Source organism: Chenopodium quinoa, unplaced genomic scaffold, assembly GCF_001683475.1.
Source record: "Chenopodium quinoa cultivar QQ74 unplaced genomic scaffold, ASM168347v1, whole genome shotgun sequence".
In the NCBI taxonomy this organism is placed as follows: domain Eukaryota; kingdom Viridiplantae; phylum Streptophyta; class Magnoliopsida; order Caryophyllales; family Amaranthaceae; genus Chenopodium; species Chenopodium quinoa.
The window spans coordinates 1,914,486-1,986,574 of NW_018743448.1; the positions used below are offsets into that span (position 1 = coordinate 1,914,486).

At 35.6% G+C, this 72,089-nt stretch overlaps 6 protein-coding genes and 2 pseudogenes across 6 annotated transcripts; 3 read left to right on the plus strand and 5 right to left on the minus strand.

The window, feature by feature from the left end:
• Window positions 1-122: 122 nt before the first annotated feature.
• LOC110739271 (putative indole-3-acetic acid-amido synthetase GH3.9) lies at window positions 123-3,256 on the minus strand. Its single transcript, XM_021919735.1, has 4 exons — window positions 2,883-3,256; window positions 2,689-2,790; window positions 1,323-2,140; window positions 123-901 (listed from the first exon to the last, which is right to left on the minus strand). Exons 1-4 carry the CDS (start codon window positions 3,170-3,172, stop codon window positions 333-335), a joined length of 1,779 nt encoding a protein of 592 aa, XP_021775427.1. The 5' UTR covers window positions 3,173-3,256; the 3' UTR covers window positions 123-332.
• A 6,436-nt stretch (window positions 3,257-9,692) lies between these two features.
• LOC110739272 (protein LOW PSII ACCUMULATION 1, chloroplastic-like) lies at window positions 9,693-21,046 on the plus strand. Its single transcript, XM_021919736.1, has 10 exons — window positions 9,693-10,055; window positions 12,272-12,375; window positions 12,910-13,045; window positions 13,207-13,438; window positions 13,616-13,773; window positions 14,299-14,487; window positions 14,719-14,819; window positions 16,504-16,600; window positions 17,865-17,940; window positions 18,080-21,046. The coding sequence occupies exons 1-9, from the start codon at window positions 9,807-9,809 to the stop codon at window positions 17,937-17,939; spliced, it is 1,341 nt and encodes a 446-aa protein (XP_021775428.1). The 5' UTR covers window positions 9,693-9,806; the 3' UTR covers window position 17,940; window positions 18,080-21,046.
• Window positions 21,047-23,563: 2,517 nt separating this feature from the next.
• LOC110739273 (heat shock factor-binding protein 1-like) lies at window positions 23,564-26,385 on the minus strand. Its single transcript, XM_021919738.1, has 5 exons — window positions 26,233-26,385; window positions 25,030-25,083; window positions 24,610-24,633; window positions 24,498-24,540; window positions 23,564-24,035 (listed from the first exon to the last, which is right to left on the minus strand). The coding sequence occupies exons 1-5, from the start codon at window positions 26,233-26,235 to the stop codon at window positions 23,881-23,883; spliced, it is 279 nt and encodes a 92-aa protein (XP_021775430.1). The 5' UTR covers window positions 26,236-26,385; the 3' UTR covers window positions 23,564-23,880.
• An 8,553-nt stretch (window positions 26,386-34,938) lies between these two features.
• Window positions 34,939-36,967, minus strand: LOC110739339. The gene is made up of 3 exons (XM_021919806.1): window positions 35,559-36,967; window positions 35,148-35,471; window positions 34,939-35,056 (listed from the first exon to the last, which is right to left on the minus strand). The coding sequence occupies exons 1-3, from the start codon at window positions 36,965-36,967 to the stop codon at window positions 34,939-34,941; spliced, it is 1,851 nt and encodes a 616-aa protein (XP_021775498.1).
• Window positions 36,968-60,451: 23,484 nt separating this feature from the next.
• Window positions 60,452-61,890, plus strand: LOC110739196 (translocator protein homolog). The gene has a single exon (XM_021919652.1). The coding sequence runs from the start codon at window positions 61,105-61,107 to the stop codon at window positions 61,666-61,668; it is 564 nt and encodes a 187-aa protein (XP_021775344.1). The 5' UTR covers window positions 60,452-61,104; the 3' UTR covers window positions 61,669-61,890.
• A 958-nt stretch (window positions 61,891-62,848) lies between these two features.
• LOC110739274 lies at window positions 62,849-64,744 on the minus strand (annotated as a pseudogene).
• Window positions 64,745-66,122: 1,378 nt separating this feature from the next.
• Window positions 66,123-67,178, plus strand: LOC110739340. The gene is made up of 2 exons (XM_021919807.1): window positions 66,123-66,414; window positions 66,613-67,178. Exons 1-2 carry the CDS (start codon window positions 66,123-66,125, stop codon window positions 67,176-67,178), a joined length of 858 nt encoding a protein of 285 aa, XP_021775499.1.
• A 4,333-nt stretch (window positions 67,179-71,511) lies between these two features.
• The window catches only part of LOC110739275, a 5,385-nt pseudogene continuing 4,807 nt past the window's right edge, over window positions 71,512-72,089 (minus strand).

Below are 72,089 nucleotides of genomic sequence, written 5' to 3' on the forward strand. Positions count from 1 at the left end.
CCCCTACCGCTATGACTGCGGGGGTGTGATAGAGAATATGATAATATTCTCTAGTATATTTTGTGAATATCCTTTTGTATATTTAGGTTAACTCATATGCTAGGTTGTAAGCCCTATAAAAATTGATTAAAGAGAATAACCTAATCAAGGAGATTTATACACACTTACAATAGTAATACTAATCAGTAGTCATTTTACCAAGTACACATAGATTGTCCCACAAAAACTAGAAAAGTGCAGCAACTATTTGCCACAAAGAGGTTACAATCAACCTTGACTTAACCAGAAAAACCTTATTTCACTATAATAGCTATGATTTAGTCCACTAATATTTAAGGAATCCATATTGGATCCCTAGGGCTTAAGAAGCATCCTTTGACATTCGATTCGAGCAGCTTCAAGGCGGCTTTAGAGTTAATACACCTTGGTGTTTTGTACTGGTTAATAGACCCACCTTGACTTATATAGAAATCCATCAGCGCCTCGAAAGTGCCTGGCTTGACAAGCCTTATTTCCAATGGTCCTATGGCCTTGTCATGAGACCTGCACCTTCTGTATGTGTAATCAAGCTCCTCCTCTACCGAGATGCAGCATTCTTTAAGGACCTCATCAAGTGAAGAATTGGCGATTTTAGACTTGTTATGTCCAATTTCCCAGTATAGGACATAGTGGCCTGGCACAGAAGAGGTATCTGCAAAGCTCGTGTACTCTAGCAGGATCACGTTGTGAGGCTCTAAGAGCTTTTTTGCTACTGTAATACTCTTGTGCAAGTCCTCTTCACTTGTTTTATCATTGTCTAGACTCAAAGCAACATTTCTACGACATATAAATTTGAACTGCGGAGCCTTGTTGTAGAAGCCGGTCACTTGGAGCACATCGCCAATGCGATATCTACAGAGTCCTGCATTATATATGCACCAAAACACACAACTTCATCCATATATGGGATATCAAAGGTTCTTTGATTATTACAAATCATCCTTGTTCACAAAATCAGTAATTGTGGATGAAATAAACTCTAGATTGTGCTCATATGTTTCTTTGAATATCAAAGTAAGTTTTTCTGACTTTGATATCCAAAGAAACTTGTGATCACTCTGTAAAGTTTATTTCATCCGACGTATACATTTACTAATTTTCTCAGGCTGAAACTGATTTTTACTCATTAAAACTGAGTTTTATGTATTGAATTCATTTTTGCTCATGTAAACTGATTTAAAACTAAATTATACCAAATTTTAGTTCTCAAGTAGAAAAAGACAGGGCAAAGATTAGAGTGTACAATAATAGAAAGCAAACTATGCTTAAATGAATGACCTTACCAGCAAAGGTGGTGACAACAAGTTCATAATAACATCCAAGCTTGACCTGCAACAGACTCACAAGCTCGTTCGATGGTACCTCTGTTTCTTCATCAAGTGACCATGAATTTTCTCCAAGTGGAATAAACTCGTAGTAGCACATGTTAGGCAGAAGGGTAAAGGAGACTTCAGATGGATCATCCAAAGGTCTCAAGTTAACACCAAAAAAAGACTCTGTTGAAGCATACATTGGGCTAAATAAAGGCAGTTTCTTATCACTGTAGTACTCGAGTGATGGAATATATTGTGCCATCGAACCTGTGACCACCGCCTCAATGTACTTAGCCTTAGGCCAGAGCCTACAGAGAATACCTTTCCATGATGAACCACCACATATCTCTTCAATCTCATCGGCTAAACCTGGATTAGGCGGTGTAATTATGCTTGACATAGCCAACTGACATTCAGGGTCTGTGATTGAGGCATCTAACTTTCCTTTTCTTATATCATTGCACATTTTAACCCAGTTTTTCTCCAAAAAGCTTATTGCACGCAAAAACGCTGAGGCAAAAACAGCTCCAACACGAAGAACTTGGTGACGGAATACTAGACCAGCAAGTAACTGACAGTACATGCTTTGGTTACTGTCTTCACAGAGGACAGTCTGATCAGGGCTAGTGTAGTCAAGAAAAGGAACGTTTCTTGGTCGTCCTCTGTAGTGCTTGCTCTTATAATAGCTAGTGAGGACTGCTCTTGCTGGCAGGCCACAAGGAGTAGACATTTCAGCCTTCACAAAGTTGAGGAACATCGCCTTTCCTTCATCCAAACCGGGAATGTACCTACAGCATTTACATACATCAGTACAAAACCTGTCCAATTTTTTTTTATACTATACTTGAATTGATGAGTACAACTTTACTATAACTCTTTTTTCTTCCTAATCCTTATCCTTGACAAAACATTAACCACTTGGGGTCAATTCAATTTGATATGACGGCTCAAATATGTGAACAATAGACTTTAGTTATGACAAATAATCATCAACTTTGCCGCAAATTGTATAGGTGAAAGAACAAATATTCTTCAGTACATTGATAGATATGACTATTTGGTGGTGCATAATGCTTCAGTGTCTCTATCACATGCTTTTTTACCTTAATGTACTTATGGTTGAAATTTACACTTTTTGAAGCCTTACTGGCCTCCACCCAATTTAAGGAGAATCTAAGATCGATCATCATTAGTACGAGCTAGTGAAAAATACGAGTCAATTAAATATTTGTGATCACTACAAACAGTATTAACAGTTATAATCAAATCAGTGAAGAGTTTTACTGTCTGAATATAATCAGCAGATCAACACTGGTGTATAAAATTTATATCTTACTGATTGACAACCGGCATAACAAGGTTGTACAAGAAAGTTCTCCTATCAAGATCCTCAGCAATTGACGGCATCAACTTGGGCTCTCCATTTGATGTCCCTGAGCTGAATACAAAAAACATTAGTTTTAATTCGCGCATATACAGATCAGTAAAAGAAATTTAATGTACTACTGCTTAAGAGATGGTATTAAAGACCTGCATAGCATCTCCACAATAGTATGGCCGGAGACAAGAGAGGAGTCCTCTCCATTGGCAACCCTCTTTATATAAGGCTGAATGCCACTATAACTAATGACAGGAACGCGATTCTTGAAGGTAGAGACATCTTTCGAGCCTCTGAGATACTTACTCAGATACTCAGTATCTCCATTCCTAGTAACTATTTCTTTCAAAAGTTCCTCTTGAACCTCATCAGCATTCATTGTAAGCCTTTCCAACTCCATCAACGCCTCCTCCCCTTTGTATTCCAACTTCTTCCCGTCCATGATAAACACACACACACACGGAGCTGTTTATAACACGAAAGCCACTCACAAGTATGCTTCATGCAAGATTGCAAGAGCCTTACAATGTAATGAATCTATATATAAAGAGGGAAGATAAAGCAATGGCTACTCCCACGTCATTGCATCCTAAAATGAGGCAATTTCTCTTGGTTTAATCCACAATGTGGTCCCTCGAGAAAGCTCCTTTTTTTGATTTGAGATCAATAACTTTCCTGTCTTAAATCCATGATATAATAGATGAAGCTTTTATGAGAAACGAATAAATGACACGAAATTTATGTAATTTGTTAATGTTCGCTCATATGGATAAAAACTTTTCTTACATTACTTTTGTTCTTAATGGAAAATTAGACCTTTGTGATTATATTTGTTGCAATGCTATAAACACATAACTTCTGATTTCTCAAGCTTGTACACATTAGCTTAACTAGGAAAACTTATCTAAACTCGCTAACTCATCCACCGGATTGAAGCTAAATTACAAGTAAAATGCCTTGTTGCTTATGCAAATGTGAATGTTGACAAGTTGTAAACCCTGTGTTTTGTTTCATGGTCTGACATATATACACATATACTGTTACATTGGTGCATTGTTGCATACATACTTGGCTACTAGTACGTGCGATCATGGGTAGGTGTCCAAATGTAAAACTGGGCCATTTGATAGAAATCTTACAAGCTTTTCTAGTCTTAAGTCTCAAGTGTACATATGCTTGTTGGAGCACCTTGTATCTTGACATTGCCACATTGGCACTTAAGGTAAAACGAATCCTATTAAGACCATGTTCTCTAACTTTGCCTTAACACAATACAACTATATAAGTAATATTAAGTTTTTAAAAAAAAAGTTAAGCTCAATAAAAATAATTTCAGTTCATCAAAATTAAGTTAACTTTAGTAAAAAAAACTTTAGTCAATTAAAATCTATAACTTCAAAAACAAATACAACAGTAGACTAGTAAATTTTAGTCAACAAAGATAATTTTATTTCAGTAAAAAGTATTATGCTTAGCAAAAATAATTTAAGTTCAGACAACAAGGCTTAACTCGACTTGCAGAGTCCAACAACCTACACATATTTATTATGATATTGAGCAAAGGAGGGAAGATTTGAACAAGGAATCAGAGTTTATCTAATCACTCCCCTCAAAGTCATTGCTTCAAATTCAATGCACTAATCAAAAATAGATTTGTACTTAATACTAATATCACTAAACAAAAATGGAGTACGATTTTGATTTATTATGTCATTCAATGAATGCAACTTAAGATGTAGATAACTCTCACATTCTTTTTAACTACTTATAGCCTAGAAAGATAAGATTGTACTTGCTTTTATTTAATGTGTTCACAATACTTGTAATATAATTCTAACGTACAGATGTTAAGAAAAGGTAATAAGAAAATATTACACTCAAAACATTATAAGAAATGCATTTACTAAGGTTAGTATCTTATATCTTACCCGTTGATTAAGGCAATGACAATATATTTGCTTTACTTAATTTTAACATATTGAAATTGAAAAATCAACAATAATTTGAAATGACCTTTTAGGCTTTTACTAGCTATTAGAAGAATTAAGAGTGTAAGACCCTTCATGCAAATAAGTTCAATAAGGGTTGTTATTAATTGGGGTAAAGAGATGGCAACGGCCAGCAGATCGAATAAGTTTGGTAAAATTCGACCCTTTACCTCGCCTGGAAGTTAGTGACATATCGATTGGTTACTACCGTAAATCTATGTTACTTTGTATCAGATCGATTATACGAAGTACTTTCTCGGTACTATAAAAAAGATGGGAATGTGGACATCTGATTCATTGAATATCACGGATTTTTTACATATTTCCCTAGTGAGGAGATTTAACAAATTGTAGAACACAATATAAAACCACAACTTTAGATCAAGGAACATAACATCAAATCTGTTCTCTAGAAGAGCATCTTTCCCCTCAATGGCTATTGTGTACATGAGCTAAATGGAATACCATGTCTTTTTAGACTTGCCTTAACCAATAATAGCCAAACTGAAAGCATAACAAAGGCATTGTGGTGCTAAAAAGCAAAGTTGGGCGGCTTAGAGCCTTAGACCCTATTCTATTCACCTATTTGCAATCTGGATTGAAGTATTTTACAAAATGTAAGTTTAGATAGATAAGATAATGAAATCCAGGAAATAGCAAGAATATTTCATATAATTAAGTTTAATTAACTTAAATATGAATTTAATTACTTTATACTACTCCGTACTTCATATGAGTTATAAAAAGGTTAATAAGGCTACCAAGTTTAACAGACAATGAATGAACTAAAAGTTCAGAAAGGTTCTAATCAGATAAATCAAATGCTCTAAATAACCAAAGAACTTCAACACTTGAATTTTAATTATATCTTAAGTAATTGCAAGAACAAGAAATTAACATCGACAAAATATTAATATACCAAGCATTGATAAAATGGTGTACGCAATACGCATTCAAAAAATAACCATTATGAAATTAGATCACTAGTACTATGCATATTAAACCACACACATAATATTATATTGTTTTGTTACTTCGTACTAAGTTAAGCATAACCCACATAATTAACCACTATGCAATAATCACATAAAAATAAACGTGATTAACATACACTCGTAATTATATTATATTGGGCTATTATAACTATTGTCAGCTGATTTTAATTTCAGTTGAACTTGTATGTAGTTAGACTCTCCTCCAACATAAATGCATGTTAATTTGTAAACAAACAATAAATGGAAAATCTACCAACCTCATTACTGCAATTCTCTTAAAAAACTTAATAGATTTCATTAGTCAATTATTAGTAACAATAATATAATCACACAAATTTATTATTTAACCGTTACACATCGTGGTTAGCGTATCGCCCCTCAACAACCATATATAAACCCTACAAAACTAGAAAAAACATCCTTATCCAAGTCCCCACATAAAAAATCTTTAGGCCGCAGTGTCAAAATCTTACGTACTTATATATTCTTTAGCATTTGTACCATTCAATAAGCTAAGGTTGGTGCTCATCGGCTATCTTTTGTAAAGTTCGGCCTCTTTAGTATGATATATAATTGTGTATACATTACAACATTAAGCTTGTGTCTTATTATCTACTTTGAGCCTATATGCCTATAATGGTTGAACATGAGTTAGAAAGCATCAAAAACTGCTTTCCTCTTAACTGCAAAGCTTACACAAAGTATTTCTAAAAGAAGGTGTACCATCTACTTTCATGGCCTAGACGGATATGTGGAATACATAATTGTGCCACCAGTCACGTCACCGGTGTTGTCCAACTATATTTTGCACGTATTCTCCGTACCATATTATCATACGTTGTTAGTTTAACATCACCTAAGAGTACTTGATCTTAATTTTAACCTAATCTGTAATATTATCTTAAATAATACCAACCTGTGTTAAACACTTGATACTTTAACTTGGAATCCCTTTACTCATGCGTCGATTTTCATTCATAAACAAACTTCTTCAGTTACTTACATGATCTACATACTTCTAAGTTACAAAAAAAAAAAAAAAAAAAAAAAAAAGACTATTACCGTGTTTTTGTTTGTTGTAATCTTTTCTCGTGTCACAATAATGATAACAATATTTATACTTCGTAAGTGTAATTTCGTAGGGAACACACTTATTTAGTGTAAATAGAGTGTTTAATTTGTCCTTATTATTGTATTTAGAGAAGGTCGATGGGCATTATTTAACGCACATGGTTATGTACATAAGCAAAAATAATATTATTTTCTTTATAAAATCTAATTAATATATAAAATTAATTAATTACTATTAGTTGCAGAGCAGTCACGCAAGTATCAAAAGAAAGCAAATGACAGAAATTTGGTTAATAGTGGGAGCATAGTCAGCTGCATAATAGAGGCATGCATGCTTTTGATCTGACAAGAAAATAAAAAAGATGGAATTTAAGCCATACATTGTTAAATGCATGTAACTTTATTTAATTTTGAAGCTTAAATATAATATACTTCGTAAGTTGAATGTGTTATATTAACTTCGCTTCATATTACGTGTAATAAATGTCTTAATATAGATTATTTGACAAAATTTGTTTGTGAGTGTTAAATAGAGAGAGAAAGATAAAAATACATGTGATGAGGAGAGAGATAAAGAGTAATGACATCTTAAAAAAGAAATAATACATTGAATACACATAATATGTAACATCCAATTTAATAAATATTACACATAATATAAAACGAATTAATTTAAGGAATTAATTTAAAGTATTACGTGTATAGTGTTGGTATGTCATTTCATAATATGTGTGCAAATTTATGAAAACAAGAAACACGCACGTAAAGCTAAGGATTTGTGCTTCTTTAATTTCCTTTATTGATCTGATATTGAATTTGATTTGTGACATACACTTTGTGACATACATTTAACCTGTAGGAACCTTTGTGCCTTACTTTTGTATTTCAAGAAAGTAACCGCAATTTTCACAATTATTCTAGCATGTTCAAATTCAACCAATGTTACTTAGCGCACTACAATAAAATGATATATTTCAAGAAAGTAACTGCATCGCAATTTTCACAATTATTCTAGCATGTTCAAATTCAACCAATGTTACTTAGCGCACTACAATAATATGATAAATGATGATTATATTACTTTGACTTTGTACTAGAAGTATTTGTCTATTCACATGTATAAGATATACAAGTATATACATATATATATATAAGATATTTTAAGATTTAAATATACTTTTGTATATGTATATCAAGATAATTAGAGATATCGGTTGTCAAAGTTGTGTGTATTGGCATTTGGCAAGTGTATGTGTCCGTCAAATTATTGTACTTAACATGAAACAGAGGTGATATGTAATTTAACAACAACCTAACATGCAATTTAGCATGTGATAGCAATCATGCGCCCATCCCGCTTTTATTTTTTTTATTTTTTTTTGGGATCACTACGATTACTAAAGTCACACAATAAACAAAAAATAGTGGACAATGTCCCACACAGTTGTTTGTAGATTTTTTGGTAATTGATGGACAAGCGTTGTGATCATTTTATCTATAATTACATACACCAAATTTGTGTCTCCTCAATTTAGCGTCTGATGATTGAGTTGTACTATTACTTAATTAGTCCATTTATGTGAACGAGCTAAAGAAATGCTATATTCTACATACTTCGATCCCCTAACTTAGTTGACCTAATTTCCTAGCCATTATCCATAAAGATTAGCCAATTGTTGTTCATTTCACAAAAACTAATCTTGTGCCAACACTTTCACATATGTACCATTGTATTTTAGGCAAAATCCACAAATACAATTTGACAACTCTACTAGGGAAGATTCCTATGAAATGTCAACTTGAGTAGCAATCGTTTAGTTAAGATGAATTGAAACTTGAAAAAAAATATTCAACTAACAAAATTTGTGATTCTTAACACATTAAGCAATATAAGCATTTGCCATCTTGCATGCACAACCTCTGGGGTAGGAACACTAAAGACTTACCAAAATTTTACCTCAATGGATATGTTTTATGTTCGAGTTTTATGCCTTGAAAATTTAGGCTTTGACAATCCAAACTATAACTGTGGGCCTCATGGTGTGTTAGAGTGACAACAGACAAGTAAATGATTCTTGGTAGTGCAGTTAATTTTGTAGATAATTGAAGTTATCGTATACCGTGGCAGATCCAGAAAAAATATTGACAAGATCAAAATGCATTTGATAAATTTTAATGGGCTCGTTTGATACAAATATAAGCAAATTATTGAAAAAAATAAATTAATATATAAGATTTTTTTTTTATTTAATTTTTTTTTTTCATGTTCAAGTAGGATTCTGATCGTACGGTGATCTTGAAAGATGGGCGACCATTATTGATGCTTGGACATGTGATAGTAAAGATAAATTGAAATAACTTAAACGATCCAAAATATAAAATAAAAATGAGTCAAAATTGTAAAAACAAAAGCAATACATCAATAAAACTCTACATGTATTTCTTCTTAAACCTAGTAATTGGGTTGTTCGAGCCACTTTTGAGTTTGGTGATTTAGGGGGGTCATTTCAGGTTTTGGGTATGTTTTGATCAATAGATAATCGGGTTGAGTCGGGTCATTTTAGATCTGGTGATTTCAAGTCGGGTCATTTCGGATCGGACTTATTAGGCAAGTTCTGTCGGGTCGATACTTTGGGTCAAGATTGGATCCATTACACTTGTACATTACAAAACAGAAGTATAAAAAATCACGTTGCTTTAGTTTAGGCTATTTTCGATTCAATTCTATCTGGTCAATTAATTCAGGTTGAAATCGATTCGGACATTTTGGGTATCATTTAATTTTGGTTCAACTCTAGTTCAAGTTAATTTGGGCATCGATTCAACTTGGTTAAATTAATTCGGGTTAAAATAGGATTGAGTAACTTCGACTTGGATAACTTCAGGTATTAGGTCAAAATTTGGTCGTAAGTCGATCATCAACCGCAAACAAAGACATCCCAAACCCAAACGACTTGTTTTATGTAAAGGTGAAAGCCAGGGGCCGTGGTTAAGCCCCCAAAGCACTCTTCTGTCCTATCACATGGCAGCTTCACTTATCCACCATCACCAAATCTTCTGCTACTCAAACCCAAAACCCCATTTTCATTATACAATCAAAACAAGAACAAGACAATGGTTTCTCAACACCAATCCCAACTCTTCAACTGCCCACAATATAGCTCGATTCTCTTTCATTTGTTGTACTTCTTCGTCTCCGCCGCCGGATACGGCTGCGCAGACGCCGGAGTCATGCGTCAATTCTGGACTCTCTCTCTTTTCCAAAGGAAGGGTGTGTTTTTCCGTCTTTCATTTTAATGATTATGTTTTATCAAGTTTGGAATTTTGTGATGTGGGTTTGTTGAATTTTGTTGATTATTTGTTGAATTGATGAAAATTTTAATGTGGGTGTTTTTTGATTTTATTTTGTTATAGAATTTATGAATTAGAATGTTGTTTTATAGCCAATTTGTTTAGTGGTCTTGTGAGGTTTGGTGAGTGGACGTTGGAAGCAAATTAAAGATGTAAAGATTGATATAATAATTAGGAGATAGATAGATTGATATAATAATTAGGTATAATAAATAGTAAGGAAATGGAGGTGGAAGAAGTTGTGGAATCTTCTACACACGCTCCTTAAATTGCCACATAATTCTAGAATCTTCCATAGTTCTCCATCAATTTCTCAATGTAGTAGAGTTTTCTAGAAATATTGAGAAACCTTGAGATATACTAAGTTAGGTTTATGGAATTTGAGCCACACTAACCTAACAGATCTTTAATGTAGTTGGTTGTTTAGTAAAAGAATGTAGATAGGCTTTGTGATGGGGAGGAAATGAGCTAATTTGTTTAATTTTGAAAATGTCTTGAGATGAAGTCCTTAATTTTGAACCTAGGTACTCAAATTTGATACTGTATTTAACTATTTCAAATTAGACGCCTAGAGCCTCCTTGACTTCGTTGGCCATCAAAATTGGACAATTATAGGGCTTTCAAATTTCCTTCTTTGATGATAATGGGAACTTATAATTTATTCGTTCTATGACACCTGTAATTGATAATTAGTGGAAGAATTGGCATTGGAAAAAAAAAAAAAAAAAAACTGTTATAAAGGATTGTTGGGATGAGGACACTTCTTGACTGTAGTTCCATTTGATTTGACTGAAAGTTCTTGCAATGGAAAATGATTGCAAAATTAGTTTTCCTTTGTTTCATTCTCTACAAGAAAATTTATAGAGAAGGGAGAGGATAGATGGGACAAGAGTAAAGGGGGATATTGCAAGGTGCAACCATGATCATTTTATTGTTTGCCAATTTGTTCCCTAGGTAAGTGCATGGGCAAAAAATTAGCCTTTGTTGAACCATGTACAAGGTACGACTGGCTGTACCTAGAAATTTGCTGCAAAGGGTAGGGAGAAAAATAGGGCTTTCTCCGTCTTTTCAGGAAGAAAATATCTCAATCCTTGGGAGAGCTAATTCACATCCATAGGATCACTATTTCACACCCCTTTGTAAACCAAGCAAAGAAAAATGGAAAAATCATATTCCTTGAAAATGTTTTCCACCCAACTAAACGCTCTCCAAATGTGCCTATGTACTATGTATAATCCCAAACCTCATGCTGAGTATATTTCTTATTCTGCTTCCCTTGTTTGGATCTTTTAACGTGAAGGGTTAGACCTGATATCAGTGATTGGTGATGGTTCCTTGGGGACAAAAATACTTTTTTGGCTTCCCTAACTGCTGACTTGCCTGACTCAACTCCAAATGCGCCTTCACCTGCCTTCTCAAATTTGATTCTCCAAACCATAGTGCCTGTCTGATTTTGATGTTCAGACCTCATTATATCAGACTTGTGGTTGAATATCTTTGATGCAAAAGTGCTATATTCATTGGATTTGGTCCTCATAATAACTTAGAGGTAAGCTAAATTTGGGTAATTGACTCTGCTGCTGTATTTTTTTCACTGTGCAATTTTTGAATCTTACTTCTGAGGGGAAAGCATCCTCAATTAATCTAATGAAGTAATCATGGATTTAGAATAAACCATTTTTCTCCCATGAAATTTATAGAAAGCTTATTGTTTATCTTTATGCTACAACGATAACAACCACCCATTGTAGATCCCGACATGGGAAGCCAACTGGGTTTGGGGAGGTCCTAATGTGTGAACCCTTACCCTAATTGGTATAAGACAGTAAAGAGGTTGAGTAATTCATTAAATTAGTTACTTCACTAAGAGCTGTTTCTTCCACTGTTGCTGTGCCTGTCTTCACTCTTTCCTACCCCAATAATATTAGGTTACATTGAGGGCTATTATTGACCTCAAGATTCAAGCACTAGGTCTATCTTGAATTGTTTATTTCCCGATAGAAAGAGTATATATGTATATATAATCTTTTCTCTTTTTCTTTTTTCCAAAATCGTAAATTAGGACTGTTTCTTGTCGCACCTGTTAGATTCTCCTATTTAAATTGAATTGAAAGAGTGTCCACTTGTATTTTGCAGGTTAGAGAAGCTCTGGTACAATTTGATACAGCACTTAGCTTGAATCCTAATACTATGGAAGCTCAAGCAGCACTTTACAATAAAGCATGCTGTCATGCTTACAGGTAATTTATGTCTTTTCCTTGTGATCCAGACTTTGATAAGTGTGCTTTGGAATCTGTTGTCGCCCCTTGTCGGTCATGTTTCAGGTATTAGCATTGCATATTTATTAGTCTCTCCATCTCAAAAATCTTAATACCACAAAGCAAGACTTGCTACTAAACTTGCTAATTGGTCTCCTTTGAAAGAAACACATACATTCCCCCCAACCCCCCCCCCCCCCTAATAAATTAGGCATTTGCTTTAATTTTGGTTTCTAGATTTATCCTGTAAGTTCAATAGCTTTTCAAAGATGTTCTTGTGAAGGAACTGTTTTATACCAAAAGATCGAAATATTAGTGGACATGAAGCAGAAAGACTAGGGTCAAATGAATATTTGAAACTCTGACAAACAGTACAATATCTCTTTAATCTTTGTGCATGATGCTTTTCTTCTTGCTGAATCTTATCAATGAATAATCCAGTGTTTTGAAAATCTCCAAGATTTATTCTGACAGATCTGTGATACTGATTCTTTGGTTTCTTTTCTTTTGAGGCAGGGGGGAGGGAAAGCTAGCTGCTGAGTGTTTGCGCACTGCTCTTAAAGATTATAACCTTAAATTTGGGACCATCCTCAATGACCCAGACTTAGCCTCTTTCAGAGCTTTACCAGAATTTAAGGAACTACAAGAAGAGGTTTTAGTTATCAATTAGTGACTGACTTCTTATTAGATACTGCTTGTATGAGCTTCAAGTATATTACATCCATTTTCTTTTTCTCTCTGTCTCCTAAGTATATTACATTGCATAATATGGTGCTTTCAAATAAAATAATTGTTTTCCAATCTGAAATGCAGGCTAGACTTGGCGGTGAGGATATAGGCGATAGTTTCAGGAGAGACCTCAAGCTCATTAGTGAAGTCCAAGCTCCATTTCGTGGAATCCGGAGATTTTTTTATGTAGCTTTTGCAGCAGCTGCAGGAATTTCCACTTTTTTCACATTACCCCGGTTGCTCCGAGCAATTCAAGGAGGTGAAGGTGCTCCTGATCTATTAGAGACTGCTGGAAATGCTGCTGTAAATATAGGAGGTAGACATGACATATTTTATGTATTTCTGACATACAATATTCTGCACTTGTTAGCATCAAGCACGAGGTTTGAGTCATGTTCACTCTTTATGGAAATGAACTTGCTTGAGTGTTTTCATTATGTATCACTAAAACATTTCTTGAAAGTAATTAAGTTATAAAATCAGCAATGTGCAGGCATTGTTATTCTGGTGGCACTGTTTCTATGGGATAATAAGAAAGAGGAGGAGCAGCTTGCACAAATATCTCGAGATGAAACTCTATCACGGTTACCTTTACGTCTTTCTACTAATCGGATTGTTGAGTTGGTGCAGCTACGGGACACTGCTAGACCTGTAGGTGTCCATTTTATTTACAGTTAATACACACTTTACTCTAGGAAAAATGTTGTGATTTTATATTGTTGTAAGCCGTGCAAAAATATTTTCACAACAATAAAATTATGTCCTGTCAATCCGTACCTTATTCTTTTCTGTATTTACTCAACTGAACTTATATTTCAATTAACCATCAGTTATACTCGTGATGATTATGGACTTAAGTAGATCTCACTATTATCCCTAAGATAGGAAATACTGAATAGCTGTCCAGTTGAGTAAGTTGCAATGTATTCCTGGCCTTGTTCTCTAAGTGTACATAATATGATAAGCAAAATGGTCTTGGCTCTTTTCTGGAAAAGGAAAGAATAATAACAATAGCTTAGACTTTGACTCCAGTTTAGCATTAAATGGCATGTGTGTTTTCCCCTTCGTGCATCATTTATTTTTTACAATTAACAATTTATAGTTGTTGATAGGTGTATGATATTGAAGTTTCTCTCAATTAGTACCCTCATTTGCTGAGACTATGTTTGATTCTAGGTTATTCTGGCTGGCAAGAGGGAGAATGTTTTTATGGCAATGCAAAAAGCTGAAAGGTTTAGGACTGAGCTTCTTAGAAGAGGTGTTCTTCTAATTCCTGTCATTTGGGGTGTGGTTGAGGCAGCTCCAGTAGAAAAGAAGGGCTTTGGGGGTTCTGCGAAGGCTGCTGCTGCTCTTCCTTCTATTGGGGTATGTTTATTCTATATATTTGCATCTAAATAATCTGCAATTGAAGGATAATGCTGCTGCTGAAAAACCAGGATTTTCTGTTTGAACATGCAATCACGTTGTGCATGTTATGGCTGTTTCTAGTAATTACTTGAATCGGAAATGATTGTGCATTTCCCATCAATTTTAAGCATAATTTTACCAACCTGCTAAATCTTAATAGCAATTTTGTTCTGTGTTCTAACCTTTTAGGACGACTTTGAGAAACGAGCTCAGTCTATAACTACAAAATCCAAGTTGCAAGCTGAGATACGATTCAAGGCTGAGGCTGTGTCCCCTGGAGAATGGGAAAGGTGACTCTGCTTTCTATCTTGCCTACTTGCTATTAATTACAAACATAGAACTATAACCCTGGAAGGATATGCCACTTTGTGAATTTAGCTAACATAATCTGTTTCGTTTTTTCTAAAAAAACAAAATTACATACAACTACCTGTCTACCTCTCTCCCAAATAGGTGGATTCTCATTGCTCCCAACTTCCCATGCTCATTGTGTTGAAGCTCATAACACATGCAGTTTATGCTGTAGGTTAATTATTCAGTGAGATTTTAAGTTAATTGAAATTTACTAGTTTCAATTCAAGGTTGCTTAATGAAGTTTTGTGAATGTTCACCTCTAGTATGTGCATGCAGTCCTAGTGCAGTTGTATTTATGTATCTGCAGTATACCTTAAGCTACTAATGATTTTAGCATATTAAGTTTGATTTATAACATTTTGATCATTCACAGTTGGATACAATTGAATATGAGAGTCTGAAGGACTTTTTTTAGGCTTGCAATTAGTAACTGTCTTTTTTCAACATTTTCTCAATGCAGTGAGACTGATCAAGAAACATTAAAATTATAATAAAAATAACCAACTTTTTAACTCTACTTTTTATTACTACTAGCTTAATCTGTGTGCCAAACTCACATACGAAAAAATCAAGGATAGGAGTAGTAATGTTATATAAAAAAGATTAACAACTAAGGTCCCAATTATGACTTGTCCACTTTAAAAGGTCCCAACTTTTGATTATTTAAAGCCAGTCCCCAATATGATATAATTATATTATGGAAGTAAAAGAACGAAAAGAAAGAAGATGAAGCCAAAAGAAAGGATTTGTTGAAGAGGAGAAAGAAATCAGCAGTAAGCAGGATAATGGGGAATAGGAACGATGTAGAGAGCATATACATGGTAGTTGCTCTAGGTACAGGGAGGGGAGATAGAAGAATTAAGAAACCACCATGGCCATTGATGTAGTGATTTGTGAGGGAGAAATTTAATTTATTTACAGCATTCTGGTTGGTGGTAGTTATTGCGTTGGAGGGGATGGTGGGTGGTGTTTAAATTATGGAGTTGTCTTTAAAGGAATGAGAGAGGAGGGACTATCATTAGTCATTAGTCATATGGGCCCATTTGAGAAGAAATTCTCATAGTTGGGACTATCCCCAGTTAAACGAAAGCTTAGACCTTTAAAAAGACGATCGGCCATAGTTGGGACCTTTTTGTCGATTTTTCTTATTGTAGCAATTTCCTGTAAATATGTAGTAGACTTTGATTATTGGAAAAATGAAATCATGAGTCATGACTCTAAAAAGCAGGTTTTTGAAGCTGTTATATATATATATATATATATATATATATATATATATATATATATATATATATATATATTTTTAAACATAGTGAAGAATGTAATCTGTTTCAGAAGATTTGTGCCTTTTCTTCTTCATTATTATTCTATGGGGGTGATTTATAATAGTTCCCTTTTTAAAGAATAAATCTGTGTTTGGTCTCTCTTGTCAGCTATCACTATGCCACAAGATGCAATTTCATCCTATGTGTATTTTGTTTCCTTGTATTTCCTTACTTCTTCCCTTCCCTCAACAATCCCTGGAATATTTAACAAAATTTTGAAGAATAATTTAAGAACAAGAACCAACCTGTAACATATATCAACCTTTAGGGTCTGCTTATCTTATTCTAATTTCAGATGGTTAAAGGACCAGCAAAAATCAGAAGGAGTCACTCCTGGTGAGGATGTATACATAATACTACGCCTAGATGGTCGGGTTCGCAGGTCAGGCAAGGTTAGTTTTCTTGATAGGCTATCAATCAACTCTGCTTCTGCATGTACTAGATGCCTAACATTGCAATGTTTTTATCCAAGGCAGTTAGTTTAATGGCAAGGTTTTAGGGCTAATTAAGCTTTTATTAATGGTGTTTGGATATTTGAAACCATTCTGCATTAAACAGTTCTCGAACCTCCATCTTGCGAACTTGAAAGTGGGGTGGGAGTATATGGCCATGGTGAATTGTTTAAATCAGTAGCTTAGAGAGCTCCCTGAAAATCTGTTTTGGGTTGAATAGTTTGTAGAGCGAATTATGAGGGTGATACCAACAAAAAGAAATAAAGTGTAATTGGCTTTTTTTTTGGGATTGTTGAGGAAGTAGAGGGAGCCAGGGAGGGGATAGAGATAGATTCAGATCTTGTTTTGTGATTGGGTTTTTGCTAAAATTTATATTGGCTTTTGGACTTTGTCAAACAGCCAAAAATTATGTTAATCCCTCTTTTCATTGTACAGATAAGAGTTAAGTGTTAAGACTTAAGACTAGGGACTGCATAAATTCAACCCCTTTCTGTTGGGTGGAAGCCTGCTTAGGGACTGAGTAATTCTACTGTTGATGTACTTATTACTTCTCAAAAATTGCAACCACCCACCCAAAACCAAACCGACAACACTGACACCACTAATATTTTTGTGCTTCCCCTGAAACCTCATTAGCCCTATCCAAGGCTGAGTTTGACTATGGCAACGGTTGGTGAGACCAACAATACCCTCGAGCATTAGAAAACACGAAAGGGAGTGGGGGGGGGGGATGGGGAAAGGCTCAAGATTGGTGACTTGATCTATTTTTGATGAAATTGCAAGAGAAGATGGTTGTGTGAGGGTGGTCATGGTGGAACTTTGATGGGTGCATATGGAGAGTTAGTATTTTGATTTTTGACCACAAATTTTTTTTTTCTTTTTTTCTTTTTAGTTGGTCAATCTAAGGTAACTAATTACTTGGTCACTTAGAAATTGGAAACAAAAGATTGTTAAATTATGAATCTAATTTCATCAAAAGTTTTATATGTTTCTAATATGTGCATTACAATATGACATCAGGGATGATCAAGAAAATATGAATTTCTGTGATGTTAGACTTGTTACCATATAAACCTAGTTTTTTTCACAAGCAGCATCTCTTTATTAGCCTTCCTTCAGGATTTTAGTATACGCAACTAATACAGGTGGTGTCTTAGCTTTGCATGCTATGTAATTAAATATTTTCAAACTTAAATGATTTCAGGGAATGCCTGACTGGCAGCAAATAATACAAGAGCTTCCTGCTATGGATAATTTGTTAAGCAGACTTGAAAAATGAGGTACTTGGCTACATTTTCTGCTGGGTAATTTTGCTTTGAGAAATACTTTTTTTTTTTTTTTTTTAATTTTATTTTCCGTGCAATGGCATCTCATTTTTTCATATGTGGTGTGTTCCTTGGATGACATTACTGGTGTAAGCCATTGTTAACAAATTAGAGGTGTGTGCAATCCAGAAGATTTTGAGATCTCAAGTCTTTTGCCGCTCAACATCCTGCATTACAGTGTAGATGAAGATCTTATATAAATTTCATTTGTTTTTCTGTTGTGTACATGTTTTGCCATTTTGATGCCATGATGTGCAGTTTTAGTTTTCTGTTGTATAGCTAAAAAGCCATTCCTGTAGGCTACCGGATGCTGTGGATATCAATTTGATTATAAATCAGAACGAAAATTGAGTTTAAGCCCATACAAATACAATTTTTATTCCTCTGAAGTGTGTACCTAATAAGTTCAATCCTCGGGACATCAGAATTAGAGTTGTATAATGTTTATAACAATCAGATTATCTCCTTCGATAGCAAGCTTAAAAACACCGAAATTCTATGTGCTAAGATAAGGCCATACAGGCTACTTTTGCAACCAAGGGAGAGGAACTGAGGAAAGCTCCAGCAAAAGGCTTGAGTTGCCAAAACTTAGCCTCAAGTCATTGCGCAGCATTACATTAGCTGTATTAAAGTTACTGGAAATATTTTAGTATTTATCAGCCAAATAGGCGTAAAAATGGAAGCCATAACATAACTTATGTTTACTCTGAATCATTCTATTTTGAAATTTGATCTTTGATGATGTAGGTGTCTAACAAGCTTTTTTGGTTTAAATCTTGAGGGTACAATCAAATATATGAGATCGAATTTTGTCGCATTATTTTCTCTTAACACTTTCTTAATGACAATACTAAAGATATTTTTTAAAAAAAAAAAAAAAAAATCTTATCAATTTTTTGAGGTGACCTTTGAAATCATTATTGGAAAGATTATATAAAACAGAAAACAATCAAGGTATCAACCTAGAAAATCTTTAGGCGTCATGTCATAATTGTGATATGGCTAATAATTAGAGTATAACATATTAACTTAAGGCAACAACAATTATCATTGTCCGTTATTCGTCTAATTGGAAACGGTGGATAAAATTGCCTCTAATATTATGCAAAAGAGGTGGAGAATAGGGTACCAACTACTACAAGGAGTAATAAAATATGGAACATTCGGTCAACCCAAGTTGGATATGAACACAAAATTTAACAAAACGCTACATAAAAAAAATAAAAATAAATAAATAAATAAAGAAATAAAATAATAAAATTTATCCACGTTATTAGATCATAGCATTATGCCATTATCTACGTCTAATTTAAGAGAAGGGGAGGGAGACCACTTGGTGCAATGGCACAAGAGGTTTCTAGTACCCTCGAGGTGCGAGGTTCGATCCTCATTAGCAACAAATCCAACCTCCTACCCCTTTAAGGCAATTTTTTTTTTTTTTTTTTTGTGATAGGAGCTTTCGTTGGGGCTCGGTTGACCTTAAAAAAATAAAAATAAAAACAATTAAGAGAATAGGGCAATTTTATTGTAAAATCGATTGTATCATGTGTATGACAGTATGAGTGTACAAGCCAAAAAATAGTTTTAGTTGTAACGTACTTCCAATTTTGACTTTATAGTTTATAGAAAAGTGAGGTTTTGTGTTATCAATCTGGGCCTTACATAATGGTTATGGATTAAAAGGGGCTTTAATTATGATCTTTTGCTAGTAATATATCAGATTTTTTAACAAACGAAAAAATTAAGTCAAAACCATTTGAATTAGGAGATTTATTAGCTTAGTGTTGATAAGAATCAATGACTATTTTACTCAAAAAGAATTAATGATTATTAGAAAGCTGTACAAATGTTGGTCATAATGTATTAATGTAAGCAAAATCTAATCAATGAGACATACCACAACTTACGTGCTCTCAACAATGTTAGTTTCAGTCAGAATTTAAGTTGTTGTCTACAACGCTAAACAAAAAAAAAAAAAAAAAAAGGTTGTTGTCTACAAATTGCTAAGTCGTAAGTACTTAATTAACAATTATTTATGCTAATACCGTCCAGCTTCGTGCCCTCAACTATGTTAATTGAAGAATCCAAACCAACCTAAAATTTTATTTTATTTTATTTTATGTTAAAGTATTCTCTCGTCCACAAATAAAAGTCTCATTTCACCAAAAACTCTGGTCTCTAATAAAAGTTTCATTTCACTTTTATCTGTACTTTATATTTTTAATTCAACAAATCTCACTGTCGTTAATTTATTCACTTTAATCTAACCAAATCCTACTAATTTGTTTTGTTATATTTACCGTTGATAAGCCAAAACCCAAATCGTATTTCACCTTCCTAAAAACGCGTTCTAATGGTGAATGAGACTTTAATTTGGAATGAAGAGTGTATACAATGAACATCATATTAGTTACAACCTTCGTGGCACCTACTATGTTAGTTTATCAAGTCAAAGAGCATCCCAAGTCAGCTGTCACCACCAGTTCTACAAGTTTAAAAGACACAACATAAAATAGAATACAACCCAAAAAAAAAAAACAGCATAACCAAAAACGCAGAAGAAAGATCACAAAAAAGTAAAACATGAGCATGAAAACAGCAACCTCTTCTCTTGCCCTTCTCTTGGTTTTCTCTCTTCTTACAATATCGAGTTCTTTCAAAGACAGCAACGAGTATGCGATGAGTTCAGAGGTCAGCCGACGTACATTACTAGATGTCGAAATCTACATATCCTACTCAGCCCTGGAACGTAATCGTGTTCCCTGCTCGAAGGCAGGCCTGAGTTACTACAACTGCGCTTTTAATGAAACTGAAACTGCTAATCCTTATGAACGTAACTGCCAAGAAATTACTAGGTGCCAACGTTCTTAGTCATTTCTGTCATTATTTCTGCAACTTCGTAAATTCTTTGGCAGTCCATCTTATGTATGATGGATTTATTGTTTGTATTAATATGATTAATAACGCGATTATTAAGAAAGTGTGTCTATTTGTTGCAGCATAATGTATTACCCTTATGTTTCATTATTTGATATAGTTGAAAGCTATTTTTTACTTTTAATTGAATGTCTTATTAATTGTGTGACAAAGGTATGTCTTTCTTTTTGTTGCAACAAACTATACAACCTATATTTTATAGGTATTTTGTCACAATTTTTGCTGGTAAATAATACTATGGTTCAATTATTTTTCAAATTGTTTGGTACGTTGAATTCAATGCAAAATAGAAAAGGTTAAAAAATCTTTTGATGTTTGATTTGCAATTCACAAATACAGAGTACTAAATCTTTTTCTACAATAATTAGCTAACTAAAAACCCATGAATGTATATTTTACAGTAAGGATAATCTACGAACAGTTCATTGTTTAAATGTTTTATTAACCTTTTTATATAAACTCACTACATTAAAGCAAAAAACATATGAAGAGGTTGCCAAAAAAAATTAGAATTTGGATCCATGAAAGAGTGAAACATAAATCTTTTTACATTTGGGGTGCAAATGAACCAATGTTTTATTTATCACGTTACTTTTTTAACGAAAAAAAAGTTTTTTGCGGGAATTTTTTTGTTACAGATGTAACAAGTGTACTTTTGGGATAATTTTGATGATTATTTTTATACTTCCACCGTTTCTTTATAGTTGCAATACTTCTCTTTTTACGCTTGTCAATGCATGATTTCAATCGTTAATATCATTAATTATCAATAAGTAAAAATTATAAACATTTGATACTAAAATAGATAAATCGAGACGAATCTAACAAAAAGCCACATGACTATATTTTTGCTCAACTATAAATCATTAAAGCTAGTCAAAATGAAGCACATAAATGGTGTAAAAGTCAAACTGTTACAACTAAAAAAAAAAAACGACGGAAGTATATAGTTAAAAAAAAAGGAAAATTTAACAAGAATAATCCAACCTTTTGATTATTCCTCATTAATCCAACCTTTATACCCCTTCTTCCCAAAATGAACCCAAATGACCGGTTACCTAAATAACCGGTCATCTCTTTCCCTCTCCTTCCTCCCACCATTTGCCATCTTCTTCCTCCATTACCACCACCCAAAGCTCCACCTCCATTTTATCTTCCCATTCTTTCTTTTGGAGTCACCACTCATCCCACCACCACCTTCACCAGACCGCCCCAAACAACACTACTCCCTCAATTTGCAACCGAAACAGCCACCACACACCAACCCCCTCACAGCTTCCCCTGCCATCACCGCCCAACCCTCACACCAACTCCCCTCCACCTCCAAACAACTTCGCATCCAGCCACTTCGCATTCACCATACCAACCTCCAGCCACTTCGCATCCACCACACCACCAAAATCTCCCCTGCTACTCCCTCACGCACCAAACCCGAAATCACCACCTCACAAAACCATAATAGCAACACCCCATTCACAACACCACCAACGCAACAACCCCTCACCATTGCAATCTTAATTCAAAATTAGGTGAAAAATAATTATGAAAGATCCAAATTCAACAAAATTAATGAATTAATTCAATAAAAAAGCATAATTACATACAACATTTTAAGTACTTGAATAATTAGCTTCAAATTAAAAAAAAAAAAAAAAAAAAGGAGAGTGGGAGAGAGTGAGCGGAGAGTACACAAGAGAAGATGGCCTGGTGGTTGTTTAATGGTGGCCATGGATGGTTTGGGGTTCGTGGTTTTGGTGAGTGGGTAGTAGTTTGTAGTGGTTTGGTGGCTAAAGGGAGTACGCGGTCGCTGATTTTGGTGTGGTGGTGGTCAAAGCGTTCGAGGGTGACGAAAATGAAGGTGGGTGGGGATTTCGGCTAGGTTTGTGGTGGGGGTGACGGAAATGGTGGTGGGTTAGGGGCCGATTTTGTGGCGGTTGTTTTGGGTTGTAGTGGTGTTGGTGGGTAAGTGGTCATGGAGGTAAGTTGTTAGTGAAAGAGGTTGTCATGGAGGAAGAAGGATGAAGGAGGTGGTCATGGAGGAAGAGAGAGGAGAGAGAAAAAAGTGGGGTGGGCTATGGTGGTGAATCTGGTGATGGGGGAAGAGAGAGAAAGAAGAAAGAAGGGTGGGTTTTTTTTTTTTCTTTTTTTTTTTACATATTAAAATTTAAAAAAAAAAAGTAAATTATAAAAAAAAAACAAAAAACCAATCAGGAAGTGCCACGTCAGCACTTATAACCGGTTGAAACGGTTAGATGACCTGCAAGGGTTGCTATAAGAAAAAGGGGGGCAAAGGTTGGATTAATGAGGAATAATCAAAAGGTGGGATTAATATGGGAGAACGGACAAAAGGTTGGATTATTCCCGTTAAATTTTCCAAAAAAAAAAAACGAAGAAAGAGTCAAATATTTGGTACTACCACACTGACTTTCTGACTGATATCATAAGTCATATAGTCGAGTTCCTGAAAACAATGCAAACCTAAGTCCATGATTATTCTCCTACTACTTGCAAAGCTTTCATACCAATTTCAATATGTTTGCAGCCTTGCAGACAGCAGCAATATAATTAGACTCATAAGCATCACATATGGTTGACAGGTACTCCGTAACAACCGAGAATTGGCAAGGCCAAAACTGAGGAATAGAAGACAATGAAAGCACAAGATGGTGCTAGTACCGAGACATTTACTTCATATATCAAGGATAGATATCAAGGGCTGCTAACTCCCTTACGATACAAAAGATCATTAACTATCACCTCTTCACACATCAAGTCAAGAAAATTGGTAACTGCTAAACAGGCACTAAGCTACACACAGCAAATCTCCAGTGACACACATTGTTCAAACTTCATAGCATTGATTCAAGAACAAATTTCTTGAGAAATGTTAATATCAGAACATAGAGAGATCCCAAAAGTAACCAATGGAAAGTAGGCACCTTGAATCCTTGACGGACGTCATTCGGTGGTATTAGAAGAATCCTCTGGCTTGGAATCATCAGGCTTAGATTTTGACGCTGGCACTGGAGAGGGGGACTCTTCTGGCCCCATTTCTTCTTTCAGATCCTTAATGCTCTGCTCTAGTTCATTGATACGATTACCCATCTCATCTAGTGCAATTGTGGTTAAGAACAAAACAGTCTAGAAGATTATGGCAGTAATCTTAACCATGTCATTGATAGACAGAAATTCTGAAACTCAGTCCTCATGAAAAGATAAAAACAATAGCCAAATAAACAAACTAGCAAGTAGCAACTAAAGCATTTAATGATGGTCTTGCAAGACAACATTCGTTTGGTAAGCAAAGTTATGTAAATTTGGACGAACCAAAACATAAGCACACTGAGCAAGGAGATGAAAATTTTTCACAGCCTAAATCTTAGTAAATGCATCCCACCCTGCCTCATCAGTTGTACAGAGTATAATGCAAGTGAAAAGAAAAGTTGGGTTATAACTGATGTGCAAATAAAAAAAAAAAATTGTGCCCACGAACGGATTTCTTTTATATAGCCTGCATTTCAACAAATGTAACAAACACTATTATTTAATGCTTAAGAGATGAAGAAAAAGGATATTTTTTGTCACAATGCCCTCAGACATAGCTTGAAACCTGGTTTGCTGCAAAAGAAAAATTAATGTCAACAACGGCATTAGCATACATTATAAGGGGTATGAAGCACCAATTACCATTTGCTGAAGAAGATTTTGCACCTGAAAAACAAACATAAATCGTAAGTATTACAGAGCAATACTATCAGAGAGCACAAAGACCCCATTGTTATGAAGACATACAGTCAGTAACATGTATGGTACAAGGTTACATTCACAATAGGAAAAATGCAATCAATCAAGTTCAATACAGTGAGATTAATCAAGATGCAATTTCCTTGAAATATAACATTACAGCAAGCCCTAGATGTGAAGTTATATACAAATAAATAGTTCTTTGCAGAGATATCAGGATGTAAAGAAAACATGTCTAAGGGCGTTTTAAAAAACATGAGTAATAAAAAAAAAAAATGAAATCACATGAAAGGAGAATATAAAGAGAAATTTTCTTTAAGGATGAAACATCCATGTAATCCAGAAAAATATCAAACAACTTACAAATGCAGCCATATCAGTGGTATTTTGCTTAGGTTCATCTGAATCATGTCCATCCTGCCACCAAAATATCCAATAAGTCATTTAAAAAGCTAAACATAAGCTGAAAAGCAAGATTAAACAAGTAAATAGAATCCAATCGTAACTAGACAAGAAAGCCGTACACAAAAAATTATTGTTAGCAGAGCTAAAGTCTCAAGACTGTATATTTACAAGATATAATTACAGCTAGACAATCATGAAACGGCAAATGGGATCTAAGGAGGATATCCAACAACCCCACATTAATTTCTAGCTTGTAGTCCAGCCGAATAAAAATCCAATTATCTAAACAGAGTTAAGGTCTTGATGGTTGATGCAATTCCACCTCCAATTTCATATTTTGACAACATATACTCCTAGTCTAACATTACTATAGCTTCCATTTCCTTATCTAAATCATCTTCATTACATCTGTCCAAGCTATAACAATTCATGGCACAACGATAAGCACCACTGATTGTACACAGTTATAAACACAAAATAAACTCGTGTAGCGACATTGCCTTATAAACGTTATAATGTCATAGCAATAAAGGACCTACCACACTCTTCGACCTTTCCTATACAAGATTCCTGAAATGCTAAATCTCTTAAAATAAGCAAATGGCTTGCAGATTAAGTTTTTGGTCAGTATCCGAACCTTCAAACGCTCGTTAAAAGAAGAACGGATTGTACCCGAGGGTTCGAATACTTCTAACAGCAAAGGAATCGAAAATTCGAAATGCTGGACTTCAGAATGATACCATAGTCTTTTAATATACCAAACAATCCAAATTCAATCAATTAATACCAAAGATTATCTTCAATAATTTACATGGATTTCTATTATCAAGCAAATTGCAACTCAGTATACAAGATATATTGGTAGAGATCGCAAAAATAATCAATTGCCCGACAAAACCTACATCAAAATAATAAAAAAAACGAAAAATCTAACAAAAACCCACAATTTTAGTATCAATAATAAGAAATTACAGAGTCAAATAGATCGGATATAGTTGTTCAAATAGCAAGATCAAAAATGCATAATAGTAGGGCAATTACAACAAATTACGACAAAAAATTGAAATCGAAGTATCGCAAAAGGAAAAAAAAAACCCTAAGATTCACATAAAATTTTTAAAAACATAATAAAAAATAGAGAAATTAGAGAAAAGAGCGTACCATTGTCGTCGCTGAATGAATTGGAAATTCGAAGCTTTGGATTACAGAATGAAGGAAATGAATGGCTTTGCGTTTGCTATTGTTTTTGTTTTGGAAGTGCGACGCGCGTGAGTGGAAAAGCTTGCTAAAAGAACCAATTGAAAATTGAAAAATATAAAATTTAAAAAGGTAAATTCTAAAATCTAAATCATTCAAATTCAAATTGCATTACGTGTGTTTTCGCGAAAGAAAATAAATAAATAAATACAATAAAATAAAATCATTGCATTACGTGTAGGGTTATACACAGTTTGGTCTGATCCGTAACCAAATTAGGCCAAATCGTATTTTAGCGGTTTGGTTTGGTTCACGGTTTATAAAAATACGGTTTGGTTTCGGATTTTTTTGTAAACTAGTAGTCATAGTCCAACGTGTATATGTTTGGCGTCATGTGTTGTGTGTTTTGCTAATTCGTGTTGGAAAGAAAATAAATCGTAGTTGTTGTTCTCTTGTTATTAAAATCTTATTTCTAGTAAGTAAATCAATCTTTATTTTATGACATAACAAATTATATAATATCGTTATACCTAAATTAATAAATATACATTTCAATAAGTTAAAATATTAATAAAACTAATTTGTAATCACAAATTTTATGTCTTATTTAAGGACTGGTGAAGAAAATAATATTCGGTGTAAAATGGTACACCAATAAAAAATAGAAGGAAATTTTCACTTTTGCTACCACTCAAACACCTTTATTTCACTTTTGCTACCCATCTAAAATTTTATTTTATTTTACTACCATCAAAAGTTACAACATATAACTTTTGCTACCACTTAACAGAAACCGTTTGAGTTTCGTTAAATGAGACCCAATATCTCATTAAATAATGATTTAATTTATTAAAAAACAAATAAAAACTTGAACAAAATCTCATCCACTCCATCCTGTCAGCCACCCCTTTCCCCTCCCCGTGCCGGCTGCCGGCGACCTCATCCCCCGGCGCCAGGCCGCCAGCAACCCCATCCCCCTCCCTTTCCCCACCCACGCTGCCCACCTCCCTCCTCAAATGCCTCCTTCTTCTCAACCCATCTTCTCACACACACTATCTCTCTCTGTTCCCCTCATTTTCACATAATGCCCTCCCCTCCTTTCGCCTCCGCTGGCGATTTCCCAGTGCCGGCGACCCCGTTTCTTCCCCCACCCAAAACCGCCACCCCTAAACCTAAACACCACCCTTAAAACCACCCTAAATGGATTTTAGGGTTTCGTTTTTACCCGTTTAGGGTGGTTTCAGGGAGGAGTGGGGCTGAATGGTGTTGCTTGATGCCGCTGCTAGTGTTATTGGTAGGGATTGCAAATGGTTGCTGCTGCCGCTGCTATTGGTGGTGCGTGGGATGCTTGATGCCGCTGCTATTGGTTGCAAATGGTGTTGCTTGATGCCGCTGCCGCTGCAATTAATTGCTGGTGCGTGGGCTGCTTGATGGTGGTCGATTGTGGGCTGCCTGGGTGCTGTTGTTGGTGTGATGATGGTGGTCGATTGCATGGGAAATTGGAGTTGATTGCTAGTGGTGATGGAAGTGACAGTGGAGGAAAAAGGGAGGTGTTGCGTAGTTAACCAAGTGGGCCCCCCAAACGCCAACAGTATCGAAATTTTAACAAAGGCGTTTTTGTGTGGTAGTAAAATAAAATAAAAATTTAAAAAGATAGCAAAAGTGAAATACGTGTGTTTTGGTGGTAGCAAAAGTGAAATTTTTCAAAATAGAATGCACTGTAAATTTTGCCAGGATTATAAAAGGTTGTTGCATTAATTGTTTAGTGTATAAAAGACAAGTTCCCCTATTCTTCATTAGTGTTAGTTTTTAATATTTTAGAGTGTTTTTTGAATTCTGTTTTTCGTTTGAAATATGGCTGGTAGTAATGGCTCTTCTTCATCTTTATCAAACACAATTAGGAGTACTCCTCGGTGGTACCAGTTGGCTTTTCTACGACGGCGGCTTAGGAATCTTGTAGCTCGTAAAGAAGACTTAGAGAGTGAGTTGGCTATTAGAGCCCCATTTTCATCCAACTTTCATGATTTTTAGGTGGTGGTTGTGATATTTAAATTGGGTTACATATTTGTCAACTCCACTTGTCTCTCTCTACAAGTAGAGTTTGTGGAGTTCTAATTGAAAATGGATTTTTAAAATTTACATTTTTATTTTATTTTGTCGAAGTTCCGTCTTTAGTTGCTTCAACAAAATAATAATTTTTTAACAAAATAGGAAGTTGAAAAAAAATCTAACAAAAATTTAACAGGAAACGCACAGGAAATCTAACAAAAATCAGAAATTTTTATTATGAAATTGAAGCTAAAATCGATATGATAATCCAAAGTAGAACTAATAATCGGAAATTTTGATCATAAACGCTATTTTATTCGTAGAATTTGAAAATAATATCAATAGTTATCCGAAAATAAGATCACTCAATTTGAAATTATTAACGAAATCTGAAAATAAAGAGCATGAAATTTGAAAATTACTAGCCAAAATTAAGAACATCACTTACTTGTTTATTGTTTAATGAAGCTTGTTGATTCTTGTTGTTGCTGAAAATCTGACATAAATTGAAAGGATTTGTGCTCAATATCCTTGAATCTCATTGAAATTGTGATTGGAGCTCATAAGTTCTTCCGCCTAAGTTCTTCTGATGAGCAGTAAGTAGTTTTCTATAAAGGGGGAAAAGTTTGGTTTTATTGCTATTTTGCCATTATAGAGGCGCGTTTGATGTGATCGTTGATGACGTTTGATCCTTAGACCTAGATTTGTTCTCATTTATTAGTAGACCTGGCAATCCTGACCCATACCCGATGACCCGACCCAATTGACCAAAAACATTGACCCGAAAATGACCCAAAACCCGAAATTGACCCGACCCGACTCATACTCGACCCGAAAATGGAGTTGACCCGATCTTGACCCGACACCCGAACTGACCCGACCCGAAATTGACCCGAAGTGTTTGACCTGAACAGACCCGATACCCAAAATTGACCTGAACAAACCCGATACCCGAAATGCCCCAAACTAAAATTACTTTATAATTGAACTTAAAATGTCTTGTACCAAAAGTAACTTAAATTGTTCACTTCAACCGTAGCTAAGCTCATAAACTGAATTGATAGTTTTTATTATACCAATACAGAATATATACTCCGTATAAAATTATTCATTTGAGCTTGATTCACTACAAGAAAACAGCTCAATTCCGACGGAAATAATCCGTCGGAAACATTGAAAAATCCGTCGGAATCGGCCTTTCCGATGGAATTTCGTCGGAAGCAGTCTGTCGCAACGCCCCTTGTCGGAAAATGACCGTTTTCCGATGAAAATTACGTCGGAAGTCACCTTTCCGACGAACTTTCCGACGGAATATCATCTGTCGGAGCTGATTTTGACTTAAATTGAAAGTCCGTCGCAACATTCCGACAATATTATTTCCGTCGTAAATGGAAGGCGTCCGACGGATATTTTCGTCGTAATAAATGACCTTCCGACGGAATAGTTCATCGGAAACGTAGTTCTTCCGACGGAACATTTTGTCGGAAATGGATAGCTTTCGACGGATATTTTCGTCGGAAGGTAAACAATTCCGACGGAATATTCCGTCGAAACTGCTTATATTCCGACGAATAAATCCGTCGGAAGGTATTTATTTCCGACAAAAAGTTCCGTCGGAAGAGTCCTGTTTAATAAGCAAGAATTAAATTATTTAATTCGATTTTGCTCACCTATATCCTACACCTAATTTGTGTTAATTTTGAATTGACGATTTAAATACGAAAATATTTTCATATATATATTAACAATAATATTAATGTATATATTTTAATTTGTGCAACTATACAACATAATTTAAAACTAAATACATGTTCAATTATGTACACAAATTCTAAGCTACAGTTGGAGTACCTAACCCTACACCGCCGCTACCCGGGTCGTCGTTTGTGGGGTCTCGACGCTGATGTGGAATGTTGGAACATGAGTCGTTGCTGGAGAATCGACGCATCATCTCTTCATACCTCTCTTGGTTCTCCTTTCTATTTCGGCCAATCGAGTCTCCATCTCGACTTCCATTTCACTCCGCATAGCTTGCACCCACTCCTCCAACCTCTACTCCACCCTCTGGTCCATCTGATCTTGCATCTGGGAAAGAAAGGAAGGCGTGTACTGCTGGGAAGACTTGGAACTCTTCCGGCTGCCGTAATACAGCTCCGCACCTTGGCTAAGTCCCTTCACACGACCCTTCTTGTTTCGGCCACCTACAGTTTCCTAGTACAACTTATTTGGACTCTTTTGAATCCCTTGGGTGCTTTCTTCTTCAACTTTCTTCTGGTAGGCCTCCTACAAGATAAACATATGAAAAGTTGCACAAATTAAAGATGTAAGTTAAAATCAGGCCAATAGACCCCTAAATGACCTATCCTTTGCCTATTTTCTACATTTCTAACCAAATGAACCATTTTTTTGTCATAACATGTCTATTATAGGTAGTTTTAGACGTATATGCCTTAAAATCACAAAAAAACCAAGTCTCTAAGGTTTGGGAGCGAATTAGACCAAAATTCAACCTATTGAGGCCTATATGACCTATCATTTGCCTATTTTCTACATTTCTAACTAAATGATCCATTTTTTTGTCATAACATGTCTATTATAGGTAGTTAGGGTTGTGTATGCCTTGAAATCGCAAAAAAAAACCAAGTCTCTAAGGTTTGGGAGCGAATTGGACCAAAACTAGAACCAATAGACCCCTATATGACCTATACTTTGCCTATTTTCTACATTTCTAACCAAATGAACCATTTCTTTGTTATAACATGTCTATTATAGGTAGTTTTAGACGTATATGCCTTGAAATCACAAAAAAAAACCAAGTCTCTAAGGTTTGGGAGCGAATACGACCAAAATTCAACCTATTGAGGCCTATATGACCTATCCTTTGCCTATTTTCTACATTTCTAACTAAATGATCCATTTTTTGGTCATAAAATGTCTATTACAGGTATTTGGGGTTGTATATGCCTTGAAATCGCAAAAAAAAACCAAGTCTCTAAGGTTTGGGAGCGAATTGGACCAAATTCCAACCAATAGACCCCTATATGACCTACACTTTGCCTATTTTCTACATTTCTAACCAATAAACCATTTCTTTGTCATAACATGTCTATATAGGTAGTTTTAGACGTATATGCCTTGAAATCACAAAAAAAAAACCAAGTATCTAAGGTTTGGGAGCGAATACGACCAAAATTCAACCAGTTGAGGCCTATATGACCTATCCTTTGCCTATTTTCTACATTTCTAACTAAATGATCCATTTTTTTATCATAACATGTCTATTATAGGTATTTGGGGTTGTGTATGCCTTGAAATCTAAAAAAAAAACCAAGTCTCTAAGGTTTGGGAGCGAATTGGACTAAAATCCAACCAATAGACCCCTATATGACCTATACTTTGCCTATTTTCTACATTTCTAACCAAATGAACCATTTCTTTGTCATAACATGTCTATTATAGGTAGTTTTAGACGTATATGCCTTGAAATCACAAAAAAAAAAACTAAGTCTATAAGGTTTGGGAGCGAATTAATACGACCAAAATTCAACCAATTGAGGCCTATATGACCTATCCTTTGCCTATTTTCTACATTTCTAACTAAATGATCCATTTTTTTGTCATAACATGTCTATTAAAGGTATTTGGGGTTGTGTATGCCTTGAAATCGCAAAAAAAAAACCAAGTCTCTAAGGTTTGGGAGCGAATTAGACCAAAATCCAACCAATAGACCCTTAAATGACCTATCCTTTACCTATTTTCTACATTTCTAACCAAATGAACCATTTATTTGTCATAACATGTCTATTATAGGTAGTTTTAGACTTATATGCCTTGAAATCACAAAAAAAGAAACCAAGTCTCTAAGGTTTGGGAGCGAATACGACCAAAATTTAACCAATTGAGGCCTATATGACCTATCCTTTGCCTATTTTCTTCAATTCTAACTTAATGATCCATTTCTTTGTCATAACATGTCTTTTATAGTTAGTTAGGGTTGTGTATGCCTTGAAATCACAAAAACAACCAATTCTCTAAGTTTTGGGAGCGAATTAGACCAAAATTCAACCAATAGACCCCTAAATCACCTATCACTTGCCTATTTTCTACATTTCTTACCAAATGAACCATTTCTTTGTCATAACATGCATATTATAGGTAGTTTTAGATGTATATGCCTTTAAATCACAAAAACAACCAATTCTCTAAGTTTTGGGACCCTAAATGACTACAAATCAACCAATAGACCCCTAAATGACCTATCACTTGCCTATTTTCTACATTTCTCACCAAATGAACCATTTCTTTGTCATAACATGCATATTATATGTAGTTTTAGGTGCACATGCCTTGAAATCACAAATACAACCAAGTCTCTAAGTTTTGGGACCCTAAAAGACCAAAATTCAACCAATTCACCCCTAAATGACCAATCCCTTGCCTATTTTCTAAAGTTCTCACCTAATGAACCATTTCTTTCTCATAACATGCATATTATAGGTAATTTTAGGTGCACATGCGTTCAAATCACAAAAACAACCTATTTTCTAAGTTTTTTCTTATAACATATATATAACAGTTGTAGGTGTTATTGAAGTTAATATCGCAATATGCTGTGCTTTGGTGTTGGCTGGTACCGTGCCTTTCCCAGGCACTTCCTTGAAGTGCGTCTTCATAAACAGCTCATGAGCTGTTGGGAGCTGCCCTTTGTTCTTCGCCGCCTTTGATTATACATGCAGAAAATGATAAACTTTAAATGTTAGAGCACCTGTACAAAAGAATAAAACCGACCCTCCAATCTAAAAGGAATATTCAACAAACTTACCATTCGTTTAGCATGTTGTACAGCTGACATCGAACCTTGATAGTGGGTAGCTTCAACCGGACTTTCCATTGACCCACCCCTCCTGTTCTTCTTGTTTTGGGACGACCTTGCCTTGAAAGTTGGATCGGCGGCAACAATATCCATCATCTTCTTGTGGACTTCCTCAATGAGCCAGGCTGGCCTTGCGCCTCTCATCTTGTGCGTGACTGTGTAGAACATGTCACGCAACCGAGTAGCAAACCTCTTTTCAAACGTGTGCTTCACATCCTCGGTCAACTGAGGTGCCCACGTGAATTCCTTCTACAATTAATAAACGTTATGTCATATTTCCAAATTCAGCTCAACATTTTTAAAAAACATGTTTTCAATTAAGTTTATAATAGCTTACGCATAATAGGTTCCACCAATGTTCCTTGGTTGCTGCATCCACCTCGCCGTAATTCCTCCAAGGCTGTCTATAGTACCCGGTTATCGCCCCGGATACCGCAATCCTGACCTTGTTGTCGTCAAACCTACATGCAATGAGGAAACCACAAAGTTAGATGATCATGAACTACAAGTATTGAAAAACTTGTTACAGGTAATAAATAGGTTTTTTTCCTTAAAAAATATTCAAATCCCAATGCACAAAATGTATGTACGTACCAGAGCACAGTAGGGTCTATTACCGGCAACTGTGAACGCTCCTGAGTCTGACCTCATGATGAGCTGGAAGTCGGCTCCTGAGTATTATCCAAATTATAAGCATCCTCCATGTCATCATCGGAATCGTCGATCTGCATTCTCCGTTTATCTATGTCTTTACCGCCCGCCATGATCACCTGAATTGTTGATAATAACATTACAGCATATTATAAGTTACAAGGGACTCGGGCAATGCAATAACATTTCAGCGTAAAAGTAATGATCGATTTATTAAAAGACAAATTCATTTGTCTATTTTACATAATAAGCAAATTCAAAGAAGGAGAGTAACAAATTCCCCTATTCATTAATGTCATCACTACTACTATCACTACTGGAATCATTGCTACTATCATCTAATAATACATCGATATCATCATCCTCGTCACTATCACTGGAGTTGATGCTAGATTCATCATCTTCATCGCTCGAGATAACAAAGCATCGTCATCTTCCTCATCATCATCATCTTGGACATAGTCTGGAATATCATTCGGTGGGCAAAGTGTTTCATGTAATTGTGGGGATGGTGCCTGCAAGAACTCTAAGTCCACCGGAGCATCAACCACTGATCTTGCTTGTGTTTTAAAAATAGCCCACCATTGTATTCGATCCCGTTTCAGGCTTGGGTATGATGTGTAGTACACTTGAGTCACTTGGTAAGACAAAACAAAGGGATCGTACTTGGGGTATTTCTTAGTATTATTCACTTCGACAAGCTTGTACCGTTCATGTATGTTAATTCCCCTACCACAATCCATCCAACTACACTTAAACAAAATAGTCTTGTACTCTTTTTCGGGACCAGTGTAGACTAGTTCTATAATGTCGTCTAAAATGTCGTAGTACTCTCCACCATCCTCACTTGATACACAAACCCCGTAATTCATCGTAGATTTGTGCTTGCCATGGGCATATGTATGGAAATTAAAGCCACCGACAAAAAATCTGCTTCCAAGTTCGTACACGCTTGAAAGGGCGCATGCACAACGCTCGCAGCACATCCGAGTTTTGTTCCTCCTCAATACACTATAAACGTTTTAAATATAACCGTCGCACTTCCCTAAATAAGTAAATTAAATAGCCACGAATAGTAAATCATAATTATCCTACGTTTAGACAGTGGACATCACCTTGCGATGAAACCAATTAGGGAATTCAGCTTTGCATTTCTCCATTACTTCTTCTCTACGCAAATAAGGTCGAGTACTAAGGACATAGTCCTCAAACTTCCTACGAGGCCAAAATTAATGTAAATAAACATTGTAATCATTTTAGATGATCATATCATCCAACTACACTTCATTACTAAACTATGTTATACCTTTCGTATTCACCAAGAATGCCGGTGTTTCGTAACACGAACAGATGAGCACAATCCAGTTCTTTTTCATCCAAAAACCGAGTTTTTCCCTCAGTTGACACACGACCGCTATCCTCCTTGAACAACTCTGGAATTTCAGCGTCGTCCACTGTGGAGTCCACGTCGGCATTCACATTTCGACCGAGATCTCGTGTTTTAGTGTCAACCGTTGCCTGGAAGTAGTTACTGCAGAAGTTTGCTATCTCTTCGGTGAGATAAGCATTGCAAATGGATCCTTCAACTCGAGCCTTGTTTCTAATTTTTCGTTTCAAATGGTTGAGGAACCTGCAATCATATTTATTTAAATATATAAACACGACATTACATTGAATTTTATGTAAGATATAGGATGTGCATGGGTCTTTGATTAACCTTTCGAACGGATACATCCATCTATATTGCACAGGACCACATAACTTCCCTTCATATGGAAAATGAATGGGTAAATGCTCCATGGAGTTAAAGAATGCAGGGGGAAAAACCTTCTCAAGCTTGCACATTATCTCAGCTATGTTATTCTCCAATCGCTCCATGTCAAGGGAGCAATTCCCGCAGAGCAGTAGGCAACACAAATCGCAAAAGAATTGGCTGATCTCTGTTATTCCATTCCAAACATGGCAAGGGAGCAATTCCCGCAGAGCAGTAGGCAACAACCTCTCCATGAACACGTGACAGTCATGGCTTTTCATTCCGTGGAGCTTACATGCTTGCAAATCGACGCATCTGCTCAAATTGGAGGCGTAAACATCAGGAAACCGCAACTGTTTAACCCACTCACACAAAACTTTTCTCTGAGCCTTGTCAAGAGCAAATGGAGCCATTAGCATGAACTCTTTTCCCCTATCATCCTGCTGAAGATGAAGCTGCGGACGTTTACAATATTTGGCAATGTCATTTCGAGCGGATGGCGTGTCACACGTCTGCTTTTTCACAGCCATTACAGTGTGAAATAACTGATCAAAGAAGTTCTTTTCAATGTGCATGACATCTAGGTTGTGACGAACAAGCAGATGCTTCCAATATGGAAGCTCCCACAATATGCTTTGCTTGAACCACCCCTTATTTTCTTTTTTGAGGCGTTGAAGTAACTCGGGCCCATCTGTAGCCTTCGGAAGGTCTTTCACACATTCCCACAGCTCCTCTCCTGACATAATGTGTGGAGGGGCACCCTTTTCGACTTTGTTTCTGCAGAACGCAGTTATACTATTCCGAAAAAGGTGATTCGTCGAAAGGAACTGGCGGTGGCAATCAAACCAAGACACCTTACAACCATTTTCTAGCCAAAATGCTTTGCTTTTGTCCATGCAGTATGTACAAGCTTTCTTACCAGATGTGGCCCAACCGGACAACATACCGTAGGCCGGGAAGTCACTAACGGTCCATAGGATGGCTGCTCGAAGATTGAAATTCTGTTTCATGGAAATATCGTACGTATGTGCACCAACTTCCCACAATTGTTTCAACTCCTCAATCAACGGTTGCATGTACACATCCAAGTTACCCTTAGGATTTTTAGGACCAGGAACGAGCAACGAAAGGAACATAAATTGTCTTTTCATACACATTGAGGGAGGCAGGTTGTAAGGGGTCAAAATGACAGGCCAACAAGAATATTGTCCCCCAAACTTGCCATGAGGAGCAAAACCATTTGTACACAAACCAAGCCGAACATTATGAGGCTCGGAGGCAAACTCTGGAAAGCAGTTGTCCAGGTGTTTCCAAGCTTCACTATCACTACGTGTGCCATAGTGCCTTGCACTCGAGGATTTTTCGAATGCCATGTCATTTCCTCCGAAATAGTCTTGGTTGTAAACAGCCTTTGCAACCCGGGTGTGATCGGGAAATAAAACAAAACGTTCAAAGGCACTAGGCTACCCTTGGAAGTCTGCTTGTATCAATCGCTGCCACACGCCCTACATTTAGACAGCAGGGCATCATCCTTCCAAAACAACATACATCCCTTCGGACAAGCGTGAATCCTTTCATGAGGCAGTTCCAAGCCCTTCACAATCTTTTTCACCTCATAGAATGTGTCGACCATTTGATTGTTGTTAGGAATTGCTTCACTGAGAAGTGAAAAAAACACATCGACACATCTGTGCGGAAGATTATACTCGCACTTTAGACTTGTGATTCTAGCGGCCATCTCCAACACAGACAACAAACTCCCTTCGTATAATGGCCTTTCAGAAGCCTTCAACAAATCCAAAAAATGCTTAGCTTGGGCATTAGGCTCCTCCTCTGATGAAACACTAGCCTGCTCGGAATGCCCATGATCCTGACTTTGACCAAACGCATCGAAAACCATTTCACGATATTCGTTGGACCCACTTGCAGGAATTGTCGGAAACCCTTCCCCGTGACACATCCGCTCATAGTAATTAGGTACAAAACCCGCACGTAACAAATGAAGTTTAACCGTATCTGGGTTCCAAAGCCGTTTGTTCTTACATTTTGCACATGGACACCTAACTTCATTCGGGTTACTACTTTCGGGATTATCTTTGACGTACTGCATGAACTCATCAACCCCTTTCACGAACTCTGGATTAACATATGGCCTAACCTTCCTTTCATACATCCAGCTACGTTCTGTTCGTTTCATGATTACAACTTCTACACAACTCACGCATATTAGTCACAAAGCGTACTTCCTAATCATTATCCATCAAAGTCTTATGAAATTGCAAATGAAATATGAAATGCTTTCAAAGGGTCCTTATCACTCCAACCTAACCCATCCTTGTACGTTTAATCCCACTAGTGAATGTAAGCCAGGTTTTCAATTCTACGTAAAATCCGCCAGCATTTCCCTACAGTTCTCCAAGTACACGATGTAGGTAATTAAACACACCTACATATGTACCCAGAGAACACTGTAGAGAAATGAAAAGACACGATTTTTCGTAGAATCAAAAGCAATGCTTACATTCACCACCTAAGTGAGAATAAGCGTACAAGGACAGTCCCAACCGGGGACTATTCAAGGCATACTCCTATTGTGTATGCCTTGAACGGGTATCTAGGTAAATGATTATGCAAATGATTAATTTATTATATATATATAAAGTGAAGGTCACATGCATTACACTAAACAGAGATTTATCATAATTAAAATAAACTAATATAAGCAAAAAAAGAAGCACAATTATTAAATATTATATCAAACATTATATCAAACAAAAATATTAAACTAAATTAACTAATAACATACACAAAATTAAACTAAATATTCTAAAATAAACTAAACTAGCATACATTATTATAATAAACTAAACCAAACTATGTTAACATGTTATTATACAATAATTAAAAACTAAACTTAAATAAACTAAACTAAACTAACATATCATAACACATACACATTCTTTTAAAAAATTTCAACTTATTAAAATATAAATACAATAAATTGTATACACTACACTAAAAAAATAAAAATAAATCAACATATATCTAAATACAATTACCGACTAACATGCCAAGTATAAACTAAACTTATAATATTAGGTTTTACATAGTCTCTAACCTGTAGATCTGCACTTGTTATTGCCAAAGAACAAATTAAAGTGAATCTACAAAACCTACAAAAATTTCAAATTATCCCAATTAGTAACTAAGTTTGTGATGCCTATGTATATTTAAAAATGATTAAATGGTAACAAATTATAATGAAAAAAAAATTAACAAAAAACAAACAAAACACCACCTGCTAGCGGCGGTGGCTGGGCGTCCCCTTGGTTGCAGACCGGCGCCCGGCTGGTGTCGTGGCTGTGGGGGTCGTCACTTGCAATTTCAAAACCAAAAAAATAAAAAAATAAAAAAAAAATTAAGTACCAAAAAAACCCCAAGAAACCTCAAAATAGTTTATTTAAAAAAAAAATTAAATACATAAATACTTACCACTATCCGGCGGCGACAATGGTGTATTTCGGTGAAGCTTTCGTGGTTGTGGTGGCTAATGGTGAATACCGTAACAACCTAGGTGGTGGTGGTGGTTAGCGTTCTCAATAACTTTAAAAAAAAAATAAAAAAAAAATTGAAACCAAAAAAACGGCAACTTACCGGCGGCGACCAGGCGGCTGCTAGTGGTGGATCGCGGCGACCTCCTTCCCCTTTCTCCTTCTCCCTTTCTCCTTCTCTCTTTCTCTTTCTCCCTTTCTCTCTTTTCCTATTTCTCCCTTGCTCAGTTTCTGTTTCGTGGCTGTGTTGCCTGAAACAATTCAAATGGGTCTTTTTTTTTTCAATTGCTGAAATGTTGCGACGGAATATATTCCCTCGGAAATACCCTCTTCCAACGGAATTTTCCGTCGGAAAATATCTTTCGGGCGGAAAATTCCGTCGGAAGAGGATATTTCCTAGGGAATATAAATCCGTTGGACTAATTCCGAAGGAATTTTTCGTCGGAAGAGTAAGTTTCCGAGGGAATTAAGTCCGTCGGAATTATTCTGGCGGATTTTTCAGTCGGAAAATATCCTTTCCGACGGATGTTTCTTACAACCTAAAATTCCGCCGGAATTCGAGCTTTTGCGAGGGAATTGGAGTCCGTCGGAATAAGTCCGTCGGAATTTAGCCTATTTCTAGTAGTGATTCACAAATGAAACAACCCGAACATGACCCGACCAGATTTTGACCTGATCCAAATATGACCCGAACATACTTGACCCGAAATTGACCCAACCCGAACTTTACCCAATACCTAACCCGAAGTTGACCCAAAACCCAAATCGACCCGACCCGACCCATACCTGACCTGAATATTAGCTGACTCGAAATGACCCGACCCGAAAGTGACCCGACCCAGACCCAATCCAAATAACCCATTTGCCAGGTCTATATATTAGTAGTGTTCTCACATAAGTAATATATATATTATAATTTACTAGTGTATGTAGATTAGAGCATATAAATACTCATGAGATGATTTGAATAGTTAATCCATGGAGGTGATACGGCTAAGGTCATTGAATGGCAATTACCTAAATGCTAATGAAGATCAGAAATCAGTCGGCCTTCACGAATCACGATCATGTTGCAAATAAGCCTATACCGCAAAGTACAGAGTGGAGAGTGACTTGGTTAGGACCTCAAAAATTGCGTCTCAACAGCATCTACGACAAGGTGCTCACTATTCGATATATGGTGACGGCCTTGATGGTCGGACAAGAAAACTGGCCTGTATTGGATGGTACCGGCGACTTGTACGTGGAGATTAGAACAATCATCGGCAGTTCAACAGTAATATCAAAATACTTCAGGTTAATCTCATACCTGTCAGTCATAATTTGGATACCTTTGAGGACGGTTACGGACCTAACGGTATCCATTTGCAATTGAGACCTAGGGTAACACTAACATATGTACCTTTATATTCAGTATTTAAGGTTATTGTTTACTCAGTCAGGGTGGAATAATAATATAAGTTGTTGATATGACTCAAAAGAGTAACGATATTTTATTTTTAAATAATCCTGACTCCGCCACTGACAGCTAAGCAAAAGGCAAAACAAAGTGTATATCAGGTAAGGACATATGGTTTTTGATAATGTCCCTGATGTTATTGGTGGTGGTAACAGTGGGAGTGGCGGCTCGTTTTTGATGAATTCAGGACATAACGTCAATGAATCTGGTACAAAGACTAATGGAGATGTTAATGTGCATACCAAGGTTGGTAAACAAGGAAATGTTTCTGTCTTTTTTAACAAGCAATAACAACCTTCCTCATCGATAGTGATTATACAGATTATGCTAGTATTTTATCTATGTTATTATGTAATCTCTTCATTTTTTTTTCATTTTTTATTATTTTTTTTTTTTGAATGTTTGTAATTCTCATCGGTCATCATATTGGCTATGCTAATATTTGCAAATTTTACCTTCTTTTTTATTTAGACTGTTATATTAATGATATCTTGACCAAGTAATCAAGTATATTCTTGAATCTTGATAGGCTGATAGCTATTAGAGTTTCATTAGATATGTAAATATGTTATGTATTTTTTAATCTCGTGACGTCATCGTTTATTACTGTTGTGCGACAGCGGAAGCAAAGGTCGTAAACAAACAAGAAAACAATAAAGAAATTCAATGCAAACAATAAGAACAACACCAAGAATTTACGTGGTTCACTATCGATGTGATAGCTACGTCCACGGGCACCGAGATCGAATGATTTCACTATAAACTGCAAAGATTACAAAGATGATTCTTGTATTTCTCAAGAACGGCTCTCACTCTGTCTCTCTTCTGACCCTAATACTGATATTAGGGAGGTTTTATATTAATCCCTAAAATAAAAGATACTTGGGCAAAAAGATAACATAAAAGATAACTTTAAATCGTAAAATCCGCGTCTCCGCATTTTTCCTTCTCCGCCCGGTCAGACCGGGCAAGGTCTGCCCGATCGGGCGCGAGAAGAAAACTCCATACGAATGCTTCAACGTATCCAACCCCCACCGCCCGGTCAGACCGGGCAAGGTCTGCCCGATCGGGCGAAGGCTCGCCCGGTCGGGCGAAGGCTCGCCCGGTCGGGCGCGAGAGCAGCTTCTTCAACGAATTTGCCAGGCACCTCTTCTTCTTCCGCCCGGTCAGACCGGGCAATGTCCGCCCGATCGGGCGGACAAAGCTACGAAGTACGAGTCACCTAATATACTTATCAACAATCTCCACCTTGACGAGAACTCGTAGTCAGCAAACGACCCCATCAAGACATAGTGAAAAAACATCTCAAGCCAAACCCGATGCAAGACTCATGCATAAGCCATACATCCCGATAAGTCTTCAACCAAGACCCATCACATACTCGTCTCCAAGTATAACAACTCATAATGCTCCACCTGCATCACAAGCCCCGGGCAAGCTCCACCTTAAGGCCAACACACCTACACCAGGAGCTCCCCAACTTCGCCCCTCAGGGCCTACTACATCACGTAGTAATCAATATTTAGCAAGTCTAAGCAATGTTTAAACTTGCTAAACGGAACAGGCTTAGTGAAGAAATCAGCCGGGTTGTCAGCAGTCCCAATCTTCTTCACCTTAATCCTCTTGTCAGTACGCAAGAAATGATACCTGACATCAATGTGCTTCGTCCGATCATGGTGTACTTGATCTTTAGCTAAGCAAATCGCACTTAGACTATCACAATACACTGTAGCAAAATCCTGTGCAATACCCAGTTCACCTACTAGGCCTTTGAGCCAAATAGACTCCTTAGCTGCAGAAGTTAGAGCCATATACTCAGCTTCAGTAGTTGACAACGTAACTGATGACTGCAATGTAGACTTCCAACTAACCACAGAACCACCCAAAGTGAACACATAACCAGTCACAGACCTCCTGGTATCCACATCAGCTGCATAATCAGAATCACTGTACCCAGTGACCAAGCATTCCTTATCATTCCCGTACACAAGACCAATATCAGCTGTCCCTCTCAGGTAGCGAAAAATCCTTTTCACCCCTTGCCAGTGTTCCCTCCCAGGTCGAGCCATAAACCTGCTTACAACACTAACAGCATGCGCAATATCCGGCCTAGTACAGACCATAGCATACATCAAACAACCAACCGCGTTTGCATATGGAACTCTAGACATATAAGACAACTCCTCCTCTGATTGAGGTGACATAGACAAAGACAACTTACAACTAACAGTAGTTGGCGTACTTATAGGCTTCGATTTTTCCATCCCAAAACGAGACAAAATCTTTTCAATGTAGCTTTTCTGAGTCAAGAAAAGCTTACCTCTAGCCCGATCCCTGTAGATCTCCATACCCAAAATCTTCCTAGCTGCACCCAAGTCTTTCATGTCAAACTCCGAGTTAAGCATCTCCTTTAATCTAGCAATATCAGATTTATTCTTTGTGGCAACCAACATGTCATCAACATATAACAAAAGATAAATCATGGAACCATTATCCAGCTTACTATGATACACACAGCAATCATATGAATTCCTGTCAAAACCTTGTGAAACCATAAAAGAATCAAACCTTTTGTACCACTGTCGGGGGGATTGCTTAAGTCCATACAATGACTTTAGCAATCTGCAGGCATAGTGTTCCTTTCCAGGAGCTTCGAATCCTTCGGGCTGCTTCATCAGAATCTCCTCCTCCAAATCGCCATGAAGGAAGGCCGTTTTAACATCCAACTGCTCCAGCTCAAGATCAAAATGTGCTACAATTGACAATAACACACGGATAGAAGTATGTCGAACCACAGGTGAGAATATCTCAACAAAGTCAACCCCTTCTACCTGACTGAACCCCTTAGCAACTAGCCTAGCCTTAAAACGTATTTGCTCAGTTTCCGACAACCCTTCTTTCTTCTTGTAAATCCATTTACAACCCACAAGCTTCCTCCCTTCCGGTACCTTTACCAGTTCCCACACTCTGTTCTTGTAAAGGGACTGCATCTCTTCACCCATTGCGGCAAGCCATTGCGCAGACTCACTACAACTAATTGCTTGTTTATATGTGGCAGGTTCAAATGACTCTACATCATCAGCTACACTCAATGCATAACCTGTCATCGCATCAACACAGCAATTTCTTCCCTCCATCTCTTCAATCAATCTAACAGGCTTCTTGATAACTCGTTTAGGCATCTCAAGAATGGTGTCAGGTTGACTAGATGACCCCTGATTAGATTGCTCCACCTCATCCCCAGAGTTAGAATGAGTAGGAGTAATCTCAGGTTCAGGAGTACCCGGCACTGGAACATCAGCATCATCATCAATATATTGTACCCGAGGTAAATCAGCAATGGTAGACTGATGTACCTCAAGTACCCCATCTGTCTGTAATAAATTGTCTACTTCCCTTCTCAAATCTGAAATCTCTGCATTTTTAATTGAATACATGGTGTTTTCATCGAAAGTAACATCCCTACTAAGAATGACCCGACCCTCCGAAGGTGAAAAAATTCTAAACCCCTTCACACCATCCCCGTACCCAACAAAACACCCCTTCTTGGCTCGTGGATCCAGCTTACCCTCAATAACATGATAATAAGCAACACAACCAAAAATCTTCAAATTCGAAAAATTAGGCAACTTACCACTCCAGATCTCAAACGGAATTTTGGAATCAATTCCAGAATGAGGACCCCTATTAATGACATAACAAGCTGTTAACACAGCTTCACTCCAGTACCTCCTCCCAAGCCCTGCATTAGAGAGCATGCATCGAACTCTCTCTAGCAGTGTCTGATTAACCCGTTCTGCTACACCGTTCTGCTGTGGTGTCTTCCTGACAGTATGATGCCGACCTATACCCTCATCTGCACAGAACTGATTAAACTCGTCTTTGCAAAACTCTAGCCCATTGTCCGTTCGTAGCTTCTTGATCTTCCTTCCTTGTCGATTTTCCACCAAAGCTTTCCATTGCTTGAAAACTTTGAAGGCCTCATCCTTTGACTTAAGCAACCTAAGCCATGTGTATCGGGACTTGTCATCAACAAATGACACAAAATAGTGGTAACCTCCCATACCTTCAACTCTAGATGGACCCCAGCAATCTGAATGGATGTAATCGAGCACTGCATCAGTAATGTGAGCACCCTTGCTGAACTTTGACCTGTGTTTCTTACCAAACACACAATGCTCACAAAATTCAAGGTTGGCAACCTTGACCCCGGATAGAAGACCCCTCTTGGACAATAGCTGCATCCCCTTCTCCCCCATATGACCAAGCCTCATGTGCCAAATCTTAGTCATCTCCTGGTGAGATACAGATGCGCAAACCGCAGAACTAGGCAGTGTAACACCCTCAAAAACATAGAGGGTGTTCCTTTTGATACCCTTAAGTACCAACTCCGAACCTCTGAAAATACACAACTCCCCATCTGAAAACACACCATTGTACCCCAATTCATCCAGGGTACCCAATGAAATCAGATTCTTTCCTAAAGCAGGAACATGCCGTACATTAGTCAAAGTTAACCTCCGCCCATCAACGGTCCTCAACCTCATGGAACCAATACCTGTGACCTTACATGGAGCATTGTTACCGACTATAACCATACCCCCATTGCGAGGTTCATATGTATCAAACCAATCTCGACGTGGACACATATGGAACGAACACCCCGAATCTAGAACCCAGTTATCAGATAAATCATCAGACCTAGCAGAACTGACTAATGCTAAATCTTCCTCTGAATTATAGCTCTCATTCGGTTTCTCTTCAACTACAGCAGCCTGGGACTTGTTTTTCCTCACCGGACAATTATTCCTAAAGTGACCCGGTTCTTTACAGTAATAACATGTTTTAGTAGTAGTTTTACTAGATCCATCCTTGCCGTTTCCAGCACCCGACCCAGCATTGTTCCCCTTGTTAAACCCCTTATTCTTTTTAGACTTTCCGGACTTAACAAATAACCCACTACCATTATCCCCATTATCACTCGTAGCTTTCATTCTGAGTTCCCTAGTATGAAGTGCTGCCTTCACTTCTTCTAAGGTTATAGAATCCTTACCAACAACAAAAGACTCTACAAAATTCTCAAAGCTAGACGGTAGAGATACAAGTAAAATCAACGCAGCATCCTCATCATCAATTTTAACATCTAAATTACGTAAATCAAGCAAAATAGAGTTAAGTTTTTCTAGATGTTCCCGTAAGGAAGTACCTGACTGCATCCGGAGGCTAAACAACCGCTGTTTCAGTAATAATTTGTTGGTCAACGACTTAGTCATATACAATGACTCCAGCTTCAGCCACAATCCAGCCGCCGTTTCCTGATCAGCCACCTCCGTGATGATTTGATCATCAAGACTAAGTAATATGGTAGAGTGTGCCTTCTCTTCCATAACTTCTAACTGCGAGTCAGTCGGTCCGTCTCCTGACTCCGAAGTAGTACTCTTTGGAGCCAACGGACGCCATATCTGCTGTTGTTTTAACAGAGCCTTCATCTTAATTTGCCATAGCCCGAAACTATTTTTCCCGGTAAACTTCTCAATTCTTATTGTTGAATCTCCTGCCATTGTTATCTTCAAGAAACTCTCCAAGGATTGAACCTGAGCTCTTGATACCAATTGTTGTGCGACAGCGGAAGCAAAGGTCGTAAACAAACAAGAAAACAATAAAGAAATTCAATGCAAACAATAAGAACAACACCAAGAATTTACGTGGTTCACTATCGATGTGATAGCTACGTCCACGGGCACCGAGATCGAATGATTTCACTATAAACTGCAAAGATTACAAAGATGATTCTTGTATTTCTCAAGAACGGCTCTCACTCTGTCTCTCTTCTGACCCTAATACTGATATTAGGGAGGTTTTATATTAATCCCTAAAATAAAAGATACTTGGGCAAAAAGATAACATAAAAGATAACTTTAAATCGTAAAATCCGCGTCTCCGCATTTTTCCTTCTCCGCCCGGTCAGACCGGGCAAGGTCTGCCCGATCGGGCGCGAGAAGAAAACTCCATACGAATGCTTCAACGTATCCAACCCCCACCGCCCGGTCAGACCGGGCAAGGTCTGCCCGATCGGGCGAAGGCTCGCCCGGTCGGGCGAAGGCTCGCCCGGTCGGGCGCGAGAGCAGCTTCTTCAACGAATTTGCCAGGCACCTCTTCTTCTTCCGCCCGGTCAGACCGGGCAATGTCCGCCCGATCGGGCGGACAAAGCTACGAAGTACGAGTCACCTAATATACTTATCAACAATTACCATTTTGTTACTCTACTCTATCTGTTGCCACTAGGCCCACTATGTTCATTCAGTTGCTTGCCTCTGTTCATTGCTAATATTTTACTTTAAACATTCTTATTTACAATGACTGAAGTAACCTATGTAATTCGGATGTTATTCACTTATACTTGGGCAATTGCCTCAAAAAACTTCCAAAAAAAAATATACTTGGTCAAATTGGGATGATTGCCTCAATAAAAAAAAAAAAAAAAAAAAAGAAAAATAAAAAAAAAAAGAAAAAGAAATTTCCGATCCAAATTATTTCTTGAATTTCACAGGCAATCATTCTTTTTAAACCAATAATAAAATAAATTTAAAAAATTCTCAAAGGTAACCCCCAACTTTTGCTACGCACACATGTAACCCTCTTGAAAATCAATTTTACAAAATGACCTTTTTTAAGAATTTTATCCCACTTATAACCTTATTTCATTAAAATGTTAATTAAATTTAACTATGGTTAGATTTATTTAAAAAAAATAATAATAAATAAATAAATAAATAAACCACCACCAATCATCTACCTCCACCACCTTCTTCACCGAAACCCTAACCCTACCACCTCACCTAAGCCACGACAAAGGGCTAGGTTGTCAAAGGAGAGAGAAGGAGGGAGGTATTTAGGGTGGTTTGGGTCTGAGCGGAGGAGGGCGAGGAGGGGAAGGTCGTGGGTTGTGGTTGGAGGAGGGGCTGCACGGTTTGAAGGCCGCGATGGTGGGTGTAGTTTGTGGCAACGGTGACGAATTAGCGGCTCGTGGTGTTGGGTAGATGATGAGGGCTGCTGATTGGTGGCAGCGGGTTTGATGTGATTGCGTCTGCCGCTGCAATTTGATGCAGGGAGCAGGGGAATGGTGTATGCGGTTTGGAGGTTGGTGGTGGCTGCAAAGTTGTTGGTGGTTGTTACGGTGGAGATGCGGGAAGGTTGCAATTATTGGTGAAGGTACAACGGTGTGCTCGTTGCCATTGCAGTTTAATGCGGGAAGTAGGGCAATGTGAGGTGGTGTTTGTGTGATGGAGGTGGCGTAGGAGGAGGATGAGAGAGAAGGAGGGTTGTGGGCATGGTTTTGGGTTTTGGCTGGGCGGTGTTTAGGTGGAGCTGAGGTAGTGTCACTGGCGATTAGGGGAGCCTAGGGTAGCATTGCCGGAAAGGGATATGGTGGCTGGGTAAGTCACTACAACAAATGTCCATATAGAAACGGAACTCTAACGATGAAATTCAATCCGTTTCTAAATTAGAAAAAAAATTAAGAAAATCCGTCTTTAAATTAATTTAGAAATGGAATTAAAAAATCCGTTTCTAAATTAGAAAAAACACCGTTTCTAAATTAGAAACGGATTTTTTTTTCCGTTGCTAAATTTAGAGACGGATTTTTTTTCCGTTGCAAAATTAAAGACGGATTTTTTTTTTCCATTGCTGATATGAGTGACGGATTTTTTTTTTCCGTTGCGTGCTAATACCAGCAACAGATAAAAATAATTCGTTGCTAAGTTCAGCAACGAAAAGCAAATACAACGTTGCTAGTCTCATTTAGCGACAACAGTTTTGCCAACGGAGTAATTCCGTTTCAAAATCTGTCGCTACCTATATTTATAGAAAAGTACAATCTAGCAACGAATTTGATCTGTTGCTAAATGTCTATTTTTTTGTAGTGTACTTGGGAAAGGTGGTGGTGGCTGCTTTGGTGGTTGAGTTAATTTTTTTATTTTCTTCTTTTTTTTTTTTAAAAAAAAAAAAAAAAAAAAAATCTAACCATAGTTGAGGTTAATTAATTATATAACGCAATAAGGTTATAAGTGGGATAAGATTCTTAAATAAGGTCATTTATATAATTGATTTTCACCATGTGTGCGTAGCAGAAGTTGGGGGTCACCGTTTAGAATTTCCCAATAAATTACCTTTAGAATAAACAACATGAACATTAAAAATACTGTAATCTACAACGAATTCCCTATTCCATATTTTTAATCATTTTAAGATGTTTATTATTCGGGTTAATTAATATTTCTAAATTTCGATGACTACTTTCAAAGTTTCAATCCATCTTTTTTTTTTTCTCATCTATCTTTTTCGAAAACAGTTCACCTAGTAAAATACTTCAATTCGATTATTAGCTTATTGAGGTCAACAAAAATAATGACTTTTCATTAATTATTGTTCATGCATTAATTGACCTTCATCAACAATAAGCTTATTCTAATTGAATTTAATTATTAAAGGATCTTGAATCAATCAATTATGACTTATATGTTCATTATTTAAATGTTTGGCAGCACAAAGGCTTAGTGAACACTTTCAATTTCTCCTGCTAAACATTATTAGACATATATAGCCTTTATAATTGCTGATGAACATATATTGAACTTATGAAAATTTAATTTCCCTTAATGGATGAAAATAAGAGGAATAAAATATGACGTCAATCATTAGGGGTGCTTATGAGATGAAACAACTCGCGGGCTACTCGAGCTCGACTCGAAATAAAGCTCGTAGGAAACTCAAATTTCTTTATATAATACTCTTTCCGTATTTTATTACCTGCTCCATTTTTTCAGACACAAAATTTTAGAAGAAATTGTAGTAAGTATTACTTTATAATGGGAATTGGGTTGGTTGAAGAATAAAAAAAATCTAAAAAAGCAAAAGTGAGTAAAAGTGGAGAGAAGAGAAAACATGAAAATATTAAACATGATATAAGGGGACCATTAATGGAGGAAAATAGTAAAATATTGTTAAAGGTATCCAAAAAAAGGAAACGGAGCAACTAATAAAATACAGCCGCAAAAGGAAAGTGGAGCAAGTAATAAAATACGGATAAAGGATTATATTTTTTTAAAAAAATTGATTTAAAAACTTTTTTAAAGCAATAATAATTAATAAATATACTATCTAAATTACATATTAATTGCAACTTTTTCCAAAATAGGTTGCTACACATTAATTGCAACTTTCCAATTTTTTTTTTCCTTTTTTAGTAAGGTTTTTCAATAAAAGTACAAAAATATCTTACTAAATATTTTATAAACACAATTAGTTACCCAAATCAGATTTCATTAAATTCCTAATCTATCTTTTTTAACATAATATTATTACCCAATTAAATCAACAATCATAAAAAATCATTCAGCTTCCATCTTCATCTCCCACGAAATAATTAGACCACCATCTTTACCGTCGTTGTCGCTGCATCTACCCACCATCTTCAACACCGTTGATGCTCATCACTATCATCAAAGTCGTCGTCGCCTCCTTCTCCGTTGTCCCCCCCCCCCCTCTCTCTCTCTTTCTCTCTCTCTATCTCTCTCTTTTTTTTAAAAAAAAAAAAAACTATCGTTTAGATTTGATGGATTGCGGGGTGGGTGGGCTAGTTTGGGGTGGCTCGAGGCTGTTTTTGGGTGGATTAGGTAGAGTGAGGGTGGTTTCGATGTGGTTCAGGGTGAGTGGGGGTAGTTTTGGGGCCATTCATGGTGAGTGTGGCATGTTTTTGTTATGGGTCCAGCCCAATTAAAGTAAAATGTATCTTATTTTGGTCCATTTACTTGGTCCATTTTTATTACATTTTACTAGTTTGAATTAAGTCCAATTTAGGGACTTTAGTTGTGGCTTCTCTTGGAAGCTTTAGATGGGAAATCTTGTGGTAAATAAGTGACCAAGTGAGGCAGCTAGTAGCTGAACACACACACACAAAAATAGAGAGAGAAGTGAGGTTTTCATTTTCGGAGTTTTCAGGGCGGACTTCTGTAATTTGTCCATTACCAGAAATTTCACCGTTGGATCATCCTCAAAATTTTGACAGCTTGTTCCTGACACCTAGGGCTTCATTTTGGACGGTTGGATCGTCAGTTTGAGCTCTGGTTTGGTCACAGTCGTCTCTGGACAGAACTTCTATTTTGGGTGAATTCTACTCTTTTGCTCTCTAATTTTCAATCTCTTATTGTTTACTGTTGTTGGTGGGTTGTTAATTGTTGTGAAATATATTGGTTTCATTTTACCCTCAATTTTATCATCAATAAGATAATATTAAGGGTGGACTCCTCAAGAGGTTTTTATCCTTCACATCGAAGGGGTTTTCCACGCATAATTCGTGTGTGTTGCTTACATTTTATTCCGCTTCTTATTGATGCTTTGTGAGTGAAATATAGTTGTCCATATTTCATATTCTTGTTGTGTGATATATTGGGTTGATTGGTTTGGATATTTGGTTGATTGTCTTGAGTTGGTGATTTAGTGAGTGTCGTAATGAGCTCTTCCGATCCCTACAATTTTGGGGGTGAGTGACGGTGGTTGTTATGGGGTGGTTTTGGCGGAGAAGGTGCGGTTTCAAGGTGATTTGAGTTGAGGGGGGTAGTTTTAAAGTTGTTTGGGCTGAGAGAGGGTGGTTTCGTGGTTTTTCAGGTGAAAAGAGCGGTTTTACGGTTGTTCAGGTGTGTGTGGGTGGTTTCAAGGTGGTTCGGGTAGAGATGGAGTGATTTCAAGGTGGTTCGGGTTGAAATGGGGTGGTTTGAGGCTGTGAGGTGGGTGGTTTCGGGGTGGCTGCTATTGGCCTACAGTGGTGGGCCGGTGCTGTTAGTGGTGGTGGTTACTAATTGATTAATTACCTTCACTTCTCTCTCCTACCCTTAATTTATTAATCAGCCATTATAAATTTTTTTTTCTTAAAATCCGTGTTGACCTCAAAGTTGCAACTAATTCGAAACGGAGGTAGTACATTATTTATGTACTATTCATATCACCACATGTATATTTCTCAAAAGACAATATTAAAGAGAAGGAAGACATTTTACACTAAGTAGGGAGTTCTACAAAGAAGAATCAAATTGAAAGTTACTTGAGATTGACTCGGTTCAAACCAAAACTCGACTCGATTAATCTTGATTCGATCATGCTTGTTTGACATCATTTTTTGTTTTCAATTCAAAAAATAGAAAAACAAGAAAAATGTATTTCTACTCTTTTGTGTTATATAATATATGTATTTAGTGGATGTCCATTATACCCTTATGATTATTCTAGGATATTCTAGATATACAAGACTTATTATTCTACAAGGAACCCTAATTGTATTACATGTATATATACATATGTACTCCCACATCATTCAATAATAAGAATATCGATCTATTCTCTCCCCCACTTTTCCTCTTTCTCTTTAATTTCATAACACGTTATCAGCACCAAGCCCTAGCCTATTGAGCAACCATAGCCGATTAAGCAATTGATGGAAGAGCGACTACTAACAGAGAAACGATGAGTCAATCAGACTCGCATACATCACCATGAAGCCTTAATAGAATGTTTAATTAATTACCAAGGGAATGCTCATAGCGTTAACCATAACGTGATCACTCTACACATCCGACTAAAAATCATATTCGAAATCTATGAAAGCCACACTCCACGTATATTGTTGTTGGTGGAAATATTATGCTATTCTCCTCCGGCAATTTAGAAGAATACACTAAACTGTATTTTCTGTGGGCTATGATCATTGTTAAAGGCCAAACTGAATTATATTTGTCATTGTCCTCGGTATATGGACGCAACCAGATAAGTTCCATCTTAATTTTATCTTATTATTAACTATCATCTTGCCTAATAAATTGTATCATGTATGTGCCCCTTTATGCATTATTTATTTATTATGATATCTTGCTTTTAAAATGTGGTGGTAGAGTTATGTTTTAGACTAACTAATAAACTAGTGTGACTAACCTTGACGAAGTGACAAAGGAAATTAACCTTGATTAAGCATTTACCTTGGCCGACAAGGCAACAATTTAGATCTTGTTAATAATCATAGACTGTGCACTGTAATTTGGTTGTAATCTCAACAATCTTGCCAATTCAACAAAAGGTATGCTATTATTTTTTATTTTTATTTTAATTGTTTGTTAGTCGTCGAAAGTTTCCTTCTTTACATTGATTTGCAATTTGATTTTTTTTTTTTAAATTTTGTATTAATATAATACATCACAATGAAATTTTATTATTAATTTAGTTGAAAAGATATTAAACTTTCAAAACGTTTTGATTCATGTGCTAAAATTTAGAAATTAATGAGCTAAGAATATCCAATTCCATAATTTTAACGTAGTGTGCTACTGTGCTGCATAGACTTATGTAAGCATGTAACTCATAATTAGGAATTATTTTTGTTATTCAATGGATTAAAGTGCATATTTCTTGATTAAATTTTTATGTGATTTAAATTATGAATGAATTTTAATTGAGTTGTAATCTAGTGCTCATTGTACATAGCACATGTTGGAGTATATAATGTTGGACTTCAATCTATAAGAATTATATAACAGTATGTATACTAATAATAACCATTTATGTTGTGCGGCAAAATTCTTTCACAAGGAATGCCACTAATCCATAGTAATGATTACTTAACTTGGTACTATATCGCACTGTAACACCAACACTAAGTATTAAGAATTATTTAAATCTATGCTTTTTGATCTTGTTTATTGTAAGGAATGAATTATGATTATTATTGCTACCTTATTATAATAAACCTTGGTATAAGAATTACTGTGTGATGTTTGATTATATTCTTTTGATTGCATATGGAGTATTTATATTTGGTCATTGCCTCACATAATATCTAATCTTAATTATAATTCTAAGATATTTTATTTATCAAGATATCTATGTGTACCGAGATTCCTTTTTGATTAGTATGTTACAAGCTCTAACAAACTAATTAAAGATAAGATTGACTTTATCAATTCGTAGCTCTATTAACCAAGAGACCAATTTTATTCGTATATCAGGTCTATTTTGCATCCTTAGTATTAACCAAATATCTATATTTATAATTTTCATCCATAATTTAATTTATCTTTATTTGTTTTGTCGAGGAATTCCTTGATACTTGATAACTTGATACTAGTTAGATGCATGTCTGTAAAATTGTATTTTAAACTATAAAATCAATGATTAGTTGCAAGCAAATACTCTATAATTGCATACTCCTTTTTAAATTTTGGACTTGAAGTTCCAAATTTTTTTCTTTTAATATATACTTTAAAATATCTCATGAACATGCATTAAAATTGACATTAACTTAGTAACCTTATAAGAGGGTACTATTATGAAACATACTAATACGATGGTATAAGTATTGTTTGATGTGTGATTGAATTTGATTATATACTTATATACATGAAGTTGAATTATAGGAATGATGAATAAATTGAACGTGAAGTATTCATACGTAACGACTTGAATTTCCTTAAACTAATGAATTAAAGGGTCAAATATACCGTATACGTGGCCTGAATATGTCCACCAGTCACAGGACTAAAGTGATTTTATAAACACAATGTCAAGAGAAAAATATACAAAATATTTTGATTAGTTCTAATATTGTCTATTGGTTGCACATTTAAGGTATTGAACTCGATCTATATATATATAAATGTTGATAAATAATTGAATTTACTCATTCTCAGAAGTGAATGATAATTCTTATGATTAAAAGGTATATGTTTGCATGATGATTATCATTCATGTAAAGTTCATAATAATTACAAACATGAGTACATAATATTCATTTGAAATAAAATTAATCTAAGCATGACATTGTGAAATTAAAAGATTAATTAATTAGTTGAATAATGTATTCACTGTGCCCATACTTTTGAGAATTTTCAATATAAGGATTTATATAATTGGGCAAGAAGAAAATAGTAACTTTGCTTTGTTTGATACATGCATTGCTAAAAGAATTAATGGCTTAAAAAGAGCAAGAGATTTAAAGATTCTTGGACTATTTCTATACCCCCATATGCAAGGATTAGGGGGAGATAGTGTTTATTCCATTGTTTTTATGTAATTCTTTCACATGAATAATTAAATATATTGATGGTCAATTTGGTACATACACTAGCCTAAATATCAATGATTTAATGATTTAATAGAGGTGGCCACATGATAATCAAATATTTAGAATAATACCATCCTGAAGATGGAAATGAATAAATGTCATTGACTATATACCAACTGTAAATGCTCCAATTAAAATTGATATCCCAGAAGGATAACAATAGTTTCTAATGATCCTAAAGCACGCCTGAAGCGTAGTAGCCAATTAAGTTCCAAAGATAAGAATTTTCAAACAGGAAAGAGCAATTATTGACAATAGCGAATTTGAGAAAGTGATACATTGTGCTAGATCTATATAAGAGAATATGTTTAGTAAAATTATTATGTACCATGATTATATAAAATACTCCAGAAGAGTATAAAATGTCCAACAAGATTATCATGTATCAAGATTATAATCAATGCTCCAACAGGGTATGACCTGAGTTATTATTGGATCAAGTATTCAGTATTAGTTGATTGTCTTGCCAAATATATAAGAAACACATTGGTGTTCTAATATCACATCATACTCATGGCAATGCATAAAATATATCTAATAAAGTAAACACTAATGTTGGAAAAATGACCAAAATTTAAATTTAGATAAACGATTGGATGTGATAATTAAATTATGCCATCCGAGTTCAATAAATACCCGTTATGAAAACCTGAAGTTTCATTTGATAATGTGCTGACACTCTCTCAATGTTAGATATATAAAATGAATTGAATGGCAAGACATAACATTAAGATTGAGCTATATTTGGATTGTGATTTTTAATGATTTGTGTTGAAGCAAATTTCAAGAGATAATATATTTGTTTTGAATAAATTTTCATGCGAAAGAGTAATAGATGACTAGAAGTTCACCAGAATAACTTATATGTTGTCACATGTTGGTGACCAGAAGCTCACCAAATACAAGTTGTATGTGGAAATTCAGAATATTTAATTAGTATCATACTATCAAGGTTTCTAGTGATCCAGAAGATCATCACCTAGTAGAATTACAATCAAGCTTATATTTGTATAACAATTCTATTGATTGGGGCTATTGTATGTCAGCACATAACAAATAGGAAAAGAAGGAAATTAAACTGCACAACATATGTCTCCCCATTGATATTGAATTATTGATCTCCTGAAGAGAATAAATTATGAAAGATTTAATAATAAATACGTATGCGTTATGTAATGTATAGTTAATGAAGAAATGATTTTTCTTTAAAATTGCTCTCTAGAAGAGATAAAAGCTTGTTTAATATAATTCTTTTGAGAGATAAATTTTGATTACGATCCTCGTATGAAATGAATTTTAATGCAAATTTATATGCTAAGTTGGTATAGAATTAGATGCCCCTATAAATGAGATATTTTACCAACTTAGGGGGAGAAGAATCAGCAAAAGTTGGAAAATCGAAAAGAATTTGATGATCCCTATAATGGTAGTTTGAAAAGTTATATGCCAACTTTTGTCTATATATTATCAAGATATGTTGCACATTTATGATTTGATTTGTATTCAGTTATGACTCATGTTGCATAGCGTCGAAGATACATTTTGGTCATATTATGCATATACATTGAGATAAAATCTTGCCAATTATACTTGAATCACTACACCTGAAGTGTGGGTTGTATGATCGGTTCCAAAATAAAGATATGATATGTGGCAAGATAGTGCAATTAACACTTTTAATATTGTAATAGTATATAAATACCATAGTGTATGAAATACCCCAAAAGTGGTATAGATATCTGAATTATTACAATAGATGGCATATGATGTAAGAAAAGTTATGATGGTACCAATGAGAAATGTATTCAGATATCATTGTCAAAATAGCATGTAAATTAAAATTGTACTTTGAGGTATATGATGATGCCGGTATATGATGGAACCGATAAATAATGCATATGCATGATAGAATGGAACTAGTGAATAAGGGATCAGAAATATATGTCCATTTGGATGTCGACATGAAACTAAGATAATAAATCAAAAATTTATCATGGACTAGTGGTCCAATTAGAAAATGGATTTTTGAAATCCACACTGTACAGTGTTTGCATTTTTGAGTCTTTTATTTATGTGCATGTTTGAGTTTTAAAATTATGAATTACTCATTATATGTATAGGATGTAGTTTGATGCATTATTCATTACATATATATTCTGTTTAATGTTTTATCATGAATTCTACATCTCATATTGCATGCATTAGGTCTATACAACAATTGTGTTATATGTGAATGTTTATGGTATGACGACTTTATAATTATGATGAAAGCTTACAAGAAGAAATTTATACTCCGATGGGCTTATAATTGTGATGAAAGTTTATATGATGACAATCCAGTAGCATGTTATGAATCATGCATGAAAAGTTCCCGCAGAACTTATATACAACGTATTCAAATATCTAGCCCTACAAATTCGATATTCTGAAAAATGACAATGTTGATATTGTTATCAAACTCATGGAGAGTATTGGTGACTAAATTATTGAAATATCAACCTGGAGTTTAACCAAGTGAGAGTTAATCGATTTTTATTCATTGGAAAACTCCCGTATAAAATGCAAAATGTCTGAAGAAGAATAGTAATGAGCTATATTGCAGTAAGGATAATCTTCTTATGGTCCAGAAGAACTATGAGTAAAGTATATAATAATTTCTTATGTTATATATTACTAATTCATATAAACTTAGGTAATGATATCAAGATATCATGAGTTGCCATAAATTATTATCAATATTTGATTATCAATAGCTACTTTAACGACCTCCAAAAGTAGGTATAATTTTGATGGTAAGACAACTTGAAACAAAAATGTCATATAAGATAATAGTGGTAAACTCAACATAGATATTGTTCTCACAAGTGTGGAGAAATGAAGATGTCTCACAATGAAGATTAGAAGATTCAAGTTTGATTATATCAAGGAGGATCAACTATCAAGTAATGATATTCAGCTACAAGTGTGAAGTTACTAAGCATTGGATCATTACATTGGAAGATCTCAAGTTATGCATTCATCAGGGGGAGAAAATACGCGTTGCACTCTTTTTCCCTTAACCATGGTTTTGTCCCACATTGGGTTTTCTTGGTAAGGTTTTTAATGAGGCAACATGTCAAGGCGTATTACGATAGTGTTGTACTCATTTTCCTTCACTAGGTTTTTATCCCATCGAGTTTTTCCTAGTAAGATATTAACGAGGCACATTATTCGATAATGGTCATCCAAGGGGGAGTGTTATATAATATATGTATTTAGTGGATGTCTATTATACCCTTATGATTATTTTAGGATATTCAAGATATACAAGACTTATTATTCTACAAGGAAACCCTAATTGTATTACATGTATATATACATATGTACTCCCACATCATTCAATAATAAGAATATCGATCAATTCTCTCCGCCACTTTTCCTCTTTCTCTTTAATTTCATAACAAAAAATGTATTTCTACTCTTTTATTGTCAATTTTTAAAATTATCACGATTTTAATAAGTTTAACTAATTTTTAATTCTTTTTTCTTTTTTAGGGAACTAATTTTTAACTCATCATATAACTTATCTAATATGATTTTGAAAAGAAAAAAAAAACAGAAAAAATCAACGAAACCAAACGAGTCAAGACGAAATACCTCGATTGTCAAAAAAAAAAAATCGAAGTACCTCAAACTCGAACTCGTTTCACATCATAACTACCCTATCAATCATTATTCATTACAATAATGGGTCGCATCAGCAATGGGCCTTCAGCAGTGGGCCTTGAGCGGTGTCGGTAAAGATCTTTCATCACGAACAGCCACGTGCATGGCAACGCAAGTACTGTAGTTCTATAATATATCGAACTTACTAACTTAGCGGATAATACTATAATAAAATTCGAGTATGCGACCACTCAAATATTCAATCAATTAATACTCTTTCCAAATTTTATTACCTGCTCCGTTTCTTCAGACATGAACTTTTAGAAGAAATTGTAGTAAGTATTACTTTATGGAAGTTGGGTTGGTTTAAGAATAAAAAAATCTAAAAAAGCAAAAGTGAGTAAAAGTGGAGAGAAGAGAAAATATGAAAATATTAAATATGATATAAGGGGATCATTAATGGAGGAAAATAGTAAAATATTGTTAAAGGTTTCCAGAAAAAGGAAATTGAGCAACTAATAAAATACAGCCGCAAAAGGAAAGTGGAGCAAGTAATAAATATAAATAAAATACGAATGATGGATTATATTTTTAAAAAAAAATTGATTTAAAAACTTTTTTTAAACAATAAAAATTAATAAATATACTACCTATGTTACATATTAGTTGCAACTTTCCATTTTTTTTTTTCTTTTTTAGTAAGTTTTTTTCAATGAAAGTACAAAAATACCCTGACTAAATATTTTATAAACACAATTAGTTACCCAAATCAGATTTCATTAAATTCCTAATCTAACTTATTTAACATAATATTGTTAATTTGTTACCCAATTAAATCAACAATCATAAAAAATCATTCAGCTTCCATCTTCATCTCCCACGATATAATTAGACCACCAACTTTACCGTCACCGTCACCGTCGCTGCATCTACCCACCATCTTCAACACCGTCGATGCTCATCGCTATCATCAAAGTCGTCGTCGCCTCCTTCTCCATTGTTCCCCCCCCCCCTCTCTCTCTTTTTTTTAAAAAAAAGAATCGTTTAGATTTGATGGATTGCGGGGTGGGTTGGCTAGTTTGGGGTGGCTCGAGGCTGTTTTTGGGTGGTTTAGGTAGAGTGAGGGCGGTTTCGATGTGGTTCAGGGTGAGTGGGGGTAGTTTTGGGGCGATTCATTGTGAGTGTGGCAGGTTTTGGGGGTGAATGACGGTGGTTGTTATGGGGTGGATTTGGAGGAGAAGGTGCAGTTCCAAGATGATTTGAGTTGAGGGGGGTAGTTTTAAAGTTGTTTGGGCTGAGAGAGGGTGGTTTCGTGGTTGTTCAGGTGGAGAGGGCGGTTTTACGGTTGTTTGGGTGTGTGTGGGTGGTTTTAGGGTGGTTCGGGTAAAGATGGAGTGATTTCAGGGTGGTTCAGGTTGAAATGGGGTGGTTTGAGGCTGTGAGGTGGGTGGTTTCGGGGTGGCAGCTATTGGACTACGGTGGTGGGCTCGGTGCTGTTAGTGGTGGTGGTTACTAATTGATTAATTACCTTCACTTTCTCTCTCCTACCCTTAATTTATTATTCTTTAATTTATTAATCAGCCATTATGAAAATTTTTTCTTAAAATCCGTCTCGAGCTCAAAGTTGCAACTAATTCGAAGCGGAGGTAGTACATTATTTATGTACTACTCATATCACCACATGTATATTTCTCAAAAGACAAAATTAAAGAGAAGGAAGACATTTTACACTAAATAAGGAGTTCTACGTAGAAGAATCAAATTGAAAGTTACTTGAGATTGACTCGGTCAAATTTGGTCAAACCAAAACTCGACTCGATTAATCTTGACTTGATCATGCTTGTTTGACATCCTTTTTTGTTTTTAGTTCAAAAAATTGAAAAATAAGAAAAATTTATTTCCACTCTTTTGTTGTCAATTTTCAAAATTATCATGATTTTAATAAGTTTTAATAATTTTTAATTCTTTTTTTTTTTAAGAAACTAATTTTTAATTCAACATATAACTTATATAATATGATTTTACAAAATAAAAAAACAGAAAAATTCAACGAAACCAAACGAGTCAAGTCGAAGTACCTCAATTGTCAAAAAAAATAAAAAAATAAAAAAAAATAAAAAATAAAAATCGAAGTAACTCAAACTCGAACTCGTTTCACATCATAACTACCCTATTAATCATTATTCATTACAATAATGGGTCGCATCAGCAATGGGCCTTCAGCAATGGGCCTTGAGCGGTGTCGGTAAAGACCTTTCATCACGAACAGCCACGTGCATGGCAACGCAAGTACTGTAGTTCTATAATATATCGAACTTACTAACTTAGCGGATAATACTATAATAAAATTCAAGTATGCGACCACTCAAATATTCAATCAATTTACTCATTACACATCCTAGAATAATACGGACGTAATAACTTTGATCAAGTGTCATCATATAAATATTACGTATTCCCGGGTATAATACTAATCCTAACTTTTATTCAAATCTACTGTATATTGCAACGGTGGCAATTTGTAACATCCCCTACCTGTCTAATCTTTTATAGCATTGCTGTCATTTTTATGTTTGTTCCCTTATTACATAAACTTTGTAGTCATCCTTTCTTCTTCTCTAGTTCTTCATAGTTCATACATCTTCATACAAAACACTATACTTCTTCCTACCTCAAATTTTACAAGTAAAAATGGATACTCAAAACCTTAAGCAAAGGACTACTAGGTACGAACCCACAACCGCAAACGACGAAAGCGTTCGAGGGGCTGGGCAGAAGATGAAGAGAACCATGGCAAAACGCGGTCTTAAATCATTGAGTGTAGCATTAACAATCCCGGTGATTCTAACACTTACCAACATCTACATGTTTGGTACAAGTGACAACTACAAGTTGTTCAACAGACCGAATTGGGTACCTCCAATATGGGCTTTGCACATGGCTTGTTTGGGCTCAGCTTCCTTATTGGGCCTTTGTGGGTGGCTCGTTTGGGCTGAAGGTGGGTTTCATAAGAACCCGAATACAGCCGGGTTATATTTTGGTCAATTTGGGTTGAGTCTCCTTTGGGATCCCTTGATGTTTAAGCTCGGTGCGAACTGGGCTGGTTTGTTGGTTGCAGTCGGAGTTTGTTATGGTTTGTATCAGTGTTATAGGGCGTTTAAACAAGTGAGCGACATCGCCGCTGATTTAGTTCTGCCGTGCTTGGGATGGTCTGCACTTCTTTGTTTTATAAGCCTTAAGTTTATGCTGAACTAAAATTATTGGTGTAACATGAATCTGTTGTTGAATGTCTGTAGATATAAAGCTCTTTCGCAACCATTTTGATGTCGTTTTAAACGTGTTTCTTCTTATCTTTTTACTTTTCTTTCGCTTTATAGTTACTCGTATTTGCTTATTATGTGAGTTATAATGTTTGTATGTACTAATTATCTTCAAGTTTGATGAAGTTTCTTAATATTACAGAAAAAAGTTTAAATATATTTGGTTGCTGCCTTGCTGCTGTACTAATACAAGAGTTTGAGCAAAGAATTTCAGCATCTGCAAAAAATCGTAAGGAGTACACTGTCCACTAGACAGAAACTAGAGATATAAATCTATTAAATGTTAAAGTTATACACTTTTTGGGCCTTTGAGATGTTCAAAGAATATTTTCAGTTATCTAAGGCGGTCTATTTAAAAATTCATATTGTATTAATAATAAATCTAAATATAGATAAACCAAAGTCTTACGTGTTAATATTGATAAATGAGCGGGATGATAAGCGTAAAACTGATAATGTGAAAGATATCTATTACCAAGACCATCATTATCGACAATCCAATGCTTCAACTGAAGATCAGAGTGTCTTTGCTTGCCTTCAGTGAAGGCCTTTCCATTGCTCGTTAACAAATATGTAAAATGTCAGATACACCAATAAGCTCCTAGAAGTAGTAAATATCTATTTTCCAAACCTAGTCTCATTTTCGAGATCATCACCAATAACATGAGAGAAATCGCGATAACTGGCAGCAAAAAACATATGCCTCTTAAGTCTTAACCCAGAATTGTGACAGACATATAGTTATAAGCTGTGACCTTCAAACAGGGGTAAATAATACTAGGAACCCATCAGTGTACTCTGCATACTGGTTATGATAGGGGTGTACATGACTGGCTTGATCAACACACGTTTGGCGTGTGTAGTGCCTAAACCGGTGTGCAGTAATTCATGCACCCAAGTGGTAAACGCCGGGAGTCCTAGTATGTAATTATTCAACTGCCCAGTGATTCATGTCAGCAGCTCATCAAAAAATACCATTCACATGATCCACTACACAAGTATTATTGTTTACTGCCCATCATAAACCCAATCACCATTAAGGTTAACCATGACACCCTATATTTGAAGACTTTCCATAGAATAAGAAACCATTGCAGAAAGAAAAGGCAAGAAACTAAACATGGATTATGTACTTAGATTTCTGAAAGATGCTAAACATGGATTATATACTCAGATCCCCCGGTAACAAACACCGACAAGATCAGTGTTAATACATCAAATTCACTAGATATTTATCAAGCAACAGCAGCTGAGAAGAGAACCAAAAAAACATGGTACTTATCTCTTTCATGTGATACGAGTATGGTTTCCTAAAAAGGAACAAAAGAATATTATGTACAATCCTAACAAGCACATACACAAACCCTCATACGAAACCTATGATGTCATACACAAACATGAAATAAGAGCTGAGAGATCACAGATAAAAGAGAGGGATGACAAGCCAGCTCAAGATCATGATGCCTTCGTTGCCTCAATCCCCTGCTTATCTTTAACCTCGTCCAGTTTCAGGGTCTCATCTCGTAATTTCTTAACTCTCCTGCTAGCAAGTGACACATGAGAAAATCCATACATTTTCAAGACCTGGTTGTCCCCAAAATTGAACGCTCTCTCCATATGTTTCAAACATCTTTCCACAGGATAATCACTAATCACTCCGCAAGGCTTACAACCCACGAAATGAGTCACCAACGGCCACCTATCATCACCTAAACCCGGATGATGATTCTCAAGCATCTCTTCATATTTATCAACCAAAATCCCCCAATAGCCGTGCAAGTAATACGAATTCTCCAAATAAACCTTCTCACCCCACTTCTCCTTATTCTTTGCCAACAAATAAACCATAGCAGATTGATCATCCGCTTCAAATGGAGGTCGACCCTTCAACTCCTGACTAAGAACCTTCCCCGCCTCAACCCTTGTCTTCCCCTTCGGCCCCATTGGAGCCCACGCGTCAAGAAGGTCCAACGACCATTGACAATTCCGAATCAAAAAACTCCCAGTATTCAACCCAATCCAATTTTTCTGTTCGAAAACCATCTCCTTCCAACCATGCATAATCAAATTATAACCCTCATACCTCTCCCAAGGCAACTCAAATTCCATATCAGTAAACATAGCATCACTATCCATCCACCAAAGATACTCGATTTCGGGGTTACCCAACAACAGAGTCCTCATCAACGGCAATTTCGACCAAAACCCGGACATTTCAGCATCCAACAATGCCATATTATAGAAAATCTCAATCCCATGTAACCTACAATAATCAATCTTATTCTTTAATTATCGACTTCAACAAGTAATAATCACCTACAGGACTCTTACAAGGTTTCGGAGACGAACCAGTTACTAACAAAACCCTAGGCTTCTTCTTCTCCCCAATAAAATTGGGCATTTCTGGGTGTTCTTTCAACCAATTCTCTCTCCTCCCATCCCAATCAACAACTTTAAGACCCAATTTATACGGCAATAATCCAGAAGACGAAGATAATTCAACATCAACACCAGTATCATCATCATAATAAAACTTCTTGTAATCAAAATTAGCGTAATTAAACGAATTCGAATTCGAAGGAGACGATGATTTTACCTCTTCAAGAAGATGATGAGGTTCAGTAAGCTTACGAGATGAGAAATGGTTGCGAATTTCGAGGAAATCTTGCTCTGGAGTTCCGAATTTTCCGGCCCCAATTGTGCCGCGAAGAACGATGATGGTGAGAAGAAGGTAGAGGAAGGTGACATTACAATGGCGGAAGAATCTGTAGAGCTGCCTAGCTTTGCGAACTCCTAAGCACTTCTCTAACATTTTTGGAGATTAATAGCGGAAATTCAAGGAATTAGGGAAGCCATTAATGGCGGCAATTGAGAAAATTGGGGATTTTTAAAGGTGAATTAAGAACCCTAGGACAGAGAAGAGAGGAGAGACCGAGAGAGAGAGTGTTGGGAAGAGTGTCAGTGTTTTTGGATGGGGAATTTTTGTGTTGTTATTACAATCTGTAAGAATCATTACTATTTTAGAGGTGATTAACAATTTAACATGGGTCTGGCCCAATTTGGTTTGAAAATAGGGCGGGTTTGGATAAGTTTAAAACATTTTTTAGTTAGTGCTGAAAGTGGGAAGAGGTCCAGAGATGATGTAGGGGATGAAACCCCTACGGATGGTTTTTCAACTGGTAAAGAGAAAGCAGTAGCTACAGAAAGTGGTTCGTCTGACCTTGGCGAACGAATGAAGGAATTCGCTACAATTCGCGAAAGGGAGGCCATTTTGAAGGAAGAGAGGATCAAAATTGAAAAGGATAAGGAACAGAGGAAACGGGAGGAATTTGACATTTATAAGATGAGAACCATGTTTGATATGCTGCAAACTCTGAAGAATTCACCTACGCCACTCACTCCTCAAGAAGAGGCGTACAAGAATTTTTTTACTGGGTAAATTACAAGGCTTTTAAGCATGTAATTGTAGTAGGTCTACGCTACTCAAGTTTTTAATTATGCGCAGTGTAGACTATTATTTTTAACTTGTATTAGTGGTGTGTTTAATTTCAATGTCAGATGTAAACTTGTATTCTGATTTTCCAATATTGAATGACAAGTTGTTTAACAAGTTGATTTCAGTTGTCATTGTTACCGACATAATTGCATTCAGTTGTTGTCATTGGGTAGTCACTTTTTTCTGAATTCACTTTGTCGGAATGTTTTAACTTTGGGTCATTGATACAGACATAATTGCAATCAGTCTTTGTCATTGTGTAGTCACATTTTTCTGAATTTACTTTGTTAGAATGCTTTAACTTTGGGTCATTGATACCGACATAATTGCAATTAGTCTTTGGCATTGTGTAGTCACATTTTTCTGAATTCACTTTGTCAGAATGCTTTAACTTTGGTTCATTGATACCGACATAATTGCACTCAAGATTTGTCATTGTCAACTAGCATAATATACCTATTCTATGGCTGAAAATTTGATTCCTTTAGTTGGTGTGGTCATTCAGATTTGTAACCACATATTCATTTGATATATTTGCTATATATAGTAGGCATGACACATATCCACAACCATACCAATTCAGAAACTTACAATATTAATACAAGATGTATTCCAGACCATCATCAAGATCAAGTTCAAGTTCATCTTCTTCAAATACTGAAGAATATGATCAACTCGTTGATGAACTCTTCACATACCAACCCCCAACTTTCCTCATGCCCCAAACACAATCCCAACCCACTACAAAAACACTTAGAGGGGGTACGAATAGAAGAGATAGGGAAATGGGACATGCCAGGCTGTTTAATGATTATTTTTTCGATAATCCTGTGTACAACACCACCCAATTTAGAAGAAGATTTCATATGCAATGACCTTTGTTTTTATGTATAATGAACAAGGTTGTTGAAGGTGATGTTTACTTCCAACAGCGTAGGGATGCAGCTGGAAGGTTAGGCTTATCACCTCTGCAAAAATGTACAGCCGCGATAAGAATGTTAGCCTACGACATGGCTGCAGACGCCGTGGATGAATACGTTCGAATCAGTCAGTCAACCGCTCGAGTTGCCCTTCAACGTTTTTGTGCTAGGGTCATTGATCAGTTCGGAACCGAGTACCTGCGAAACCCTACAACTGATGATTTGGCCCGGATACTGCATCAAAATGAACTGCGTGGTTTTCCAGGCATGATAGGCAGCATTGATTGAATGCATTGGGAATGGAAGAACCGTCCAATGGCTTGGAAAGCGCAGTACGCCAGTAGGAACAAGAAAGCAACGCTAATACTGGAAGCCGTTGCGGATCAGGATTTATGGATATGACATTCCTTCTTTGGTATTCCCGGATCTTGTAATGATCTTAATGTGTTGTACCGTTCACCAGTGTTCGATGAGGTTCTGCATGGTCGAGCTCCTCCGGTAAATTTTACAGTTAACGACCATGAATACAACATGGCTTATTACTTAGCCGACGACATTTATCCGAAGTGTGCAACTTTTATTCAGGGTATCATATACCCTCAACTTCAGAAGGATAAAATGTTCGCTGACCACCAGGCTGCTGCTCGGAAGGACGTTGAAAGAGCTTTCGGTGTTTTGCAAGCTCGATTTGCAATGATACGAAAACCGTCACTGGCGTACGATGAGGACATACTGCGGGACATAATGAAAGCATGTATCATTATGCACAACATGATTGTTGAAGATGAGCGCCACAACTACACTCGAGCCGAAGTTCTAAGAAGCTTCTACGAAGAAGATCAACAAGAATTAACACCAGCATCAGCGTCTACAACGCCACCATTTGGATTCAACGTAGGCCGACCTACCAACTTTGACTTTAACTCATTTCTACAACGAAAAGCTTCCCTCCGTGATAGAGAAATTCATCTATCTCTGAAACGTGATTTAGTTGAACATATTTGGTTACAATACGGGCCAAATAATTAGGGAAAAATTAGCACGACTTAAATAAAGGCCAAGTACTATGGCCCACCTACTTTTTCGTTCGCAGTCGGGTTATGTTTTAATTGTTTTATTTATTTTATTCCCTAAGTTTAATTACGCATGACGTTGCAATGTAATTGGTTTCTAGTACTGTATCGCTTTTTAAAATAAATAGAAACATTTACGAAATTTTGAGCGTTTTTTTACAATTATTTCATCTAAGGTACATAATTTAACGACAAATTTTAACGATAAAAACGACACAAATAAAAAAAATAAGTTACACAAATTTAGACTTGTTTTTATTTATTTGGAGTAATATTGTTAAAATGTAAAGGAAATTATTAAATAAAGAAGTGTTGTGTAGGAGAGAGAAAGTAATGGTGGGGTATTGAAAAATTAAGAGAGAGAAAGTGGTGGGCAAGCATTTTTTTGCTCACCATTGGGAGAAAAATTGTGAAAAAAATTTGTCCATGGACAAGACTGATTTGTTGAGAGAGAAAGTGGATAGAGAGATAGTGGACAAGCATTTTTTTTGCTCACCATTGGAAGTGGTCTTGCAATCTGTAAGAATCATTACATTATTTTAGAGGTGATTAACAATTTAATATGGGTCTGGCCCAATTTGGCTTGAAAATAGGGCATGTTTGGATAAGTTTAAAACATTTTTTAGTTAATAATTCAAATCCGTTGATAAAAGTCCGCTACATTTTCCGAGTTCGAGCATGAGATATAATGTTAAGGCTAAACCTGGTCCGACTTTTTGATCACCTTTTTTTTTAAAAAAAAAAAGAAATAAGTTGTTGAACAACTTATTTATTTGGATGGTTGCATTAATTAATTGATTAAGGTAATCAGCGTTAGTGTACTTTATATAAGTTAAATGAAGGTGCTACACAAACATATTACATAATACATGGAGTAATTTAGTGGAGGTTATGAGGTACACATGGTGGAATTAAAGAAAACGGGTTAGTGTCAAATATTGTACTACTCATACAAGTATCTTATGTATTTGACATCCTCGATTTCGAATTACTATTAACGTTAGACATTGCATAAAGTTTAATAAAAGATTGAATTTTATGATATAAGTATAGCTAGCAGATATTTAACTGTTAGTGCCCTTAGTGGGAGAGATAAATAATACAGTACTCGTTAGAAAAATAATTTAAGTGAGGTAGCTGAGAGAGAAATAAAATATATGTGTATATATTAGGTTATGTTAAGTTAGCAATCTTATTTTGTTAGATTTGTATACATGTATTTTATACATAACCTAATAGTTTATACAAGTTCACCTTATTTAAATATCTTATTTTAAATATTTTATTAGATTTGTATACAAGTATATTTTTTTTAATTTAGTTTTATATTTATTTTCATTGCAAAAATTAAAGATATAAAATGTACCGATAAAGATCTCACATAAAACAAGTAAGCATGTTTATAACTTATTTAGTCTAATCTAATAAAAATTAATTATATGATTTTGAAATAAGGTGAACTAAACATAATCTTAACAAGTCCTTTTTAAATAAGCAATGTTGCAACTATAATTAAGAGAGAGAGAGAGAGAGAGAGAGAGAGAGAGAGAGAGAGAGAGAGAGAGAGAGAGAGAGAGAGAGAAGAGAGAGAGAGAGAGAGAGAGAGAGAGAGAGAGAGAGAGAGAGAGATTTAAACAATATTACATGCTCATAATATTAATAATATATAATAAGATACATCACGTCTTGTGTGTGGCTGGCCACAGCGTGTGGCCATTTATAAAAGAACAAAGTAACCCCCATAACATTGATCAAGTAACCCTTATAATTCTGACCGAGTAACCCCGATAACACTGACTGAGAAATCCTATAACACTGACGAAGTAATAACTCCTTTAAAACTGACCAAGTAACCTCAATTACACTAACGAAGTAACCCCTATTATGGCTGGCCAACCACATATAAAAATTTGTGAATAAGATATATACTTGATAACCAATTAATCACGCTAGTAATTTAATAAAACTCAAACTCTATTACAATAATATTTATCTATTACCTTCCTATATTACAATAATAGTTATCTATTACAATAATATTTATACATCACTCGTATCAAACCTTGAGTGATAAAAATAATGCATTGACAAGCGTGAATGGAAAAGTGTTACATTTAAAAAAAAATAAAAACAGATGAGGATCAAAAGTATTAATTAAACAAATACAACTCAGATACGAGTCAAACGCTAGTAATTGACTAATTTCCAAATAATCCACCACGGTTCACTGGCATAGACGAAGGTGAAAATTATTGATGAAATTAAGCAATAATTAAACACATCCTACACCTATTTTGCAAATCCTCTAATCAATATATCAAAATATATATATAATCCCTTCGTTTGATAAAATATAATACTATAAGAACATTCTAATAAAACATAGACAATCTTGAACTAATGAAAATTCAAGAAACTAGTACTTAATTATCATGATAAACCAACCAATCCTTGTAACAACACCTCTCATTCTCGCTTCCATCCGTATGATTATTTTCGTAACGACATCCATGACATTCTTGGCGGCTTTGATTAATAACCATATCCTTTTGCTCTTTCTTGTTGTTCTTCAAGGGTGCATTAGAATCTTGATGCAAACTACCCAAACACTTTGCCTCGTCGTTCTTGCTTTCATCCGTACAACTATTTTCGTAACTTTCTTGAAATTCCTGGCCACTTTGATCAACCACATTCTTTTCCACTTCTTTTTTCTTAAAGGCGGCATCATCAAGTCTGGAGACAAAGCTACTTGTATTAATCGTATTTCTGAAATTCTCTAATAACATAGTAAAGTTTGTGTAAGGACAGACGATTTTATCCTCAAGACCATTAATGTAGTAACGCTTAACGTGGTTGTCTACGACAACTTGAGACGTATTGCATGGAAAGTACAAACTGTGATCACACGACCATGAAGTTCATGACTCTTCCAAGTTCCGATTATAGGGAAATTTCGGTTAAAGATCATCAATCTTTGGTTGAATTTTGACACGATCAGATGAAGCCATTGTTTTGTTTAAGGTTAAGCTTAAGAGAAAAGAATAATATGGATGTAGGTGAATTGTAGGTGTTAAATGAACGTTTATTCATGATATGCATGGGTATTTATAATATGCTTTGGGTTTCATACAAGATTAAGGATTTAACATAATTTGATATTCTATCATCATAGATTAATTAAGTTTAGGTGAGTGATTTTTGTACCAAGTCTCTTATCAAATACGGATGAAATACAAAATATCAACTAACTAACTAACCTTATTCTATTTCTAATATGCTTAAAAAATTTCGACATGAAAATTTATCTTTTAGTTGTAGATCAAGATAATATACTTTCTTAACGATGCAAATTATCTGTATCAACAAGTGCATGAAATTAAATCTACTTCTACACTCCTATAATATAAAGTACATAATATCTACTCGGGTATTATTACTATATAAGCAATTGGTGAAAATATGTATTATATTATTGGTCCAAACAATGTGTAGGGTGGTTGTATGTAATTTGAGGTTTAGGGGGACTCAATGAGGTGGTTCTTAGGCTATGTTAATCTTTGTTTAAGCAAATCTACGCCACATTATTTACTAGAAAATATATTTCCATATTCAATATTTCATAATTATTATATATTCCGTATATAATATATAAAATAGGAATAAACAAAGAAAAACGTATTTTGGCTAGACCTAAAAAATATTCGAATTAAGAAATAGGATTTTTGACAAACTATGGATAAATCCAAGCGATCCCTTATTAAATCCAAGCGATCTTAAGCATTCGCCCCCAATTCAATCGGGAATTGAATTGATTATAGAAACCTGAGTTTAATTGATCGATTTATTAGTAAACAATGGGAATTGAATTGATTATAGAAACCTGAGTTTAATTGATCGATTTATTAGTAAACAATGAAAAGTTTTATCTAGGCAAGTGAATAGATTGACCTTGAAACAACAACTACTCCGTATTAATTACTACAAGCTCGTATTTTTTCCTTGTTATCTTTTCTTAACAATGAAAAACTGTTCGGAAGAATTGAGTCAACTACTAGAACTGCTAGTTTTCATACCAAAAACAAATGGAAAATAGATTTATTCCTTATTTAATTGATAATGCAATTGAATAAAAATTGAAATCTGAACTCAAGCACAAATTGGGGTTTTATTCTAAAAAATTCAGATCTTTCAAAAAAAAAAAAAAAAAAAAAAAAAAACCTACTATGATAAAATCTATAATTTATTTGTGTTAGCAAATCCCTAACTGTTTTTGATTCTGTAATAAAAATTTCATATTTAAAAAGTAAACATTAATACATAATTATTTTTTTTGGGAATAGTAACAGTAATTATGAATCTAATGGCAATATGGCATCTCACTTGTCAAAAGTTTAAGTTCTGTATTGGTGTCTATAAAAGGTCAAAAGCTCATTATCAACCCTCTGAATCAAAGTTTCACATTATCAATCTGTGAGTTATATGTTCATTATCATTACAAAAAATGGTGCCCAATGAATTTTGGACAACTTTTTTACAGACATGGCATTCCAAATGCTCAATATAATCTCGGTACGAATAATGAGGAACAAAACAGCTTGCAATCTAACGTTCATTCTGCAGCCTCTGAGCTGATGGCAAACATGGCTGAATTATTCAGAAAAACAGAGCTTCCTTAGAGTTATGGAAGTCCTCCTTTTCTGGTCTATATCTTGTCCTTGCCAAACCTGAAATTCCGGTTTTCGATTTATCTCATGCTTCCAATGATAGCGAGCATCCTCCCACATGATAACTAAAGACCCTGGGGTCAGGTATACAGGAATTTTCGTAGCTAATGGAACTTCTCCATTCCCTGGTGAAAAGTGCATGA

Coding starts and splice junctions, on each gene's coding strand:
- LOC110739271 (XM_021919735.1), bottom strand. CDS start 3,172: ATGGACGGGAAGAAGTTGGAATACAAAGGGGAGGAGGCGTTGATGGAG. Junction 2,791..2,882: donor ATTGTGGAGATGCTATGCAG/GTCTTTAATACC, acceptor TTTTGTATTCAG/CTCAGGGACATCAAATGGAG. Junction 902..1,322: donor TGTTGTCACCACCTTTGCTG/GTAAGGTCATTC, acceptor TATATAATGCAG/GACTCTGTAGATATCGCATT.
- LOC110739339 (XM_021919806.1), bottom strand. CDS start 36,967: ATGGCATTCGAAAAATCCTCGAGTGCAAGGCACTATGGCACACGTAGT. Junction 35,472..35,558: donor TGGATGTATCCGTTCGAAAG/GTTAATCAAAGA, acceptor ATATGATTGCAG/GTTCCTCAACCATTTGAAAC. Junction 35,057..35,147: donor ATTCTTGGTGAATACGAAAG/GTATAACATAGT, acceptor TTGGCCTCGTAG/GAAGTTTGAGGACTATGTCC.
- LOC110739272 (XM_021919736.1), top strand. CDS start 9,807: ATGGCAGCTTCACTTATCCACCATCACCAAATCTTCTGCTACTCAAAC. Junction 13,439..13,615: donor TGCTGCTGTAAATATAGGAG/GTAGACATGACA, acceptor AGCAATGTGCAG/GCATTGTTATTCTGGTGGCA. Junction 14,820..16,503: donor TCCCCTGGAGAATGGGAAAG/GTGACTCTGCTT, acceptor TTCTAATTTCAG/ATGGTTAAAGGACCAGCAAA.
- LOC110739273 (XM_021919738.1), bottom strand. Junction 24,634..25,029: donor CCACTGATATGGCTGCATTT/GTAAGTTGTTTG, acceptor TTTGTTTTTCAG/GTGCAAAATCTTCTTCAGCA. Junction 24,036..24,497: donor TGAGGGCATTGTGACAAAAA/ATATCCTTTTTC, acceptor CCACAATTGCAC/TAGATGAGATGGGTAATCGT.
- LOC110739340 (XM_021919807.1), top strand. CDS start 66,123: ATGAACAAGGTTGTTGAAGGTGATGTTTACTTCCAACAGCGTAGGGAT. Junction 66,415..66,612: donor TGAACTGCGTGGTTTTCCAG/GCATGATAGGCA, acceptor ACCGTTCACCAG/TGTTCGATGAGGTTCTGCAT.
- LOC110739196 (XM_021919652.1), top strand. CDS start 61,105: ATGGATACTCAAAACCTTAAGCAAAGGACTACTAGGTACGAACCCACA.